The sequence below is a fragment of the Glycine soja genome, chromosome 16 (genome assembly GCF_004193775.1).
Source record: "Glycine soja cultivar W05 chromosome 16, ASM419377v2, whole genome shotgun sequence".
Taxonomy (NCBI): domain Eukaryota; kingdom Viridiplantae; phylum Streptophyta; class Magnoliopsida; order Fabales; family Fabaceae; genus Glycine; species Glycine soja.
The window spans coordinates 30,600,861-30,665,395 of NC_041017.1; the positions used below are offsets into that span (position 1 = coordinate 30,600,861).

At 31.9% G+C, this 64,535-nt stretch overlaps 4 protein-coding genes, 1 long non-coding RNA gene and 1 other non-coding gene across 6 annotated transcripts; all 6 read right to left on the reverse strand.

The window, feature by feature from the left end:
• Window positions 1–17,683: 17,683 nt before the first annotated feature.
• Window positions 17,684–20,456, reverse strand: LOC114389102 (CASP-like protein ARALYDRAFT_485429). The gene is made up of 3 exons (XM_028349699.1): window positions 20,027–20,456; window positions 18,159–18,291; window positions 17,684–18,064 (listed from the first exon to the last, which is right to left on the reverse strand). Exons 1-3 carry the CDS (start codon window positions 20,194–20,196, stop codon window positions 17,870–17,872), a joined length of 498 nt encoding a protein of 165 aa, XP_028205500.1. The 5' UTR covers window positions 20,197–20,456; the 3' UTR covers window positions 17,684–17,869.
• A 12,928-nt stretch (window positions 20,457–33,384) lies between these two features.
• Window positions 33,385–35,781, reverse strand: LOC114389582 (oxygen-evolving enhancer protein 1, chloroplastic). Its single transcript, XM_028350280.1, has 2 exons — window positions 35,434–35,781; window positions 33,385–34,351 (listed from the first exon to the last, which is right to left on the reverse strand). Exons 1-2 carry the CDS (start codon window positions 35,668–35,670, stop codon window positions 33,593–33,595), a joined length of 996 nt encoding a protein of 331 aa, XP_028206081.1. The 5' UTR covers window positions 35,671–35,781; the 3' UTR covers window positions 33,385–33,592.
• A 1,540-nt stretch (window positions 35,782–37,321) lies between these two features.
• Window positions 37,322–37,405, reverse strand: LOC114391318. Its single transcript, XR_003662110.1, has one exon. It is a non-coding gene; the product is annotated as a small nucleolar RNA SNOR75 (small nucleolar RNA).
• Window positions 37,406–39,239: 1,834 nt separating this feature from the next.
• On the reverse strand, window positions 39,240–41,977 carry LOC114389503 (cold-regulated 413 plasma membrane protein 2-like). Its single transcript, XM_028350190.1, has 4 exons — window positions 41,768–41,977; window positions 40,895–41,002; window positions 40,699–40,769; window positions 39,240–39,778 (listed from the first exon to the last, which is right to left on the reverse strand). Exons 1-4 carry the CDS (start codon window positions 41,947–41,949, stop codon window positions 39,531–39,533), a joined length of 609 nt encoding a protein of 202 aa, XP_028205991.1. The 5' UTR covers window positions 41,950–41,977; the 3' UTR covers window positions 39,240–39,530.
• A 12,364-nt stretch (window positions 41,978–54,341) lies between these two features.
• Window positions 54,342–57,371, reverse strand: LOC114390543 (BTB/POZ domain-containing protein At5g66560-like). The gene is made up of 4 exons (XM_028351295.1): window positions 56,717–57,371; window positions 56,567–56,636; window positions 55,174–56,439; window positions 54,342–55,107 (listed from the first exon to the last, which is right to left on the reverse strand). Exons 1-4 carry the CDS (start codon window positions 56,755–56,757, stop codon window positions 54,538–54,540), a joined length of 1,947 nt encoding a protein of 648 aa, XP_028207096.1. The 5' UTR covers window positions 56,758–57,371; the 3' UTR covers window positions 54,342–54,537.
• A 2,066-nt stretch (window positions 57,372–59,437) lies between these two features.
• LOC114389259 lies at window positions 59,438–60,728 on the reverse strand. The gene is made up of 2 exons (XR_003661734.1): window positions 60,415–60,728; window positions 59,438–59,726 (listed from the first exon to the last, which is right to left on the reverse strand). It is a non-coding gene; the product is annotated as an uncharacterized LOC114389259 (long non-coding RNA).
• Window positions 60,729–64,535: the final 3,807 nt, after the last annotated feature.

Sequence of the window (64,535 nt, forward strand, 5' to 3'; positions counted from 1 at the left end):
CATACTAAAGAAATCAATATACAGTCTTAAAGTAAGCTTTCCGCCAATGGTATTTGAGGTTTAATGATGTCATTGTTTCCTTTAGATTTAAGGCAAATACTGTTTATCAGTGTATGTATCTGAAGGTCAGTGGGAGTAAGGTTATTTTCTAATTCTGTATATTGATGATATCTTGCTTGCAGCTAACGATCTTGGTCTTCTTCATGAGACTAAGAAATTTCTCTTTAGAAACTTTGAAGTGAAAGATATGGGTGAGGTAAGCTATGTGATAGGGATAGAAATATTCCATAATAGATCACAAGGATTGTTAGGCTTATCTCAGAAAGTAATATTGATAAAGTGCTAGAGAGATTCAAGATGGAAAGGTGTTTAACATCACTTATTCTAATTTAGAAATGAGACAGAGTTAGTCTCGCACAATGTCCTAGAAATGATATGGAACGAAAACAAATGAAAGTAATTTTGTATGCATCAGATGTTGTTGCATCTGAGAGCTGAATTTGTAGTATGTTTTGAGGCTACAATTCAGGCTAATTGGCTACGGAACTTTATTTCAGGGCTTGGAATTGTCGACAGTATTGCTAGGCCGCTGAAAATGTATTGTGATAACTCCGCAACAATATTTTTTTGTAAGAATGACAAGTACTCTACGGGTGCTAAACATATGAAATTGAGGTACTTTGTCGTGAAGGAAGAAGTTCAGAAACAAAGAGTATCAATAGAACATATTAGCAGAAACCTTATGATAGTTGACCCTTTGAATAAGGGATTATTGCCCAAGACATTATAGAACATGTTGAAAGTATGGGCATTATTGTTATTGATGATCATTAAGTGTAATTTACCTTATATAATTTTGCTGACACTCTGAGCTCAATTATGATATGTTTATGATTACCTGTTCTCTATGTTTGCGTGCATGTTTGTGTTAGAGTAATGTTAATAGGTTTTGTCTTGAATGAAGATATTATGTTGGACCAATTATGTACTCCTAACTAATGGTCATATTAAGGAGAAGACTAATTTGTAGTACATGGAAGGGACTATGTCGATTAAATGATGTACAACCGCCATGACTCGAATTGGTTCCTATTCTTAATCATGAAATTATGATGTACCCAATGTATAGAACAATTTAGTCAATTTTAATGCGCATTATGTTAGTTAATCTATTTATTTATTTAGTCCATAATGTTTATTAATGTCACATGAGCCAAGTGGGAGAATATAAGAATTAATGTCTCATGTGAGAGGCATGCGACTTATGTAGGGACTAATAAGTAAAAAATTAACGATTAATGACTAAATTGTAATTGGGCTTAATAGGAGAAGTTTCTAGAGCTAACTGCTACTTGATGGGAGTAGTGATTATAAAAGGGGGTTAATACCCACTAACGTGAAATAAGGTCCCCTTCCTGACCAGAAAAGTGTTCTCTCTCACCCATAGCCATCACGAACGGAGAGAGGCAGAAAAGAAAGGCCAAAGGAAGTGAAATCTTATTTCTCTCATCTTTCAAGGAAATCAAAGTACACCGGAGAGAAGTTCCTATGGAGAAAGATACAAGTCTTCCTAATGGAGAAAGGTACATATCATTATCTATTATTGTTTATTGATTGTTTGTGAGAACCATAGGTTTCAAGATCCTGTTGTTTCCTATCATTGATAGTCTAGGAAACCCCTTAAGAATTTTTACATTTATTTCATTGAAACATATGACTTGAGATAATACGGTGCTTAAGTGGGTTTTAACTAATTCGTACCAATAAAAAACATCATTCTTTCAATCACAAAATTTAATATGAGTAAATTACACACCTAATCTAACAACTTTAACATGAGTAAATTTTTGTATAAAATTCTTAAATATGTATAGCATTGTAGGTCCCCAAAATTCAAGATAAACAATCCATTTAAATAATTATGCATCATAAACAAAGATCATGCTTATATTAAGAATATAGAATAATTTTTAACTTCCCAATAATATAACATTTACTATTATTTCATTTAGGTTAAATACCAAAAAAAATCTTACTATTTGTCTAATGTTTGAAAATTTTAAAATCTTTAGAGACGTCTTGATCTTGAACTCTTGTTGAAGAAATATGGATTTCGGGGTGTCAAAATACGGTTTGAATCCATGCAATTCAATATTCATATAAGTAATGAGGAAATTTTGGAGTTTTGAAAATCATAGAAAGTGTAATTTTATAAATAACCTAATTCTTAATGCCTTGTTATTTATACAAAAAAATGGACATCAATCGTCTTGACTTTAACACGTACATGCTATATGGTATCTAAGAGTTTTTAAATATTAGAGAAGGGATGATTTCAATACACTTATTTTTTTTAAAGATTATTAAAAGCATAAGTTAGTTATTTTAAACAAATAATTTAAATAATATATAATAACATAAAGTTGAATGTATTTTTGGTCTCTAAAGATATTTGATAAAAATTAGTTTTTGGTTTGTTCCTATTTTTCTAAAATTATCACTTTGAAAAATAAGATTCTGGAAAAAAAAAATATTTCTTGAAAATATTTCTAGTTTGATTTCTCACAAAAACTTCTCCATAGAAAAAGTGAGAATGTAACTTACCCGATTAGGGAAAAAAATTTTAATTACATGAAAAGACTGCATTATCTTTGTTTCAAGTATAAAATATCCTCATCTAAGGTTCATCTTTATCAAAAAATCTATCTCCAATTTTGAACATTACACTTATCCACGTGGTCCTATCTTTTTTTTTTAATTTTGAAATTTGTACAAAATTTCCTTTTAATTTATCTTCTTTAAAAAAATGTAGATCTCTAACTACTTTACTATAATTTTGAACAATTATAATTTAACATTTTACATGATAGTTGTTGATTGTTGGACGATGGTCGATAGAGATAAGATGGACGACAATGGTCGTCTAGTTTAGTATTTTTATCTTTTGAATAGGTAATCCAATCCTTTACAATATCGTGGAACGTCTAGTCACGTAGAAGGGAGCGTCCAGTCTGGTGATTCATTAATATAGGTCATTGTAACTATAATGTTTTTTGTTTTTCCTGTTGTAACCATTTTTGGTTAGACAATTAGTTGTTGTGTCCTTTACAAGGAGCTTTGTATTTTGGGTTCAGAGACCTTGAGATTGTTTTGAACCCCTTCATTGAATGTTATTCGCAGTAAACTTAAAAATTTTGCACGACATCTCTCTTCTCCTTTTATCATTTATGCTCCTCTATTTGAATAGAATTTCTCGAATCCTCCTAACAAATTGATATCTAGAGCTTTGGTTCAAGATTATTTTCACATCTATTTTATGGTAGATCAAGTCATCACTGATCAACCATTTTGTTTGGTATTTATTTGTGTTGCGTCTTCAAGATTTTATTTGTGAAGATGGTTAACACAATCAAGATTGAGAAATTTACAAGGAAGAATAACTTCAACCTTTGGCGCATCAAGATGTGAGTCTTGTTGGAAGAACCAGACATTTAGGCTCCTCTGTACGGTCTATCGTCGAAGATTGATAAGTTAGTGCTTAAGTTACAAGAGGAAAAGGCGCATTTGCTAATTCTCTTATCTTTGTCTGTTGAGGTCCTTTATGAAGTTTTTGAAGAACTGACTGTTATTGGGTTTAGGCTTGAATCGGAGAAACTCTTCATGATGAAATCAATATGCAATAAGTTGCTTTTGAAATGAAATTTTCTTGGATTCCAAATAAGGAAAGCTATGACACTGAAGGAACATCTTGATGAGCTAAACTCTGTTATGATGGAGCTATACGACGTTGATGTCAAGATGGAAGATGAAGATATGACAATGATTATGTTAGCCTTTCTTCCTCCCCCCCTATGAGAATTTTGTGAGTTCTCTTAGTGTTGGTAAGGACTCCATCACACTTGAAGAAGTCAAGTCTAGTCTTTATTCTAGAGAGCTTCAACTAAAGGTGTCTAGGAATGGTGATAAAGCCTATGCGTTCGGATTATTGGTGACTGATTCTACTTAAGGGCAGAAGAAGAAGAAAGAGAAAAGGTGGCAAGAAGAGCAAAGATGATCCTAAGGACATCTTCAATTACTACAAAGAATCGGGTCATTGGAAGTGAGACTATCCAAAGAAAGCAAAGAAATATTTCGTTGTTGCTCTTGTTCAGAATGATACCTCATCGGAAAATGATTTGGTTCTGATTGTTGGTGAACAACTACAACAACATTTTGAACAATAGGTACTAGACTCAGGTTGTTCTTATCATATGTGTCCACACAAACATTGGTTTGTGACATATTAGAAGAAGTCTAGTGGTAATGATGCTCCTTATAAGTCCATCAGTATAGGTTTTGTACAAATCAGAATGCAAGATGTTGTTGTTAGAATCTTAACTGAAGTTCGTCACATTTCAAAGCTTAAGAAAAATCTTGTACCTTTGGGTGCCATGGATTCGAAAAGTTTTTCTTGTTGGTTGAGGGTGGAGTTATGCAGATCAGAGGGAAAGGAAAGTTTGTGGTAATGTAGGAAACCAAGCAAGAAAATTTGTATATCCTTCAAGGATTCAATGTGACAGTTTTTCCTTTGCTGTTTCACAACCTGGAAGTCATACGTCCAATGTCTCGTATGATAATTCTTTGGGCATTTGTGTCTGGGTCACATGGATGAAAAAGGTTTGGATATTCCAAGTAAGCAAGACTTATTTGGAAATCACAAGCTGGAACCGCTTTAGTTTTGTGAGTAATGCCTCTATGGGAAGCGTAGCACCGAATGAAGTTCCCAAAGGTTGTGCACAAAACAAAGGTCATATTGAACTACGTACATTTTGACTACTGGGAGCCTATGAGAGTTCCATCACTAGGAGGGGCAAGGTATTTCCTCTGCATCATCAATGATTACTCCAAGATGACATATGTATTCACGATGAAGCAGAAATTTGAAGCTTTCAAATTTTTCAAGCATTGGACGATTTTTATGAAGAACGAGACAAAAAAGACGAGAAAGTATCTTAGGATTGACAATTGCTTGAAATTTTGTTCTATTGAATTCAATGAATTATGTAGAGATAAAGGCATGGCAAGATAGCCTATTGTATGCTATACTCTGCAACAAAATAGAGTAGCTGAAAGGATGAATAGGACCTTGCTGAAAAAGGCCAAATGCATGCTATTCAATTCAAGCTTGAATAAGAGTTTTTGGGTTGAGGTAGTGAACACAACATGTTATCTCATGAATTGATCATTGTCCATTGCCATAGACTTTAAGACCCCTACTGAGGTATGATCTAACAAACAAACTAAATACCTAATGCTAAAGGTATTTGGATGTCCAACTATCACGTAAATGAAGGTAAGTTGGAGCCCAAAGCCAAGAAAGGATTATTTATGGGCTATGGAGATGGAGTTAAAGGATTTCAAGTCTTGTCTCCATCTGAAAGAAAGGACATTCTGAGTAGAGATGTCATCTTTGACGAACTCTCTATGCTACATTCTAAATGTAATGAAGACTTGGTCAAGACCGAGGATGTCATTAAGCAAGTGGAGTTTTAGAGCTCAACAATCAAAAACATTAGTGATCAGAAGTAGTTTGAAGCACTTCATGAGATTGATTAGGATCTTCAAATGAAACCTCGACATCAAAATTCAGAACCAATTAAGGGGACTGACTAGATGAGTCAAAACCATTCGAAGCATCCCAAAACCACAACACCCAGAAAGTCACAAAGGCAAGTCAAAGCTCTTGAAAAATATGACTTTGATATAGTGTCTTATGCACTATAGATAGTAGAAAAAATCGATTTATTCAAACCAATCACTTATCTGGAAGCAATTACCTATTATGAAGCTGAAAAGTGGACAATAACTATGAATGAAGAGATGAAATTCCTTCAAAAGAACCAGACTTGAGATTTAGTTTAGTCGCATGAAGGTAAACGAGTAGTGAGGTGCAAGTGGATCTTCAAGAAGAAATCTTGATAGTTCATTGAAGAAGTCATCCGTTATAAAGCACATCTCATAGCTAAGGACTACAGTCAAAAGGAAGGACTGGACTACAATGAGATATTCTCTCCAATAGTTTGACACACCTTGACAAGTGTTTTGTTGGCCTTAGTGGCAACTCTAGACATGGAGTTAGAACAACTCGATGTCAAAAATGGCTTTCTCTATGGAAGACTAGAGTAAGACATTTTGATGCAACAACTTGAAGGTTTTGAGGTGGAAGGAAATGAAAATTTTGTCTATAGATTGAAGAGATTTCTTTGTAGGCTAAAGCAATCATCAAGAGTGTGGTACAAGAGATTCAATGAGTTCATCATTTCTCATGGGTACAGCAGAAGTCCCTATGACTTGTGTTTATCATAGCAAGGTGGAGAATAGTTTCCACATCTATCTATTACTCTGTGTGGGCAACATGCTGATAGTATCTCAAAATTTGTTGGCAATTCAGAAGCTGAAGTCACTACTTAGTAATGAATTTGAGATGAAGGACATGGGAGTTGCTGAAAAGATTCTTGGTGTGGAGATCAAGTCTAGAAGAAGCTATTACTATGTCAGAAGGAATACACTCAGAAAGTGCTGAATTGTTTTGAGACCGCATCTGCAAAACTAGTCTCCTATGATAGTGTCCATTTGTCTATCTGAACTCAACACTACACAATTAGAATCAGAAAAAGAGTACATGCCTCTTGTTTCTTATGCAAGTGTTGTAGGCAGTCTCATGTATGCTATGGTACACACTAGACCAGGCCTAACACAAGTAGTCAATGTTGTGAGTAGGTATATGGGTAATCCTGGGAAGAAACATTAGCAAGTTGTGAAACGTATACTCAGGTACCTTAAGGGTACAACTGATATTGGACTCGTATACCATGGAGACATGTCCTGTGCTATCGTTGGTTACTCAAATTTTGACTATCCATTAGATTTGGATGCAAGGAAATCTGTGACTGGGTATGCATTCATAATTGACAATTCTCTTGTTAGTTGGAAGGAAACACTTTAGCCCACAATGACTATCCACTATAGAGGTAGAGTACATGACTCTGGCAAAAGCAACAAAGGAAAAGATCTTGCTGAAAGGTCTAATTAGCAATCTTGGATTTCTGTAAGAAAAGGCTATCATTTTTTTCTGACAAACTGAGTGTAATTTGTTTAGCCAAGGATCAAGTCCATCATGAGAGGATTAAGTACATTGACATTAGTTACCACTTCATCCATTCTGGAAAGAGGGTTGAAGTCTAGAAAGTTGCTATGAAGAAGAATTTAGTATATATGTTCACGAAGCCTGTTTCAAGAAGCAAGTTCATGCATTGTCTAGATCTACTTAACGTAGATTGCTGGAAATGAACTGAGTTACTTGTAATTCAGAAATATTATTGAATCAAGGTGGGGATTGTTGATTGTTGGATGATGGATGATAGAGATAGGGTGGACGACAACGGTTGTCTGGTGCAATACTCTTGTCTTCTGTATAGATCATTCAATCCTTTGTAATCTGGTGGAACGTCTAGTAACGTAGAAGGGAGCGACCAGTAACATAGAAGGGAATGTCTAGTTTGGTGGTTCTTTAACATAGACTATGTCGTAACTGTTTTCTATTTTTTTGCTGTAATCATTTTTGGTTAGACAATTAGCTATTGTCTCCTTTACAAGGAGAGCTTAGTATTCTCTGTTCAGAGAACTTGAGAGTTCTTTGAACTCCTTTACTGTATATTCTATTATTCGCAATAAACTTAACACTTTTACGTGATATCTCTCTTCTATTTTTATCATTTATGTTTTTCTATCTGAATTGAATTTCTCAAATCTTCCCAGCAATAATGAGCTTGAATAATATTTTAACCAAGTAAAATGACATCATAATTAATCTTTGTAAAAAATATTTTGAATTTAGTTTTATTCAATTTTCTGTTGCAAATGTTTTTTTTATATATAAATTTATTTAAATCCTTGTAATTAAAATTTGAGTAAAAAATATTTAATTAAGTTATTTCATTAAATGTTATATTTGTAAATAATTCTTATATAGTTTGGAAAGTCCTACCGTAACTAAAAAAGGGAAACTTTAATTCAAAAAATATATCATGGCTAATCAAACGCACAACATTAAAAAAGTGTTTCGTATTAAATAAAATGATGACAATATACATATCACGTAAGTACGGGCTATTTCTAGGGTACAAACTACGATCTGATAAGAGTAGTTTGTGCAGGGCTGAGGTTTTAAGGGTATGCAAATTCTATTTCTGATACTATATCTGCCTAAGGGGTCTTAATTGTGCAGGGGTCTGAGTAATACTTGTTAATATGTACATGGCTTTGCTGTGAGCCTCTTGAGGCTAATGGTTTTTTATGTTATACTGTTAGAACTCTAGTAAAATTCATATTATGGTATTGAAAGGGAGGGGTCAAGAACTATGACAGCTGATATGTATGGTTTAACTTGCTGCATGCAGGTACCTCGGGTACCCCTTTATTTTTTTCATCATCTATATATTATATGTTGTTTTGGCAGTTAAAAAAATATAAGTATGGGTTATGGCCCAATTTAATTAGTGTAAACTGAAAACTATTAGGACTAATTGTTTAACTTAACTCTCCTTGTAGTTAACCAAATAAATCTTTTGTGCATGGTTGACAAGGAAAAAAAAAATTCTTCCAGTTTTTTGTGGTTTATGCCTTTTCGATCTGTAGCAGCATTTTCTATAATTTTATGAAAAAAAGAAATGTTTAGGACGTGAGCTTCTCCTCTTTCAATAAGAGTATAATAAGACCAATACCTGGTACAGAGATTTAGTAAAAAATTACATTTTTCTAATACTGAGTATGAGTACCCTTAATTTGAACTCAGTTATGACTGGAACCATATTTTCCTTAACTACAAAACTTTTGAAAAGTCATGCCAGAAAAATTAATGCGGAACCTACTGTTCTTGTACAATCGGAATATACTCTAATGTCACCCTTAATTCAGCAGAAAGTGAGAATTCACTAAAGAAAACAACAAATCAAGATTTTCAAACAATTGTTTTCCCCCCACCAAGTCTGTGCACTAAATAAATTAAACGCCGCCGTTATATATATATTTGGTCAAAAACCTAGTGAAAGTAAACTCCTTCAGGTATACTTTTTCGTCTTTTGCACGAGATATAACTTTAGGAGCATGAAATCTTAGAGTTAGAATCTTACCACTACCTTGTACACAAACAAATAAATTTTTCAATCGACGATCTAATTAAGTGATATATATATATATATATATATATATATATATATATATATATATATATATATATATATATATATATATATATATATAGTTAACTAATAAGAAAAGTTTTACTGACGAAGGATATTAACTTACTTAATCAACTTATTAAACCTTTGATAAATTAAGACTTTTCTCTAGTATTGTTTTCCCTTCCCATTTTTTTAATCATACTTTAACTTTTAACTACGCCAATAAACATCTTTAGCTCTACGTGCCCCTGGTGTTTGCATATCATAATTATTTCCCTTTTTAGTCGTAATATAAATAACCATAAAGTACCCGAAGTACTATATTTGAATATTATATTATAGTTATATGATTACATACTTTTTGAGTCTAAATTGGAGGTCATTAGAAATATAATATATTCGATCAAATAATTGGTCTAGTATTATGTGTGTATCTTCTGAATCTGTTGAGGAGAAATGAAGTTTCGCGGTAATGACAATGCCCAACTTTATAAAATTCAGTATCCGATTTGGTCGAAGATATGCCAAACACCATACATTGTGCTTGTGTTTAAAACGTCAAAGAGGCTTCAAAATCTAATTAATAGACTGACATAAAATTTGATAAGGTTTGTTGTTTGTGTTCATGTCTTAAGTACATAATATATTATTATGTTCAATGTGTTATTGCCGGTTGGTGAGGAAGATTATTTGCTTTCACAAACTAATTTGTTTCAAAATCCAATTCATTTAGCCTAGATGCATCAATGCCACAAGATTATGATCTCCATTATTGAGCAAGATTATCATCACGCAGGGTCCCTCCATCACAAGAAAAGCATGAATGTTGAGGGAGTAACATGTCATGATTGGAATAATCATTGATTTATTATGAGTAAATTATACGATGATGACGAAGAAAATGGCTGATGGATAAGAGTCTGAATCTTTGGAAGCTAAATGAGACGTTTAGCTCCTAGATAAAGAGGTTGGAATCGGACATGATGATGGGATTCTAGTTTCTACATTGAACCTAATTCCTACAAAGTACTATTAACATTTTTTTTTCATGATGAGAATAAACATGTTCTTTGATACTCTCTTTCAAAGCTCTTTATTTATTAAATGAAATATCTTGCTAGCCCTACTAATAGATACTAGACTCAAATTATTTGGTGAAACTTGCGTGACAATTTATCCAACAATAAAAATATGGGTTCAAAAAGATTATATACGTTAATTAAAGAAATTGTTGCTTTCATTCCTTTTCCATGAAATTTTTATATAATAATCTACATATACATGCCAAGTTGTGAAAGGGAAACACTTCATATTGGCGATTTGGAAGCTGTCAAGGAACTTTGCTGACATTATCTAATGATGAATTACACAGAAAAACAATAATTAGTGTGGTTCGGATTCGGCTTCACCTTTTGTAACAGATTGACACCTTCCGTTTGGAAAAATAGTTTGATCAAGATTTTTTCTTAATTAAGTTCTTATTATATAAAAACTTATTTTATAAGTGCTTAAAATTCAATAAAACATTTGTGTTTGAATATATACGTTGATAAGTTCTTACATAATTTTGTGTTTAAAATTCAATTATATGTTATACCATTTAAAATAAATCATGATTAAAAATAAATAAAAAATTCAAAAATAACTAAATAGTCAGTATACGATTATATGTATCACAAAAGTATTAAAAATAAAAAGGTTTAATTAGTCATGTGCATGTAATTTCATCATTTCTAACTTTTAATCTTTATAGTTTTAAAGTGATTTTTTTAATCTTTATAGTATATATTTTAATTTTCTTTTAGTCCCTGTAGTTTAAAAATTATTTTTTTAGTTCTTATAATTTACATTTTATTTCCATTTTAATTTCTATAGTTTGAAAGTGGTATTTTTAATCCCTATACTTTATATTTTAATTCTTTTTTAGTCCTTACCATCAAAATATGAGTAATATTATCAATTACAATTAACTACAAAAATATTAACAAGTAATTTGTAACTAATTTATGGCAAGTTAATTTGTAATAAAAAAATAGTTGATAATTTATAACTAATTTGTAGTTAATTATTTTTATATATTTTTTTGTAGTAAGGACTAAAAGTAAATTAAAATAAAAATTATAGAAACTAAAAAGATCACTTTGAAACTATAAGAATAAAAGAGAATTAAAATACAAACTATAAAGACTAAAAAAATCACTTTAAAACTATAGAAACTAAAAGAGAATTAAAATGTAAACTTTAGGGACTAAAAAAATCACTTTCAAATTATAAGGACTAAGAGGTATGAATGGTGAAACTATAAAAATCAAATGAGTAATTTAACCAAAATAAAATCACTAATAACTGTTTATCTATTTTTTAATTTTTTTAAGATATGATAATTTTTTTAAAAAAAATCATGTGACAGTGGCACACGTTATAAAAAAATCATTAAAATTTATGAATAATAAATTTAAAATTAGTGCCATAAAATAATTCACCGTACAACTATAGATAATACTAAAAACTAAAATATTTAATAACCAAGATATACTAAAATATAAACTTAGGTGTTAAAATTATATATGACGCACACATACCATAAAATCAATATATAAGCTTATTCACATGTATAAAGAAATATAAGTATATAATAATAGTAAATTATTATAAAAAAATTCAACCACTACCCATAGAAGGAAACATATAAGAAATTACTAGCAACATAAAATACAAATATGTTTACTTAAATTATATTTTTAGTGAAAAAGATAAAAAAACATGTTCCTGTCACAAATGAAACAGGTACTCATTCTTCTAGCGAAGGGTTTATTGAGTTAAAGGATTATTTGTTTTATGTTTCTTGTCGAGGTCTCGAGTGCATGAGTATTCAACAAAGCAAAGAGGATAATACCTATAAAAGACACTCAAATGCTCAAATGAGGGTTCGACACAGAGCTATCAATGATATATAATGAGTATGTAAGAACAAATCAATCTCTCTAGAGGGGTTCACTCCTTTTTATAATAATCTTATTGGGCTTGGGGTCTATGGGCCTATTACGTCATGATTACCAGTTGAGTAATACTTCTTCTAATCATGCTTAGGTATCCTTAACTAAGTGATTATCCGTAGGGTCCATCCTTATCTGATTGTAGCCGAAATAGGCATATAGAAAACTCAACATCCTGTGCCTGTCTGCTCTATTGACCAATCGGTCAATGTTTGGGAATGGGTATATGTCCTTTGGGCATGCTCGACCTTTCCTCCTCCCAGCAAGTTAGCCTCAGGTTGTCGTGATCTATGTGCCTTTCAGAGGTGTGCGTTCTCACGCCGAAGGGTAACGATTTCCTCAGCGTGGTGTTTTTGCATCTTAGAGACCTAAACCTATAGTTTCTTGACCATAAAAGACAGGTCGATCAGATCTTCTACATGAACATCTTCGTTGTGGTGATTAGCCGGTTGCTCCATTACTGCTGTGTTTGTTTCAGTTCTTGTTATAGTTATAAATTCTTAGGGTCGAGATATATGTTACTCGACCCCACAGTGGGCGCCAAAATGTTTCTGTCACAAATGGAATGGGTACTCGTCCTTCTTCCGAAGGGTGTCTTACTATGCTGAAGGGTTTATTGAGCCGAAGGGTCATCTACTTGATGTTCCTTGCTGAGGCCTCAAGTGCATGAGTATTTGGTAGAGCGAAGGGGCTGGTACCTTCAAAAGGAACTCTAACACTTAAGTGAAAGTTCGACTCAGAGTTATCAATGATATATAATGAGTATATGAGAATGAATCAATCCCATTACTTAGGGGGTTCACCCTTTTTTATACTAACCTTGTTGGACTTGAGGTCTATGGGTTTGTCACATCATGATTATCCATCGAGTAATACTCATCCTAATCATACTTAGATACCCTTAAATGAGTGATTATCCTTAAGTGGATTTAGGGGTGATAATCATGGTCGAATGGTGCTCATTGCTCGTACATGTTGAAGGTTGAGATGTATATGTGGATATGTGATCGAAGAAGGTGTGCTCGGTTTGAGCACGCTAGGTGTCCTTTTGTCGTGACCGGATACTTTATTCGGTATAAAACATATAAAAAATCTAATAATAAATAATTATAGTTTGTTTTGTATAAAAGTTAATATTTATATTAATTTTTCACGCATTTAATAAAATATGATACTCGTTATTTCATAATCAATGCATGGGTGTATTTGAGAGTCATGAAGAAATTGGTGGCAGAAAAAAAAACGCACATAGCATATATTTGACTCAATTTAAAGTTGGGTGTTTCTATAATTTCCGCATAAGCTATTCTTATAAAATATCTTGGAGAACTTATGAAAATAAGCTAAAAATATTTTAAGGATAAGTCATAAGATATTTATATAAGCTCTCTTTAACATTCTTGCAAACACTTACAACATAAGATGAGTCTAAATAAGTTATTCATAAGCTATTTCAAATATATATCATGAAGTGAGAACTTTTTGGCGTTTTTAGCAAGAGTGGGTAATTTTTTTTGAAATTACCAAATAAGGGTATATTTCAAAAAATTATCCGACCAAGGTAAGTGGGGCTTTTTTTTATCAGAAGGGGGTTAATTTTTACGATTGGAAGTATGTTTTAAAAAATTATCCAAAAGAGAGTAAGTCGTAATATATGTTATGATTTCTGAGTTAGAAGTCGTAACAATTGTTACTACTTCTTATTTTTTTAATTGAAATTGTAAAATTATTTATGATTTCAGTTAAAATTTTTTTTACGACTTTGAAGTAGTAAGAAATTTGTTTTTGTTAAGACTTTAAAAATTGATTATATTTAAACAATGGAGTTTGAGGTTTAAGAAATTGCAAATATGTGACTTGGTTGATGAGCAATGACATGCACAGTCAAATTGAATGAATGATTGTGTGGTTGTGGACAATTTCAAGCACTTTGACTATCTTGCTCGCATGCAATTGCAGTGTGTATTTTTTGCAATTTAAATTATGATGAGTTTGTTGACCCTATATACAAGTTGAAAAACATTTTCAAAGTTTATTAATATTACTTTCATTCCCTTGGAAGCGAAAATATATGGCCTCAATATTTAGGTCCACATTTTATGTCTAGTCCTTCAAAACAACGACATGTCACTACTCGAATACATAATGAGATGGACGAATTAATTCCAAATAGGTCTAAAAAATGCTCATTATGTAAAAGTAAATGACATAATTGTACTAACTGTCGATACAATTAAGTACATGACTAATATAACTTGTACTTTTTATGCTTTTCTTTCATTTTTATTGTGCATTTTATATTAATGTATTAATTATGTTGTTTTTAATTTTAATATGTATTTTTATTAATAGATTATCTAAATTTTAAATAAACAAAAACATTTAAATAAAACAATATTAAAAATATATAACGTGTTTTAAATAATAAAACATTAAAATAAATTAATAACATATCAAATAAAATCATAAAAAATATACTAATAATAAGTCAAATTAATATTATTTATTATACAATTAAATAATTTTTAATTTTTTTAAAAAAGAAAAAAGCGTAAAATAATATAAATTTGAAAAATAAATTAACTTAAACATTAAATAAAAAAAAAACTGGTTTAGGATTTCAAAGTCGTAAACCATTAAAAAAAATTGGTTTACGACTTTAAAGTAAAGTTGTAAACCATTAAAAAAAAAAAAATTTACGACTCTAAAGTCATAAAATCAAAAAAACAAAAAAAATCCTTACGACTTTAAAGTTGTAAAAAATGAAATTTAACTGAAATCATAAATAATTGTATGATCTCAGTTAAACAAAAAAGTCGTAACAAATGTTATTACTTCTAACTCAAAAGTCGTAATAGGTGTTAAGACCTATCCCTAATAGGTAATTTTATCATTACTGAGAAATCGTGAAAATTGATTCCACTTTTTCTAATTGTATGAGAATCCGATTTTTTTTTCTTTTCAAAGGTCGTAATCCCACAACTTCTTAATTTTCCTTTTCTTTTAAACTTTTCTCACCGATTTACGTTTTTTGTCTTTAATAGTAAAATAATTATATTAATTAATTTTTTTATAATACTTATTTTACAAAATAATTAATTCATAAATTGTAACAATATTAAACAAAAACTTAAACTTAAACTAAAACCTATAAAATAAAATAATGTTTTTTTATAAAGAAGTCTCAAACATGTTCTACGACATCTATTTTCAGCTTATAAAAACATTATTATAATATTATTGTGCAATATTTATTAACTTTGTTAATAGAGAATTTATGTAACCCCTTTAATAGGATTTTTTCTTTCAATTATATTTTTTTTATTTACAAGACTCGAATCTTGAAATCTTACTTAAAACGATGAGTCCAAATCACTCGTATCAACACATTGTTAATAAGGAAAATTAAGAAATTGCAAGTCCATCTATAACTTCTAAAAAAGCAGATTTCACGATGAAGTGGAAGAAGCTTTTACTACTTTTAAAAAGAAAACAAAAAAAAATTCAAAATTCATAAATTGGTGTTTGACTTTCACTCAAAAGAAGTTGTAATTGGCATCCAAGACTTAGCCTTAATTGGATAATTTTTTAAAATATACCCCATTAGGTAGTTTCAGGAAAAAAAATTGTCAAACCAAACTTTTCTTGCAACTATTTTATGCGAAATGCTTTTTGTTATAACTATTAAACACAATGAAAGTGAAGTTCGAGCAACTTAGCCCTTGAAACTTTGGAAGCTCTGGACATATGTTGAAGTTGGGTTCACTATTGTTTTGCTGATTGTTGATATTTTGTAGTCACTGAAATGTAATGGCCTTCTTAGGTAAAGAGAAAAAAATCTTGATATTCTGTCACCGAAAGGAAAGATATTCAATGGTTGTAATGTAAAGTTAGTCTGTCAGCTAGGAATCGAAAATATATTCTCTCCTGTCCAGAAAATTACAAGCAAAAGCACAAAATAATAAAAATAAAAAGGAAAATAAATGATGAAGGAATGAGGATAAAGTAGAGAACTTACATTGGAGAGGATTTAGGTCCGTTAACAATTGTCTAATCTCCAATGATTACTCCACTCATCTTTTCTTTTTTTTCTTTTTTGAGTGATCTAAGGTATTCTTTGACCCAAAATTAAAGACTAATTTGTTGAAGTACTGAAATCTCCTTTCTACTTATCCGTTGAAACATAATTATGAAATTTATCTTGAAATTTAAACTTCATAGTCTATCCGTACGTTCCTATACAGCATCTTCTTATTAACATCAAGCATATGATACAAATAATAGAAAAATCTTTCCCCTTCTTGCATTCACTTTATACCCTGTTCTTTTTATCAATTTCTCCATCGCCAATGTACAGAGACTAGAACCTTCTGTACGCTCTATATTTATCTTTCTGTAACGAATGAAAACTGAAAAGCATGACCAATGCATTTGATCAATGAAAATCAAGAAAACCTTTTTATATTAAACTTATCCACAAACATTTATAGGAGAATCAAATAAGAAAAAAAATATAATAAGATTATCCATAAGCTAAATGAAATTAGTTTCTCTATAAACGAAAAGTAACCGATACTTCAATTTGCTTCAAATATCTATATTTGATCCCTATTCGATACTAACAATCTTGAATACTTTACCATTACATATTGATAAAGTATCCAAGCCTATAATAAAATTTATGAAAATTCAATACAACTACACAAGACATATATAAGCATGTATAATATAGAAAGATGAAGGCATTGCCTATTAATGAACAAAAAATGAAAATTGACCTCTTTATAGATGATTTCAACAAAGGAATGAGATTGATAGTACTATTCTTAATTTTTATTTACAAATAATAAGAAATAATTTATGATGACAATGATTTATAATTCTTGTGTTTCATAATGTCCAAAACATATGTTCTTAATTTGGATTTACAAAATTTCAATTATATATTTACCATGTTTTTATGATTTTTATACATATCTAGACATGTATCTTACACATATCTTATATAGTTTTAGAATAATCATATTGCCATGTTGGATACCCATCGTATCTAATACACATATTGGATCCGAGCATCATAAATTAAAAGTTAGCTTTTAGAGAAACTAATATAAGAGAACTTCTACAAAATAGTTTATGCATAAACTAAAGAAACTTTTTTTTCCTCCTACAAGTAATTACAGATAAGGTTAGATTATCTAAACATTCCATAAGTATACAAACAAGAAGTTTATAGTTCGTCAAGGTTTACCTCTCTTATATATATATATATATATATATATAAAGGTTTACCACTCTTCTCTTATTCCATTTCAATCAGTGTCCCAAGTCTCTTCTGTGATCAATCTAGCATCAAGCATCCAAACTTGCAGGAATATAAATGTACACTTAATTATGATTATTCAGAAGAGGTATTGAGGTTCATATAGCAGTAGCTACATATGGACAGGGAAAAGGAGGAACCGGTTGAGAACCAATACTTGGAATTTTTGTATTTTTCTTGCATTGGAAAAGTACTTATTGCATTGTTGTCTATAGTCATGATAATTTTATTCACATGGAAACAAAAAATATCTGCACAAGAATAAATTACTTCGTCACTTGCACCCTTATCATTGGTGTACATATCAACAGCAGCTAACAGGATAGATTTTACAAAGAAGGGAAAAGCCAGAAGTTAAACAGAGAGGATGCTGATGAAAGAAACCAAGACAAGAAGGCCATAGCAGCAGACAATTGATATCTACCACATAACTTTGGTGGGCAATAGGATCGATCGGCATCAAGCAGGAGATCTGTGACACTGGCTGTTGAACATGCTGCAGCTAATGAGAGATATGACAAAATCTGGGGTGTAGAAAAACTGTAATATCATTAGTGCATTAATATAGTATGGAAACAACAATGACTTGAATTTCTTTAGGTCACAAATTGTTCATACCATGTCTCCCAGAAAGACGATCAGTACAAGTCTTCGTTGGAGGGGTAAACATTTTATAAAGACAGAGTATGCATCTACAACCAACAGTGTTATGCTCCAGGGAATTACCAAACCCATGACAGTTACCAAGTAGCTGTGGAATAGCATAAACAAAGACAAAGGTGAAAACCTCAAGTGAAGCATATGCGTAGAAGCCAGGCTAGACAGGATAAACCCCAAGACATTGCCAATGCACCTTTTGAAACTAGGAAAACATGCATATACCCAAATCTTTTACCTGATTTAAGTGTTATTAGACCACAAATTTGCTATGTAAACACAAACTCTTTTCATAAAGAAATATGTCCTCTTATAACAATCAAACCATGTTAAATAGAAAATCTAGATCATTTAGTTCAGCATCTTAGTTATCATACCAACAGTTTCAAGTTGCAGTGAAATTGCCTTACATGGATAATGCAATTAGAAAATAAGAAACATTGTCATATATAGTACTACCTCCGCTTATATATAAGTAACAAATGGTATTTTTCTTTGGTCCTAATTATAAGTAATAATGATCAGTTTTCGAACTTATTCAGAGTTAAATATCTTTTATATCCTTAATTTATTACTAACTCTATTTATTAGACACTCACTCAATGAATTATGAGTATTAATATTATATGAGATTATCACTTATAACATTTAAATTTAAGAGTACTTTTGGAATAAAATTTAAATTTATGGTAATATCAAATGTGATCAAAACTTTTCTTGATCTTGATGATTTGTACTATATTGCTTATATATAGGACCAGAGGTAGTAATTCACAATGGGAAATACTTGTGTGTGTATTGATTATCAAAGGCACAAATATATACAAGATTATAGCTACCTAATTTATGCTGATTTGGATAATTACAGCTAATTACATAATTACAATATCTTCTACAATTCTCCGGTTACTTACATACAGTTTCCTGATTTCCTGAAATATCCTAATACACTGAAGTGAAAAATGTAAGGGAAAAAAAAAACAGTGCCTGCAACCTTGTAATGCACTCGATGAATCAAAAAGATTTCAGTTCAACAAAAACAACTTGAAATAATTTATCTTCATTTTTTCTACAAAAATGCCAAAAATGTATAGACTTTCTACATGGCTTAGGCCAGCAACATGGCAATCCACTAACAGGTCAATTCAATATGGTTACTCTTCACAGATAAATATCTAAACTTTCCCAGACCCAAAATCAGAACCTTATAGTACTTAATGTTTCCGATAACCCTCCTTAAAGTGTCATAAAGGCATTTCAATGCCAAAGTTGGAAAAATGAATCAGTTCAGTAGCACCTAACACAGATTCACCATTCCAAAATATATATATTTTTTTTTTTTTCTATAGCAGGTTAATGACTAAGAAACCACTCACTCACTGGTATGAATGTGTGCAAGCCCTGAACAATTAATTGAATAGGCCATCCAATTTATATGGCTTAATTTCTTCCTCAACTCACTTCCCTACACTCATGCTTCTCTCCTCCCCACAGTACACCACTCTCTGACACCCACAACAAACTTACATAAATCCTCCATCACTTTGATTTCTGCCACAAACAGCAATTCATGACAAACACAACATGGTCCCCCAAACTCTATTTTCTACTCATAAAAATCTCAACAACTCACAAAAACATAAGACCCCCCAAATCAATTACTTGCAAATTGCCCTTGTAAAAAAAATAAAAAATTGATGGGGCATGATGAAATTGAGAAAAGTCATGAAATTTGGTGGAGCAGAGACAAAACAAGAAAGAGCCTCAATTGGGCAAGTGAATAATAATAAGATGAACAACATGAGAGAGAGAGAGAGAGAGAGAGAGACCAGAAAGCAGTGTAGCCGTAGAAATCAACATCCAAACACATGAAGAGAAGGGAAGCTGTGGAAAAGACTGTTTGGCCCAACCGGAGAGCCAAACTGGCGCTGCTTCCAAACGCCCCTGGCAGCTCCTCCATTCTACCATGGTAATTCAATCCCAAACATGCCCGTAACATCAACCACCGCCTTCAAGAGTTGTGGTAATTACTAATAAAATTTATTATAATAACGTTGAGAAAAAAGAAAAAAAAAAGGAAAAAGGTAGGACTATGAAACTATGAATGTTGAATCTCTGTGTATGTTTGTTTGGGTAAGAGTTATGAATGAAATGCATAAATGAACAATTATAATAATTAATTAATTCGATGACTAATCCGAAAAAATTGGTGGTGAAATTGGAAAGGGGAATGAGTTCTTTGTTTGTGATAAATAAACACAAAGTAGGTTTGGGCTCTTCTCAGCCCTTCATTCATTCACGTTTAGAATTAGATTCAGTGGTTTTGTCGGCGCGGTACCTGGCTGGATTCGCCTACGTGGCACTTAATCATTCTGTCTAAACTGTACTAGAAAATTATTGCACTTCAAAAATAACATGACAACAAAGAATTGGGTTTGTATTTTTCAATGTTTTTAGAACATGATCGGTCACTAAATTGAAGTTCTAAAAATCATCTGCTTTTTAAGAGTGCTGGGACCGTTCATCTGTCTGATTTCTGATTGAACCGGTCAAACTGGACGTGTCACCACTCACCAGTTACCACACAGTAGATTTTTCATTCTTTGTGTGGTAGATTTCAATTTCAGTTTCATCAACTCAGTTCAACACTCAGTTACTTTTCCTTTTTTTTTTTTTTATTAAAAAGTGGATTTAAATATATTTTTTTTCTGTAAGAAGTATTTTTTTTTTATTTTGATATCTACAAGTTAATTTTTTTAATTTTAGTTTCTGTAAATTAATATTTTTTTAATTTTAATTTTGTAATTTTTTTTCATTTTTTTAATTGTAAATTTATGTTTTTCAATTTTATTTTCTTTGAAATTATAATTTTTTTTTATTTGATCTCTTAATTTATTAAATATGTTCAATTAGATCTCTTAAATTTTTTCGTCCATGCTATTAAATTTCTTAGTTTTCTAATTTTAAATTTCTTAGTTTTCTAATTTTATCCCATTGGAATCATTCCTTCAATCTAGTAGATGGACCAAAATGGCATATGTGGCACTTAGGGGGTTTTTTTTTTTTTTTTTGTTATGATGCATTTATATGTAGTGACAATTTTTAACTGTTATTATATTTATTTATTTTTTAAAAAACAAAAAGAGAAAAGTCCGAATACAAACATAGAAGAGGTTCATAGCAGCCAACAAATCAGAGAAGAGGCTTATCATCAAAATTTTCAATTCCAGTTTGAATTCACTTTGTGTTGTTGTTCTTCAACTTTAAATCCAAAACTCATATCCAGATCTCAACCAAATCAAGATTCAATTCCAGTACGAGGAACAAAAATAATGCCTCAAGAAACAGTACCCCGATTGTTGCAAATGGCACCGCCATGAACCCCTGAAACCAATCTTTGATTGTTCTTCATATACCATTTGATGCCAAACATAACAAATTCAGCATCTTCCACACCAAAAAAAAGAACCACGCACCAAAGAATTCAGATCCAACACTTTACAATGAATTTATATATATCATAGTATATAATGTCATATAAGATTTATAACTGAAATTAATTTACACACACGTGTATATATATGTCAAGTTTAAAATTAATTTATTAAAATTTAATGGATCTAATTTTAAAATAAATGAAACACTAAACTTTGTTTAAGAATGCTTCTACTTAGCAATGATGTGCTTAATCTTATAGGTAACTACTGTGCAACAGTGTGTGAGGATTTGAGTGTGTATTTTTCTATTTATAAATATAATTTTGATATATTAACTTTTTTCCTTTCTTTAATTTTTAAAAATTAAATTTTGTTGGATAAAATATATGATTTATGAAAATAAATAATAGTATAATATTTTATCTAAACAATAGTAAAATGCTTTTAATCTATAATATTATTTATTATAATATTGTATCATATTTCTATTATATATAATACATTATCGTAATAATATTTATGATATTATAATATTATAAAAATAGTCAATGTCATCAATTCATTATATTGTTTTTATATATACAAATTCCTCATGTTTTAGTTTTTTTTATAAATAAATTAATGAAATACGCGAAATCGTAACTTATAAATACAAGTAAGCAATTAAATTAAAACTTATACTAATTATTTTGAGAAACTGCAACTACCCAAGAACTTGGTGCTATGTATACTCGATCGTGCTCGAGAAATTCATCAAACACATTGAACTTGAACCCATAACCTAATGCTAGTTCCTTTGTTTCAATTAGCAATAGCAATGAAGCGATATGGAGTACTTACATAAACAGATGTTAATTTTAAGATTTACTTTTTTATCCTCGAGAATATTAATTTAGGCAGTTACAAAACGCTCTCATGTTTGTCCTTAAGTTTTAAAATATTAGTTCTAAGCAAAAATTGTTATCAGGCATGGTTTTTTAACACCACTCTTGTCATTTCATACCTATAAAGGAGCAGGGAATAATTCATTCAAATGGGAATGATTGAAGATTTACAAATTAACCAGTGAGTCGCGATAATGCGTAGAGAAAAGAAAAGGGAGGTTTTATTTATTTTAAGGGATATTTTTAATTTTATCATGAAATATTAATTTCTGAATTTTTTTAGAGATCTGAAAATATATTTATAAAGTATATAAAAATAGAATACATGGATAATCCAAAAAAGGTTTGTCTAGTGTAAGGTTTTGGTGTATTTACATATAAAAAAAAGAATATTTAATGAGATAATTCATGTTCAATTTTCTTTTGTTCATAGAGTCAATAACAATTATGTAATGCAAACGAGATTAGTCTCAAACCCAATGAGTTGAGACACTTGTGATCTTTCGTGATTTAGGATTATAATAAATTTATCTTTTTTTATGTGTGTAAAATTTTTTCAAGTCAATAACAATTATATAATATGAACGAGATTAATCTCTAATTCAATAAATTAAGATATTTGTGATATTCGATGATGTCTGACCAAAATAAATAAAATTTATAGCTAGGAATGAAAAATCATTCCCCAAAAACAAACGCAGCCCTAGTGAAAGAAAGGAAAGCAACTAACTTGTTGAGTGTAAAGTACGTAATATTGGAGCATTTCCGATTGTAAGTTATTATCAAATATCAATAATGAATTTCATCGTTGAAATATGAGCTACCTATACAATCTAGAATTTAGAGCCAACCAATAAGCCTAATCTTAAATCGTTTAAGATTATTGACATATTGGATCGTTGTTGACTTATCAAAAAGCACAAGCAAACAAGTAATGCTATTGTTTGTAAGGAACAAGAGAGGAGGACGGATCAAGGAAACACAAACAATTGTTGGATCTTGCTCTCTCATGTTATGTACAATGGTGCAGTCTCATGTGAAACTTCTTCGTACTGTGTTTATAAATAGTTTCAAGCTAAAAGATAAGATATATAATTGTATTTTTATCGTTAAAGTTTATGTAACTTAAATATAAAGTGAAAGATTATATTTTATTAGATGAAGATTATTTGAATGGATGCATTGAAAGTTATTTTTTATTTCAACTTTCAAGATAACTGATTTATTATAAATTGTGTCAATCTTCATTATAAATAGAGAAGAGAGATTGTGAAACAAAATCACTTTGTTGAGAGAAAAGTGTTTGTGTTATCATTTCGTATAACCATTGAGTGAGGTACTCGGGTTTGTAGAGTGATATACTATTTGGGGTGAGTTACAATTTTGTAATTATTTTTGTGATAGGAAAATATATTTTGAGATGGTTTCGTGGATGTAAGCAAGAGGTGTCGCACCACGTTAAATTCTGATGTTTGTTATTATTATTTTTACGGTGTAATCTTTATTGTGTTCTCATAATCTTTGTGGGTATGAGTAATTTTATTTTGAAAAAGTTGATTACCCAACACTATAGTACTGCATAGGACTAGGAGTGTATATTATGCTTACAAAACTCAAGTTAATTTTTCTGTTCATTTTTTGCTGTTAATATAAAAAAAATATTAAATATCTTGTTATTGTACTGTCTATGTCATCCTTCATAAAAAAAAATGATACCAAAACAAGTTCTGTTGTGGCCTTGTGGCACTACGAAACCCTTAAATAAACGTAATGGGCCTAAGGTTGATTGGAAGAGACCCGCCCATTGTACAAAGGAAATTGCTATTTCCACTTCCGTTTTACACTAATGCACTACCCTTCCCATTTTTATACCCAGACTACCCCCAGTAAACACACTATTCTCATCTTTCTCATCTCTTTCTTCCAAAAAAAAAGAAAAGGAAAAAGACACTCTCCTCAAACTATCCTATAAAACACATCCCCCCTTTCTGTTTCTCCCCCAATTTAATTCTTTTTTGAGAAAAGTACACCCCTCTCCTTCCATATAACTCTTCCAGAAAAACACTCCATTCAACCTCCGTCATAAAACAAACATAACATTGTATAATTCCGTCTAGCAATTTTGTAGCCTCTAAAACATTCTTGACTGCAGCCTTGCTATAACAACAATGGTATATGAAAAAATTGATATCAGTAAACACAAACCACACTGAAACCTTCAAAATATTCTTATGTTCCCACCTTGTAAAAGTACCCCAACGAACCTTCAATAATTATTTACTATGTGTAATCTTATATATTGCTTAAAGGTTTCGAATATTATAGGTGGAAGGTAATATTATTGAAAGATTATCATTATAGAATATTATTGAAGGATTCTCTTACTCATGCCAAGTTCTACCACATGGATTCATGGTACATTTTAAAGCTAAAATCATTTTCGTACGAGAGCACTGAGTTGTGGTCTAGTTTTTTTGCTTACAAATGATTTCTGTTGCATTATATTTCATGTTTTGATTTTTTGTCTCTTTACAGTTGTATGTTCTAGAAGGGGCATTCCTTATGCTTTCCTTCTTTTTCTCTTAATAATATATGTTATCTCTGTTTGAGAAAATTTCTAAATTATGAGAAATCAAGTTTGTTTTCGATGAGGATATTTCAATGAAGAGGTGTGCATCTAAAGAAAATTGTTTCAAGAACATTAGTTTCAAAGTTGTCTTACACAGTTGAATGTTTTTATTCCCATGAAGATATTTCGATAAAAGTACTATGCACTTGGAAGAATGGCTCAGACAAGAAGTTTGAATTTGAATTTAAAAGAGAAGTTACAATGATTGACAATAAAAGATTATTTGAAGACATTAGGCGTTCTTACATTTAAGTAGTTAGAAATATATTTGTACACATATGGGAATCATATAATTCGACTATTATTATTAGAAGTTTATAAATAAGATCTTTGACAATCATTTTTCATTGTATTAAATCACTACCACTCAAATCTTCAAATATCACTTAGGATGTTCACACAAAAATGACTCTTGGTTTGAAGGTCGTAGTATATGTATTCATCCCACTTTTAATAAAATGTTTTCATTTATTTCTCTAAATTTCTTTGAATCCTTAATGTCTTACAATCCCCATTTCTTTTCGAACCTTTATTTTTTTCAATCTTCATTTCTTTTATGAATTGTGCTTTTATCTAATCTTCATTACTTATTATTATTGAAATTGTTACTAGAACTGATATAACATGTATAACTAAATTTATCATCAACATTATTATTATTATAAAAAAAATCATTCTATCAAAATTATTATCACTATTTTTCTCAATACTTAGACAATTTTCTTAAGCTGAAAACTATAATCGTTTATTCGACTAAAAAGAACTTACAATAAAAAATGGATTATATGTTTCACTCTTAAAGATTTATTTGTTATTAGAATCACTAGTTAAAATTGATTTTTTAGAAATATAAAATACTTTTAAAAATATTTATGATTTTCACAGTTAACAATATCATATTAAAAAAATATAATAAGCTTAGACATCAAACAACTAAACGAAAATAAGCTTGAGATACATCTATGCATTTAGTGAAATATTCTATAAAGAAAAATTCAGGACAAACAAAAATGGTTGAGTTGGAGTTGCTTCAAAATATGAACATCTTTATTTTGTACAACTCTTGGAAGTATTTTGTTTATCTTTATTTTCTTTCAACAAATAAGCAAATTTTACAGAGTAATTTGAGAGAATAGCTAATAATGTCATGCATATTTGTCAATATGTTGCTAGAGGCACATAGGGGGAGTGATGCTAGTACAATACCCGTGCAAACACACGGGTAAGTTGAAAAATTAAATGTATAATATAATTTTATACATTTAGTTGTAACTGAATAGAACTTAGTAAATGAGAACCAAAATTAATGTAAGATTACGAGAAAATGTTTAACTAAAACCTCCAAAATACAAAACTAACTGAACATGTTAATTTGACGAGTAAAACTATTTATTTGATGTCAGTAGTGAATGACACCCAACATCATTGATGTGTATCAATAACAATTAGGAATTTAAACAATTGACATTCTAAAAAATAACTGGCCAAGTTGGCAAAATGCCCACAAACAGGACAAACTCCAAATATCAAGCAGTCATTTAAAAATTTTCTTAGGATTTATAACTATGTATAACTTAGTAAATGACAACCAAATCTAATAAGATTAGAATATATAATATATTTTATATAAGAAAGTTTTCTATTTAGCTCATAAGTTCACATAATCAAAGCAACATCATTTCTTAGGATTTATAACTATGTATAACTTAGTAAATGACAACCAAATCTAATAAGATTAGAATATATAATATATTTTATATAAGAAAGTTTTCTATTTAGCTCATAAGTTCACATAATCAAAGCAGCATCATTTCTTAGGATTTATAACTATGTATAACTTAGTAAATGACAACCAAATCTAATAAGATTAGAATATATAATATATTTTATATAAGAAAGTTTTCTATTTAGCTCATAAGTTCACATAATCAAAGCAGCATCATTTCTAGCATCATTTATGCTAAAATACACTAGAAAAAGTTATAAACAAAGTTTATAGAGATTGGTAGAGTATAATGCACTTAAATTTCAAACTAATCTAGAATAGAACAAAATTAGATTTTGGATCTAGGAACTCAAATATAATTTTCTGGCGAGCTCCCAAATTTTGTAAATTTGCAAAAGACTTTCATCCAAAATCAATCTTTGCACGCTTCCTCCGACAATTGTAAATAATCTTGCATTTTGTAGTCCCTTCCAAATTAACATGGGTGAATTCTGCATCTTTCATAAATGAGTACATAGTACTCGAAAAATCTTGAAATTAAGATTAAGTTCATGTTAGATATGTATATGTTTATAAAAATTTTGATGAGAATCATGAAACTGGCCAAATACAGGCTAAAGGCCCAAGTGGAGAAGGACGAAGGCCCAAGTGGAGAAGGACAAAGCCCCCAAGTGGAGAAGGATGAAGGTCCAGAGGCAGAGACACTATCAAGACAATTAATTGTTGCTGAAGGCCCAAACTAATTTGAAGGCCCAAGTTAAATATATTTTTTAGTTATAATTTTTATTTATTGTAATTTTGGCCCAAACTATTTAGAAGGCCCATGTCTATTTTTATCTTTTAGTTCAGATACACTATAAGTATTGGTTTTTGTTTTGAATAAAAAAAACTTTTGGCATTTTCATAAAATTTGGTGAGAGTTTCTCTCTGGGTTCCTGGTTGAACCAATTATCAGACTTATCAAGGTAATCCTTGTGGCGTCTACCCTGACTTATCTTCCTTCATTGGAAGTGGCGTCTACCCAGACTTATCTTCCTTCACCGGAAGTGGCGTCATCCAAACCTCCGTAGCCTGTATCAAACGATCCACTCCTACTCAGGTTCACATCATCTGGTATCAGAGCTTTGGCTCTGGATACAGGTTCTATCTTATCCTATTATTTTTCTTTGTAATTTGTCTTGGTTCGTGTTTAGTCCTTGTTCTGTTATTTGTTTTTCTTGTTTGCGGCTTGTTGCGTTCTTGTTTGTGTCTTTGTTTCGTTCTTGTTCTTGTCACGTTTGTGTTCTTGTTGTTGTTCTTGTTTCTAGTGTCTTTCAGACTTTGTGTAAAAAAAAAATTGTTTGAGTTCTGTTTCAAGTTAAAAAAAAAAAGTTACAGAAATTTTGAAAAAAAAAAAGAGAAGAAAAGAAGAAAGAGAAAAAAAAGAAAGTGGGTGTTTGATCTTTGAACACGAAATTGAGGCAGTTAGAGGCTTTTTTTTTGGCAGAAAATCGTGTACCAAATCCCCTTATCTAGATTCTCCTCTGAATTCTGAGCGTTTTGATATATAGTGGACCTCAAACGGACAACCGTAGCAAAAGTTATGAGCATTTGAAGTTTACTTGTCATATCTGTTATCTTATCTGTTATCCTATCTGTTATCTTATTTGTTATCTGTTATCCAAATTAAATCTAATTTGTTATCCGAATCTGATCTATTATCCAAATCAGATTTGTTACCCAAATCTAATCTGTTATCCAAATCAAATCCAATCTTCTATCCAAATCAAGTCCAAGTTGTTATCCCAAATCAAATCTGTTACTCTGGTAATTATATTGGCTTTCCTTTTATTTTATATTACCTTGTGTGTCTAATTCAATCCATCCAGGAACTTAAGAGGGAGTGAGTGGTAAAAGGAAAGAGTGAAAACATCACACAAAAGCCTATATTGAAAGCATCAAACACGAGTGAACTACCATCAAAGAGAGAAACACGTGAGTAGAGTGTGGTGAGGTCCTGAATTTTTTTTTTAATTTACTGCAAAATTCTTTGTTCCTTAATCATGGCAAGAGCTGGTGACAATGGTGGTGTATATCATCAACTGGATGAATCTCAACGCTTATTTCTGGACGCGTGGACTACACAAATGCAACGTTTGTTGACCAAATCTTCCTTGTTTACTCTTAAACCTCTATCCCCTAGAGACGTGTGTGATGAACAAATCAGAATGGGAGAAAAGAGAGAACAAGAGAAAGAAAATAGTGAGCCACCACAAAGGAATATGAAAAAGAAGAGTGATACACCCGAGGAAAAGAGTGATACACATGAGAGAAAATTTAATTATTTTGCAGAGGCGAGTGAAGTGAGGAAAGTGTTACCTGCTCATGAACCACTCAATCTACAGTATTGCAAAGACAGTAAAATTTCTACTGATAATTCTAATGAGTTTACTATTTCTATTTCTCCTAGTGTTCAACCATTATTGCAGGAATTTAAAAATGTCTTTCCTAAGGAGATTCCTCATGGACTACCACCATCAAGAGGCATAGAACATCAAGTTGATCTCCTCCCCGGAGCTTCATTGCCTAACAGGCCAACTTACAAAAGCAATCCCCAAGAGACTCAACGTAAGGATGCACATGCCAAAGTTGAGTATGTGAAAAGATTGTATGACCAAGTGAAGGTGCAAATTGCAAAGAAGAATGAAAGCTATGTCAAGCAAGCCCACAAGAAAAGGAAGGAAGTGGTACTTGAACACGGTGATGATCCTGAACATTTGAGGACAAATGTTTTCCAAGAAGGAGGGAATGATGAGAATCATGAAACTGGCCAAATACAGGCTAAAGGCCCAAGTGGAGAAGGACGAAGGCCCAAGTGGAGAAGGACAAAGCCCCCAAGTGGAGAAGGATGAAGGTCCAGAGGCAGAGACACTATCAAGACAATTAATTGTTGCTGAAGGCCCAAACTAATTTGAAGGCCCAAGTTAAATATATTTTTTAGTTATAATTTTTATTTATTGTAATTTTGGCCCAAACTATTTAGAAGGCCCATGTCTATTTTTATCTTTTAGTTCAGATACACTATAAGTATTGGTTTTTGTTTTGAATAAAAAAAACTTTTGGCATTTTCATAAAATTTGGTGAGAGTTTCTCTCTGGGTTCCTGGTTGAACCAATTATCAGACTTATCAAGGTAATCCTTGTGGCGTCTACCCTGACTTATCTTCCTTCATTGGAAGTGGCGTCTACCCAGACTTATCTTCCTTCACTGGAAGTGGCGTCTACCCTGACTTATCTTCCTTCACTGGAAGTGGCGTCATCCAAACCTTCGTAGCCTGTATCAAACGATCCGCCCATAACCCACAGGTCCCTGGATCGAAACCAGGCTCTGATACCAGATGATGTGAACCTGAGTAGGAGCAGATCGTTTGATACAGGCTACGAAGGTTTGGATGACGCCACTTCCGGTGAAGGAAGATAAGTCAGGGTAGACGCCACTTCCAGTGAAGGAAGATAAGTCTGGGTAGACGCCACAAGGATTACCTTGATAAGTCTGATAATTGGTTCAACAAGGAACCCAGAGAGAAACTCTCACCAAATTTTATCAAAATGCCAAAAGTTTTTTTATTCAAAACAAAAACCCATACTTATAGTGTAGCTGAACAAAAAGATAAAAATAGACATGGGCCTTTTAAACAGTTTGGGCCAAAATTACAATAAAAATAAATTATAACTAAAAACTTATTTAACTTGGGCCTTCAAATTAGTTTGGGCCTTCAGCAACAATTAATAGTCTTGATAGTGTCTCTGCCTCTGGGCCTTCATCCTTCTCCACTTGGGCCTTCATCCTTCTCCACTCGGGGGCTTTGTCCTTCTCCACTTGGGCCTTCGTCCTTCTCCACTTGGGCCTTTAGACTGTATTTGGCCTGTTGCATGATTCTCATCAAATTTCACAGGCAAAGGTAGTTATTGTATAGAGTGTTGAATTACTCACCAAACTACTACAAGTTACTTTGTACTAATTCACTAGGATTCTAAAGCTAAGCTACTTGTGTATTGAAATATTAACATAATTGCCCACAAAATGGTCATTAAATATTTTTCTTAAGACAGTTATCATAGACATCAAACAACTCATTAGATAATGTACTTAATAGGGTGTGACTACAAACCTTATTACTTGATTCCATTGTTCAAGCTCTTTGATAGGTGCTGCAGAGTTTGGCTTCTTGATGGTAAGGGTGAAGGCTACCTTATCCATGTCAAGCAGTGTGTCAACATGTTCCTGCTAGTGTAAAAAATGTTGACCAACAAAAACCTCAATCTTAGACTTGTCTAGGACAAAGGTAGTAGTCTGCACTTGAGTGACAATATCGACGTTCATGTCTTCAGCCATAATAAGTCCTTTAGATTGTTGGAAACTACGTTTTAGATCATGAACAATGTCTTCTTGAGACGTGTATTAACACTGTCCTATAAGACTTATCCGCAATATCCCACACAAGTCCCCTAAGATACAACAAGAACCTTTCAGACATGCTAGGGCTACAAAATTGACAAGCAAAAACTTGAACCCAGGAACAGAGAAAGAAAATGAAAAGGAAGAAAGAAGAGATAATTCTCCTTGTGTTTAAAATAGTGTAAGAAAAGCTCTATTTATGGAGTTGGTGAAGGACAAAGAAACGTTAGAAAATAATGGTTGATTAAAGCGTAATAATGGTGATTGATATAGGGATTAAAAACATAATAGAAAACAATCAAAAAACATTAATGACAAAAATCCCGTAATTTTTGTAATTAAAAAATGGAATAATTTCTAAAAAGGATTTTAATTAATTAATTAAACCATAAAAAGGGAGGGACAAATAAGTGGATTTGCACTACAACAAGCCCACGTGGTTCAAGCTTATGCGCGCGAGACTTCCATCTTTTGCTAGCCATTTTGAAAGCCCATATCACAAAATAGTATACAAGCACTTGAGCCGAAGTTGTCATAGACCATGTGAAACTTAACCTTTTGTGATATCCTTCAAACTATAATAGTGTGTTACACCACACATGATGTGTAGTGATTCCAACCTCACTATTGACATTATAGCTTGTCGTATTTATGAATTTTTTTTACTTCCTAATGACTTGGGCCAAACCAAATGACTAAGGAAGAGAGGTGCCTTATTATGAGCACCATATTGGTTCCTTTTTTGTCTATAGGAACTATACTTATTGCTAGGGAAAGTCTTTCACATGTCTATTAAGGTCATTCTCTTGCTTACACTTCATATTCTTCTCACACATTATTATTACAATTTATTATTAATTATTTTAATTGAAAATGATATACATAAAGAATTTTTACATTACTATCCAATCAAATTAATATATGTGATAAGTTTATTAATTTTTATAATTATACTTAGTCATATCTATCATAATTTCTTGTTGGAAAGAGTAAATGAAAACGTTAATAATATTAATTAGCTTAACATAATTGCAAAAGTTAGATAAATATTTATTTATTTTACAAAATTTTGAACTTCAATATTCTCCTTAATTTCTTTTAGTTTTCTCAGTTTTTTCCTTGTATCCTTCTTAATGTTGATATGTTAAATCTTTGGATTAATTTTTGGGTAAAATATGTTTTTAGTTCTTATATTTTAGTTGAATCTTGTTTTTAGTCCCCGAATTTTTATATATTACATTTTAATCCGCGAACTTTATAAAAAATGTATTTAGTCCTCCTTACAACTTGAAGTTAAAAAACATGTAGAAATTGGAGATAAGTCCATTGTCTAAACACACTTTTTTATAAATTCAGGACTAAATTGCATGATATAAGATTTTAGAAACTAAAAACAAGATTCACCAAACAAAAATAGAATAACTAAAAATATATTTTATCCTTAATTTATTTTATGGCCCAACGGGCCAGTAGTAAGAACTAGTGGTTTTATTAGGCCCTTAAATGTAACTAATGGGCCTAATGTTGATTGTGAGTTGTGAGGCCTAGAAGAAACTTCAGGTCCGTAAATGGACCCAAGGTTTTGGCCTTTTAAAGGCATAAACGCACACAAGATTAATTGATACTTTGCACATTTTTTTGTTCTTGTAAACAAGGTAAACCGAACATACATTTGTTAGTCTATAGGACCCCTTACATATATATATATTCTGCACACTATCGTGATCTAAAAAGAGCTGCTAAATGAATCAGTGTAGTATTCCATCGACCACCATGCTAGTTCATGCTATATTTCAGCCATTTGGGTATTGTTTGTCTGTCAAATGCCCCTTTCTATAAGCTATAATCTAATTACATGATTTAGTTGAAAACATGTTATCATGAACACAAAATGTTTAGTATTGTTTGTTGTCAATCTTCCGAATGTAGTACAAGAAGGAAAGAGTAAGTATCATATTCAAGCACATGAGTTCTCTCCAAGGGTCAATTGCAATCATCTTCAAATGCAGTGTTTCCCTAGCTAGTGACTAGCATATTAGGTGTAATGAAACACATAACACGATGCAATTCCAACTAGTAAAAAATTGAGCTCGAAAACTCACACACACCATCAATTTAAACCTTGAATTTTAAACATTGTAATTGGAGGTCGATATAATATACAACCATGACAGTACTCTCAGTAGTGCTAGGAAAGTTGGGTCAAGGGATAATGCAGCAACACCATGCATGAAGTTACTAACAAAATCTGAGCCAACAAACAAAACAGAAAACAAAACACTCTATGACTCAAGCTGAGCATACCAGATGCCCTGGATCTTGACATCCTTTGGAGCCTTTGCTCCCAAATCAGTGTCAGATGGTTGAACACTCTCGAACACACCGATAACCTCACCCGTCTCAGGCTTGGTCTTGGTGACACTCAAGGTGATTTTGCCCTTGGATGATGAGGCACTTTTATTGTTTTCCTTGGCAAGTTCTTCCTCATCTCCTCTTCCACCAGCAGGCAAAGCAACTGCATTGTCATAACCTGTGGAAGCACCTCTTCCCTTGGGGTCCAAGAAAGAGCTTCCACGGTAGGATGGAACTAGAAACTCCCCACTAAAGCTATCTGGCTTCCCTGATGCCACCAACTGCTTGATGGTGAAGAGAAAGGGCACACGTTCGCCTCCCGGTAGCTGAACTGTCACGGCGGCGTAGTCAATGCCATCCTTCTCCTCAAACTTGACAGTGCCATCAGAAGACACCTCAAAGGGTCCCTCAATCTCATCCAGAGTGTAGGTCAAACGTGTCATGAGCTTTGTGTTTTGGAACTCAAGGGGAGCATTCTTGGCCACACCCTCGGCCTTCACTGTGAATGAAGTTGGCTCAAGGCATAACTTCTTGGCATTGTATTTCCCCGGCTTGAAGGCAAATGAGTCCAATCCACCATCAATTGTTGGGCACTGGTTTGCTGTTCCTGTCCCCTTCACTTCCAAGTAGGTCTTGCTCTGGATTTCGTCGAAGGTTAGCCTCTTTGGAACACCTTCAGCACTTGCCCCCTATATGTCCTTGCTCAGTTAGTCATGTACAATGCCAATAGTAATTAAAAGTGAGTACAAAACTTAGATACACTTTAATAGGTTTTTTTGGGTGTTTTCTTTTCAGAATTAGAGTTTTGCCTCAATAATCCGCATAATAAAGAACAACATCACTCATCAGTCATTAACATCTCTTCTAAAATACCCATTTTAGCCCATTATTTATTTTCACGAACTGTTTATTAGGACTCGCAAAAATTGCATCAAGACTCGTTAAATATATGATCTGGTAAGTTCTTAAAAATTTCAGCTAATAACAAAGAGTATTTTAGAAAGTATATTACTCATGTTATTACATATACGAATCCTAACTATGCGTTTAATCATTAAATTAATCCTGAATGAATATCAAAGGAATTGGGCTTAATTGATTGAACATGATGTGTGAATTGTTGTAAACTCAGTGATAACTGTCTTTGATTCCCTCAAATAAATAAATAAATAAACCCTGAATGAATACATTAGGTCAGTAAAACTAGTCCCCAAAATTTGTTGGATGAGGACTGATTTGACCAATGAGTGCATATTCAAAGACTTCAAGCGTAATTTCCGTCATGATGGGTCTAATATGACTATGGTTAGATCTTTTAAGGACTAATTTTACTATTTACTTCCTAAACAAAACTCGTCTCATCAACTATAGCAAATTAATTAGTAATCTAAGATGGTATTTACAAAGGTTGAGCCCTATGCTTGACACTGGCAGTGACTTCCTTGCACAAATTAACATCTCATTCATGTGCTATGCTGAATGTCATAAGACAATTAAATTACTGACATAAGTCTCATTTGATAATTCCAAATGCAACATATGTCAATGACTGGTACTACTTACATACCAGAAGATCGTTTATCAAACAAATCCTACAATAAAAATAAGAATTCAAAATTTGATAACAAAGGTGAAGGGACATGGGTGCTCCTAGGTCAAACCTAACCTTGAACTTCACTATGATACTATATACTATTTTAGTAAACAGAAGATAGTCAATTCTTCAATGAACAAAATGACAGTAAATTGGAGGAAAAGCAAGAGAGCATACAGAGACAACGAGGGCAGAGGTGGCAAGGGCGAATCCTGCAATTTTGGTAGCATCAACACACTTGTGAGCCAAGTCCTTAAGATCAGCCTGAAGGGAGCATGTGACCTTTTTAGCTCCAACAGGTTCCAAACCAAAAGCCTTGGAAATGGACTGAGTAGACTTTTGCTGCAAAGTGTTGCTCCTGCTCAACTTGGTGGGTTGCATGAAAGTAGCTGCTGCTTGTAGTGACGCTGCCATTACCACCAATCTAATGTAATGTGATGATGTTCCCAAAACAAAACTAGTTTGCAAGTGCTTTTGTGTTGGTGGAGAGTGGAGAGAGGAGAGAGTGCAATTATTTGGTGGCTATGGTCAGAGTTGAGTAAGATAACGGATAGGATAAGGTGATCTCTTATTGGATGATTCATGCTAATGCAGATGGTTCTCTTGGTTGCCACGTTGCATGCTTCTCAATTGGGATAAAGATACTTTCGTCTTTCTGTCAGAGTTTTGGTGACTAGGATCCCACCAACCACAAACTCATACCTTTCAAAATCAGGAGCAACATGGTGAAAAATAAGATATGCAATGCTAAACACAGGTTAAGGAAGTCAAAAGGTAAAAAAAATTAAAATATCGGGATGTGTAAGTATGATCTTATCTAGATTTATAAATGTGTTTTTATATGATCTTTCAAGTAGACCACTTCTAATAAGTATTTCAGAATATTACTTTCACTAAGTTTTAAAATATCTTTTAATATTTTTACTTTGGTGAGAATTTAAAAAAAAAAAAAATTGTTCACTCTTGAAATGTTTTGAGTAAATATTTTTTGGGGATATATGTTAGGAGTGTTAAGTAAATTTATATATTTTTGTGGGGGTATCGAGAGTGACTTTATGTAAAAATCCACTAGGTCTAGATCCTCTAAGGACAAGAGGAAATATTTTCGAGGTATGAAAATATAATATTAAAATTCTTCAAAATTTGTCTTCCTCGAAAAGTGACTTGGTGTAAGATTTGCTATGTCAAAGTTCTTTGAGGGCAAGAGGAAGTATTTTCGAGGTGCAAAAACATAATATTGCAATTCATCAAAAATTGTTTTTCTTGAAAAGTGTATTAATTCTCGAAAATTTACCCTTCAAGAATATGATGAAGTTTGAAGTTAGAAAATGACCAAGTACCATGAAGACCTTGATGATCTTTGCAATGTGAAGAGCAAGCATATTTTTGAAGAGAATAAATTTGAGGAATAGTTCAGAAAGTGCTCATGAGTAATTGTTGACAATTATTTCTCAAAAACACCATTGCAAAGTCGTCTCGAGGCAATTTTTGGTAGTTATCAGAATGCATACTCTAAAGACAAGTGTCAAATCATAGATAGACAATTAGAACTCAATGTATAGTGTCAAACCCATATAATTAGAACTCAATGTATAGTGTCAAAACCACAAAAAATAAAAAATGTAACAACAAATTGACGCCCTTTTACTTCTTTTCAGCATCAACTTGCGTTGCAAATTTGCGTCAAAGGAATAAAACCAAAAGAATTTCACCTTCATGAAATACAAGAAATCAAAATCGATTAAAATTTTCTGCCTCAAAAATTAAAAAACAGTATCGGTAAGAGAAAAGAGTGGCTCAAAAGTGCTTGAAACAAATCATAGAAAACTCAATGCATAAAATAATCTCAATATCATCACCGCCACAGAATTCTCTATTCTCTAGGACACAATCAAAAACAAAATTGAAAGAAGAATTAATAAAGATGGCATTCAGAATGAGTAGGAGGATTGTATTCATCATATGAAAACATTCAAACCTATCATCACAATGCCAAGTAATATGGTAAAAAAAAATTGAAAAAGAGAAATAAACAAATTGAGAAAACGTGATGGGAAGAGCGGAATCCTCTGAGACAAATGCCTAGATTTTTCGTCAGAATGGTTAAGAATGGATCGGACTCGTCATCATTATTTGATCATCACCGAGAAAACCACACCATCGTATGTTCAACAAAATCAATTCATTAAAAACACCATCAATCAAGTCAAATACACATATAAGAAACTAGCAAAAGATGAAACAAACTAAAAGGAATATACAGAGATTAAAAAGTGACCACGGTCCCTGCGCCGTGAATTGAAAAACCTAAGTAGTCCCCGTTTCTGTCCGTGAAGATTTAGGGTTCGGAAAAATTACAAGGGTTTAATGGGTCCACTTGTTGGGCTGTGGGAATTGAATGGGCTGATAATCAGAATTTACTGCGCCTAAAAAAGCTAGACCCATTTTTCGGCTTTTACGAGAGAGAGAGTATTGATTTTTGAAATCTATTCTCTTATTCAGTAAGTGATTTGATTCTCTTGCATTGGATATCTAATTTTATTTTTTTATTCCTTTTCAAACACTATTGATTATAATTGATTATGCTCACTTACTATAGTTTAAAAGAATAAATTACACTAATTATCTTAATATTTTCTGAAATTACAGATTTTTTTTTTGTTTTTTTACTTCTACATTAACTTTCTTAATTATTTAAAAAATATACATTGAAATTGGTGTAAGTAGGGATGGAAATGAGCCGAGCCGTTTGTCAAGGGCTTATGGCTCAGCCTATTTAAGGCCCAGCTTGACTTATTTATTATAAAAGTCAAGTTCAAACTTTTTAAAAAGTTTTTTTAGAAAAAAAGTCAAAGTCAAACTATAAAAAAAAGCTTGTTAAGCTTGACAAGCTGGTTTGTTTAAATAATAATAATAATAATAATAATTATTATTATTATTATCTATACCATTTTTATGGAATTATGAATGACATGATAAAGTGACATAAAGTGTTTAGAGAGTTCACTTGCATATGAAAAAATTTTAAAAAGAAAAAGACTCAAGTTAAAAGAATAATGCAACCAGGTTAATACTTCTAAAGAAAAGAATGTTTTGTAAAGACATTTTCAAACAATTTAAATATTTTTATTTGGCTATATTAGTATAAATCATCTCTAATCCATATATTTTTTAATATTATACTCTCTCTTTTTCATTTTCTTTTGATATACTTTGTGTTTAAATAACTTGAATTCAATATGATTTTGTTTATCAATTATTTTTGGATTTGTACATTACTTATACCAAAATTTATAAGTTTCTTTTTTAGTTAGTATTTTACTAGGTTTTAAAATAATTAATTGGTTAAAGACGTCTTTAAGCAGGTTTTTAAATAGCCCCGTAGGCCAAGTCATACTTTTATGTAAATCGAGTTGAAAGCCTATGACAGGTAATGAGTCAAGCTCAAGCTTTGCATATTCAACTCAAGCCGAGCTCAAGCCTAGTAAAGCTTGACTTGGCCCGCCTCATTTTCACCCCTAGTTGTAAGTGAAGTTATTGTAAATGTTAAAAATAAGAAAATTTGTATAATTTCATGAAATCTCATAGATAATTAATTTAATTATGTTTACCTACACCAAATTGATTATGTGCATAAAACCAGCACGAGTAATATTATTTCAGTTTTGTTTCTTGTTTCTAAACCATGGTTAAAATTTTATGTACTTTTTTTTTATTTTCATCCTTCTACACTTTTCTTCTTTTATTGCAATTATTGTATTTACAAAGGTTTATTTATTGTTTTTTAAAATAAATAAAATGAAAATAAAAAAGTCAATAGAATACAAATCAATTTCATTTAATGGATTTAATTGTATTGAATTTGAATTTAGATCGAGTGGGATGACAAAATAAGAAAATTGATGAGGTTAGACTTTATGACTTTTTCCATCAATTAAAATTCAAACATTAATCGAATTGATTATTAACTATTTTTCCTGAATATTCCAAAATAGTAGTGAGAAGAATTTTTCAGGATTGCCATGTGCATTGATGTTCAACACGTACAGTTTATTTTATTTTATTTTATTTTGGATAATTTACTATAAAATCTGCATTGGTGTGGGTAAAAAGCTAAGTAATGGAGTTCTTTTGTCTAGGGTAAGGCTGATATCAAACTCCACCATCTACAAATTTATTTTCCTAACAGATTACACTTCATCACCGACTATATATACTATAATGATTTATACTTTTTTTTCTTTTGATACCAATTATCATGCTTTTATATATACTTAATGGATAATGAATGCACAAATAGGATAGACAATGAGGAGGAGGATGCCAAGAGTATTTGATATTCCATGTTTCTGTGTGAAAGAATTTCTGAATCCACCGGTAGCCCTGATATGTTCTTGTAGTAGGTAACAACCAATGAAAAGATCAATTGCTAATCCAATCCAATTATTCCTTAATCTGTGAGCAAAGATGTCTGGGGCCACTGTCAAAATAAGGATCATTGATCCAGGTATTTCCAACCAATCTGCATGGATCGATTCCAAACCAATTTAGAACAGTAGTTAAGTACTTTAGTTTATAACTAGAAGACAAAAATCAATATATGTATATGTGAGTAAGAGTACAAATAAGTGAAGTGGATCACTTATGTTGTGGGTGATAGGAGAATGAGAGAAATGGAGAAGAAATTATGTGGGTCTTTCATTTAATTCAAAAAATTTCTTTCATTTTCAGCATGAGCATTACTATAAACAAACACATTCCCTCGATCCATACAAACGAATGAAATTAGTATAAGGATGTAATATAATGAAAATAGAGCTGTTTTGGAGTTCCCTATGAAATGAGGCAAAGAATGTCATGTGTCTCAAATGATAATAAAATAATGCTATTGTTAGAAGAGAAATGACAAGTGTCAAATTTTGATCGAATGAATCAAAGGATCACATGAATCAAATGATCTTTTGGTCAAACACATATGGAGGATAAATTACTTTCATTTGTCATCTTTATTTTCATCTTTTAAATCAAGCACAACATCAAAGCTCAAAATTGACTAGATTATTTAAAACAAGTAAAGTGGCTTAATAGGAAAATATTAAACCTAAATTTGACTTGTTCTTTATAATTTGATATTTTCTTAATTTATTAAATATAGTCTTCAAGTATCTTTTAAGTTTTTGTATTTAGTATTCAACGTTTCATATTAGAGAATGACATAAAAGTTTGAAGAGAAACGAAATTAAAAAAAATGGAATATAAAATATATAATGATAATTTTTTAAGATAAAATTACAATTCATTGAATTTATTTTCTATACAAAATTAACATTTCACACACCCCACACACACAATGAACCATGTTATACAAATGAAGTTTAAAATTAAGTTTAAATTTTTTCAATTTATTTAGGTAAAATGCAGAAATGTATTAGGCATATATACCGGGAAAATGTCTAGGGAAAAAGAGCCTCAACACGACTGCGATGAATGCAATCCATTTTCCAACTTCTCCTCTGAACCATAGAAATTAATTAATGAGTTTTCAGTCAATCAATGTATAACTAACAATTGTATATATGAAGAGGGAAAATTAATTTGGTAAAGCGAAAACTACCAAATGTCGTCGTTTCTTTATTACCTTAAGAAGTGGAACAAGGACTCGGGAAAACTGAAGAATATGTAAGGCACTAATAACGCTGTTAGCATATTTGTCCTCCAGTTTGTGCTATCCAGTATCAGTAAATAACTGCAACAGAAAATTTCCTCAATTAATAAAAAAATTTCCTCCTTAAGCTGATCACTGGTTAATTAGCAACTTGTCAATGATTTGTATATGGATCCTCGATTAACAAATTAAGATATGATATAAGATGCATACAATTTTTTTTAAAAAAATATTTTTAGTCCTTATTTTGTATTTTTATATTTCATATCAATGAATTTGAACTTAAAATGGTTGGTAATTTAGTATCATAAAATTCATCGATATAAAAGTATAAGGATCTAAATTAAATCTGACAGCAAAGTATTTTTCTTTTTTAAATAAAAAAGGTTTAACTACAATGATATACGAATCACATTTTTTTCATATGTTATTTGCAACCAATGATATGTGAAAATTCACAAATGGATTAAGTGCATGTTTGGAATGAAATTATAAGAAAGGTTGTGCATCTATTATAATGTAGATCTAACGGATAAAAATAAAATAAGAGTTTTGATCCTTTAATAAAATTACTTTTACTTTAAAAAAATTCACCTAAAATCCAAACGTGCACTAATTGATATTTTACTAAAGCAATGTTGAGAAGTCTTAATAACATATTCTCTAATACAACACTTTTTTTTTTCTTTATTACTTAAAGTTTATTGAAACAATCAAACAATAGAGAAAATGTTTTAGAAGAAATATATTAAAAATGTTGTTAGCATTTCTCGTTATTTTTTTCCTTCCTAGACAAACATATGTATTGGTTGGTATTGGCAAACAGGGTGAAAATTGAACTTATACATGGCAGCAAAGGAAGCTATCCATTTAAAGAAAGAAGTGCCAAAGCCTTTGCCTCCTAGCATGGTGGCATCGTGGAGGAGCTTATTGGCTGCAACCTTGAGTTCTTCTATATCGTAATCGATTAAACTAGCAACAACAGCATCGGTTTTCATAGCCACATACTCTTGTAATATTCTACCCATCGTGCTTCACTCACAACAATTCACTACGCTGTTGAGGTTCTCTTTTAATAGGACTATAATAATAACAAGTGAGAAAGATTTATATATAACGGTAGCTTGGGGTGTACTTTTGAAATAACTAACTGTGGAATTGATCTTATGTTGTTATGAGAGTTCCTAATTCAAAGTTTCAACCAATGGTCAGGGAATGTAAAACGATGCGAACTTTCGGATCCTCTTCACTTTTTTTTTTTTTCCACTTGTTTCTTGGCTTTGACTTTTTTTTCATGGGTTTACCATGTCATATTACGGGTTTGTGATGCACATTGCATTTCGTCCCTTGGGGAGAAAAGAATGTTAGGGGGCAAAAAAAAATTAAAAAAAATCACATAATAAGTAAAATCAACAAGAATTAATTTCTATTATTAATAATTCTTTAGAATTTAGTCTAATTTAGCCCCTGTAGCCAGTGGTTCCGTCCCTGCTTGGAGGGTGTGGTGACTGTGAAGTCATGCATTAAAAAAAAACTAAATTTATATAATTAAAAAATTATAAAAGTAAATGTGAAAAGAAATATCGTAGAAGAATGTAATAGGAATAAGAAATTATGAGAGAAAGTAATTTTCATTCTTATGGAAATATGAGATATCTATTCCTTTTTCATATGAATAAAAACTACGTAAAATGTAATATTGTAACCTTCTTGAGAATAAAACATACTTAAGAATATATTTTCATAACCTTCCCTCGAACATGAGAATATTTGTTCACACCCTCACATTTCTGGAAATGAGAAAAGATTACTTGAAGGAAATGCCCAATTAGTTATTCACCAAGAAAAATGTTCAGATAGTTTGTGTATATGAAAGAAGAGATTAATCCCTTAAATAGATTTTGATATTTGAAAAATTAGTGTTTAGCTCTTGATTGAAATATAGTTTGAGAATAATAATTTTTAAAAAAACTATATTAGAAGATGACATGAAACAAACATACGTTAGTGTTGTGTATATGAAATAACATATTTTCAAATACATTAATCTCCTAATAAATAGATATTCATATTTGAAAAATTAGTCTCTAGATCTTGATTAAAAATTAGTTTGAGAATATAAAAAACAATATTATTAAATTAAACATATCAAATATGTTAAGGTTAGTGTTACCGTAGACCAAGTATTCATGTGGTGCACACAATAGCGAAGCTTCAACCAAAATTTTGGGAGAGTAAGAATAAAATTAGCTAAAATAAAACTTTGGTTACTTATTTATTTTAAAAGTTTTAGATCGATCTTTATGTTAAAAAATTAGGCTAACTTGGTGATATATGACAAATTGTGATAAATGCTATGTAGGTCGTCAATCAAACTAGTGCAAAAGTTGACAGAACAATCAATTTGGTCTAACAAAAACACTATTAAAAACTAAAATAAAATTTTTTAAACTTAAAAGACTATATTGAAACCTAAAATATAAATTAAGGGCAAAAAGTATATTTCAGCCAATAAATTTTAGTACATAAATTTACTATTGGTGAATATTACTAAATGTGAAAGCAATTTTCATAATAACATTCTAAACAATTCTTAAATTTCTCATTTCCTTTGATATATCCTTGTGTACTCAAGATAGTTTTTGGTTTCAAATGGTGTAGAAGTTAATTTTGTTCATTTTTTCACAAGTTTTTCTTATGTGAATCTTACGGGGTGGATCGTTTGATACAGGCTACGAAGGTTTGGATGACGCCACTTCCGGTAAAGGAAGATAAATCAAGATAGACGCCACTTCCGATGAAGGAAGATAAGTCAGGGTAGATGCCACAAGGATTACCTTGATAAGTCTGATAATTGGTTCAACAAGGAACCCAGAGAGAAACTCTCACCCAATTTTATGAAAATGCCAAAAGTTTCTTTATTGAAAACAAAAACAAATACTTATAGTGTATCTGAACAAAAAGATAAAAATAGACATGGGCCTTCTAGACAGTTTGGGCCAAAATTACAATAAAAATAAATTATAACTAAAAACTTATTTAACTTGGGCCTTCAAATTAGTTTGGGCCTTCAGCAACAATTAATAGTCTTGATAGTGTCTCTGCCTCAGGGCCTTCATCCTTCTCCACTTGGGCCTTCATCCTTCTCCACTCGGGGGCTTTGTCCTTCTCCACTTGGGCCTTCGTCCTTCTCCACTTGGGCCTTTAGACTGTATTTGGCCAGTTTCATGATTCTCATCATTCCCTCCTTCTTGGAACATTTGTCCTCAAATGTCCAGGATCATCACCGGGTTCAAGTACCACTTCCTTCCTTTTCTTGTTGGCTTGCTTGGCATAGTTTTCATTCTTCTTTGCAATTTGCACCTTCACTTGGTCATACAATCTTTTCACATACTCAACTTTGGCATGTGCATTCTTACGTTGAGTCTCTTGGGGATTGCTTTTGTAAGTTAGCCTGTTAGGCAATGAAGCTCCGGGGAGGAGATCAACTTGATGTTCTATGCCTCTTGAAGGTGGTAGTCCATGAGGAATCTCCTTAGGAAAGACATTTTTAAATTCCTGCAATAATGGTTGAACACTAGGAGAAATTGAAATAGTAAACTCATTAGAATTATCAGTAGAAATTTTACTGTCTTTGCAATACTGTAGATTGAGTGGTTCATGAGCAGGTAACACTTTCCTCACTTCACTCGCCTCTGCAAAATAATTAAATTTTCTCTCATGTGTATCACTCTCTCTCTTATGTGTATCACTCTTTTCCTCGGGTGTATCACTCTTCTTTTTCATATTCCTTTGTGGTGCCTCACTATTTTCTTTCTCCTGTTCTCTCTTTTCTCTCATTCTGATTTGGTCATCACACACTTCTCTAGGGGATAGAGGTTTAAGAGTAAACGAGGAAGATTTGGCTATTGGCTGTAGGGCTCTTCTTTGTTACGGTTCAACAAACGTTGCATTTGTGTAGTCCACGCGTCCAAAAATAAGCGCTGAGATTCGTCCAGTTGATGATATACACTACCATTGTCACCAGCTCTTGCCATGATTAAGGAACAAAGAATTTTGGAGTAAATTAAAAAAAAAAAATTTAGGACCTCACCACACTCTACTCACGTGTTTCTCTCTTTGATGGTAGTTCACTCATGTTTGATGCTCTCAATATATGCTTTTGTGTGATGTTTTCACTCTTGCCTTTTACCACTCACTCCCTCTTAAGTTCCTGGATGAATCAAATTAGACACACAAGGTATATAACAGGAAAGACAGTTTAATTATCACAGACTGTGTAGTAGATTTAATTTGGATAACAAATCAAATTTGATTTTGGTTAACAGATTAGACTTGATTTGGATTTAGATTTGATTTGGATAACAGATTAGACTTGATTTGGATAATAAATTGGATTTGATTTGGATAACAGATTAGACTTGATTTGATTTGGATAACAGATCAGATTTAGATAACAAATTAGATTTAATTTGGATAACAGATATGATAACAAATAAGATAATAGATAGGATAGCAGATAAGATAACAGATATGACAAGTAAACTTCAAATGCTCGTAACTTTTGCTACGGTTGTCCGTTTGAGGCCTACTATATATCAAAATGCTCAGAATTCAGAGGAGAATCTAGATAAGGGGATTTGTTCCACGATTTTATTTCCAAAAAAACACCTCTAAATGCCTCAATTTCGTGTTCAAAGATCAAACGCCCACTTTTTTTTTCAAAATTTCTGCAACCTTTTTTTTTTACACAAAGTGTGAAAGACACAAGAAACAAGAACAAGAACGTGACAAGAACAAGAACACAAATAACAGAACACAAGACGCAAACAAGAACGAAACAAGATGTAAACAAAAACGCAAATAACAAAACAAGGACAAAACACGAACCTAGACAAATTACAAAGAAAAATAATAGGATAGGATAGAACCTGTATCAAGAGCCGAAGCTCTGATAACAGATGATGTGAACCTGACTAGGAACGGATCACTTGATACAGGCTACGAAGATTTGGATGACGCTACTTCTGGTGAAGGAAGATAAGTCTGGGTAGACGCCACTTCCAGTGAAGGAAGATAAGTCTGGGTAGACGCCACAAGGATTACCTTGATAAGTCTGATAATTGGTTCAACAAGGAACCCAGAGAGAAACTCTCACCCAATTTTATGAAAATGCCAAAAGTTTCTTTATTGAAAACAAAAACAAATACTTATAGTGTATCTGAACAAAAAGATAAAAATAGACATGGGTCTTCTAGACAGTTTGGGCCAAAATTACAATAAAAATAAATTATAACTAAAAACTTATTTAACTTGGACCTTCAAATTAGTTTGGGCATTCAGCAACAATTAATAGTCTTGATAGTGTCTCTGCCTCTGGACCTTCATCCTTCTCTACTTGGGCCTTCATCCTTCTCCACTCGGGGGCTTTGTCCTTCTCCACTTGGGCCTTTAGACTGTATTTGACCAGTTTCATGATTCTCATCATTTTCTCTTGAAAAAAGAATAATTTTATTTATTCTTAAAATCATTATTTTTTATATAAATTTATCAAAGGCGCATAGAAAAAGAGAAGAAGTATTTACATAATTATCATAAATTAAAATATATAAAATCTTTTTAAAAAAACTTATTATTTTAAAAACAAATAATTGAATTGACGTTTATGATCTTCGTTAAAAAATAGTAATCCTAAACAAGTTGAAATAAGCATATAAAAGTTATTGAAAGAGGACAAGTTGTATAGTGGGAAAAGTGAAACACTTTACAATATGAAAGTTTTATAAACCATTCGATATTATTAAACTTAAAATCTTACATTGTTGATGTTCTTTTTCTTTTTTTTTTCTCTCGTTTCCCAATTTGTCTTTGTGAAAATTCCTTTGATGATCTCTCATCTCTCTTAGAAGACCTAGTCTACTTCTCTCCACCTCCCTCGCCGAACAACACCATAATGGGGTTGACAAAAAAAAAATTGTATGAATTCCTCTATTCCGATGGTTAGGTCGCATATCTGTAGGTGTTGATGATTCCGAGGGTTGACTAAATCATTGTTTGTAATTAGTTATAATAAGAAAATTTAACATTTTAAGGAGTCATGAAAAACAGATGAAAACCATAAGAATCAGGATAAAGAAAACAAATCAAAGGGAGTTACAAACTTAATATATAATTTGGTTGTTACGATAGATCACATCATGTGCTTAGTATATCTCATTGTTTTTATGAATATATAATTCGTTCAAAATTGATATAATCATCACCCACGAGTACATCACTGTGTAACTAGCTTTTTATATAATAAGAATGAAAGAAAAAAGAAAATAGCCTTTTAAAAGATAGTTACTTGCTATAAGGAATGTTCATAAGATTGTAGAGCAAATCAAGCCGGCATGCTGAGCTTGCAAGGTAAGGCTAAAATAATAACTTGGATGGCATCAAGGGTTCCAGCTTGTGCTGTAAAGGGACACTTCACAGAGAAGGAACAATGATACTGAAAAGGCACATGATTGTATAACTTTTGCATACGAATTTTCTATTTTTTAAGATTGGCCTTTATATACTTCTACATGCTGGGAGGTGAAGTAAGCTAAAAGGATTGGCAATATATTATACATTATACCAGATATATTACCCACGAATTGATTTGAAAATGAAAAAATAAAAATCATTATATAAAAGATATAATATTAACAATAGTAATGTGTGTACTTGTGTGTATTACTAAGATTAATAATATTGATTTTCAAACTTTTTAAATAGGTTTATGATTGGAAAAATAAAATAATCAGATATTTCAATTCATTGAATTAGTCAATTTACTAAATTATTTATTATAGAATCTCAATTTTTTGTGATGTCATTATTAATTGCACATGACATAATAACAATGTTAATAATGAAAATTATAAATATATTTTTGATAAGTTTTAATCTAATCATGTTAGTTTTTATTAGTGAAAAGAAGTTAAATCTATGATTTTATCTTTTCTTATTTCTCTCTTAACTATCAAGTCAATCTTATAATTCATCATAATTTTGATAGTAATAATAATTTTGATAATAACATCCATAATAATGAATAGTTTATAGTATTTTATTTTAGATTGTTATAAGAAATTGAGATTAAAAAAGTAAGATTTTGAAAAAAAATGGAGATCAGAAAAGGTTAAAGGATTGAGATTTGAGAGAAAATACACTAAATCAAATCAAAATAAAATTGAATACACTTGGTACCTTTGAACCCTTAACCATTATATATTTATGTGTGTTGTGTAGTAATTCAATGAAAAAAAATTACTATCCAATGTTTTATCGATAGATTTCTAATATTAACAATGAAATTATGTGATTTCAAAATGTGAACAACAACAGTTTACTAACTTCCTAAATCTAACAAAGCCGCTTGTTTCGTCTAGTTCTTTGCAAAAAAATTGCTACAACTGCACCTTTGAATATGAATTTCCTTCTGACGGCCTTTCGTTACATGTGCCTAATTAGCAATCAAAACCAACTGCTATCGAAAAAACCTTCTTCGATACATACAATCAAAAAAGGTATTTCGATTAAATTAATAGGACCAATAGTCAACTTATTATTTCTAACAAAAACTTAATTAGAATTCAACTACTATTATCAAATTCTTTTTTATCGAAACACAAACTCCTTCTATACTTAGAAAATTTCTCTTCACAAAGATAATAGATGTCTCCAAAAATATTGTGTTCGAGAGAATCTAATTTTGAGAGCATAGTATTTTTGTTCTCTGCTGTCTAACTGGGACACACACCCCTTATGATTCCAAGATTTGGAGATGAATGCAAACACATTTCAAAAACATAGGTATTACTCCATGCTAATCTTCATAACAAAACCATTGACGGGTCCTTACCGCCCACACTTCAACTTAGAGGATTTCAAATTGTGATGATGAATACCCCCTTGTTCACAAGGAACACATTAGGGTCGATTTTTGAAGGATAAAACACATATTTTTTTAGCTTCTCCAACAAATAGACAAACTTATTTCACCTAGTTGGAGATTATAATCCAAAAAACCGGATTTCTAGAAGAAAATAGGCATATATGATTTAATCCAACTCAGTAAATACGAAGTAGTGAGTTTGGATATGTCTATGTTAATGGCCTCTTTTCTATTCTATTCATGATTTGGAATTTCCTTGGGGCCCAGTCTTTCCTACTTTAATGGATATTGCAAAAATAAATGGTGTCAAACCCTTGGGAAAAACATATGCCTTGGGTCTCTTCGAAGATAAAATCTGCATATAAACATTGATTGGAGCCCAAATCTTATAGCGATTTTATCAAAAATAGTGCAAAGGACACTAAAGAAATCTCTAACGAAGAGCACATTTCTTCACATCTTTTGTGCACTAGATCTCTCCAAATTCCCATGTATTGCTACAATCTTGCTCAAGCTCTATATTTTTTTTAGTAGATATTTGTCCAAATTCTCATCTTGGATACAAAAGCTAAAAATTAAAACAAATAAAAGGATAAAATTTAAAGCCATACATCAATTTCTTTCATTAAACATAAAGTTTGCAGGAACACTAATATTGAAGATGGCACTACAAAACAAAATATCCATATGAAAAATTTGTCAATAAAACTTATCAAGGTAAATTTTACACATTTTCTATACCACTTTTTCCCTATGTTTTTATAACTTTATGCTTTTACAAGTGATTTAATTACATTACAAGAGATACTAAATTTATTTAAGTGTTTATAATTAATTAATTAATATGAGGTGACGGTTTGTAGTGTTGATATCTATGTTTATTATTACGTATGCATAAATCTTATTTTAGATATGAATAATGAGTTTTAGAGTGTTTGTGTCAAGATGAGTGATAAGGTGGGTGAGTTTAGAAAGAGTAAGAGTGTAATTAGAAGGAATAGGAAGAGTCATAAACTCAACATAAGGAGATTCAAAAGTGAACCACATTCAAAACATTCTTATTTCACTCCCTTCTTCTTCTTCTTCTTCTTCTTCAAGAAAAACCTTTTATTGGAGAGTTTGAGACTTATATCTCCCTTGCTCAAGGAACTTTGTAGTTGTGCTTCTTTCAAGTTGTGGGTTGGTTTCAATGGTTAGAGACCCTTCTCTTTCCCCTCTCATTTTCTATTTTCATTTTCCTTCCATGAGCACTTTCGGAAGTTCATAAAAGTGCTCATTTTCAAGGTTTTGATGTGGTTTCTGTTGATTTTTGGGGTTTGGGTGGTGCAAATGATTTAGAGTTGTTGTGTGAATGGGAGAAAGCTTTTATCTTGAACCTAAAGTCTCCTTCTTTCATCTCAAAGCAAGTTCATTGAGTTTGGATAAGTAAGGGAAGCTTAAACCATCTTTAATCTATGTTTTGTAGTTGAATCACTATTTTGAGTTCATTAGATGCATTCTAAATGGATATTCATGTTAGGCATTGAATGTTTTCAATTGGAATTAATTGGAGGTCCATTAGAGGAAATCTAACAGCAAAAAATGCAACCTTGTAAACATGTCGTGCTTAAGCGTACCCAAGGTGACGCTTAAGCGTGGTAGGGGGATGGCTTAAAGCGTGAGGCTTAAGCATGGGTATCTATCAAATTTTCTTTTATGCATTTCAATCAAACTTCAATCTTAAATGTTCTTGATGTGTCTATGAACACTAAATAGAATGGAATTGAGTTGAATTCTCGTTATTCTCATGTAACTCACATTCATATGATGATGTTGGTGTTGGAGTATGAGAACTTGAATTGTGAAAAGTCTGATGAGGTTTGATGGACTATGTAAGAGTTCATGATTGGTGAATTGATGATGAATTGAATTAATATAATGATATTTGATGAATGAATTGACCATGGTGTATGGCATTTATTTTGAGTTGTCATAACATGCATGCATTGATGAATGTCATTGCATGTGAGTAGGCATTACCCACACTCATCCATTTTCAATAAAGTTGCACTTCTTCCGGAAGGTTAATTCAAGTATCTTTGAATAATCAAGAAAGTGACTATGTTAAGGGATGTACTTGGGTTAATATTGCTCAGGAGGCCAAATCTCCTTGGAGTAAAGTGTCAACATGACATATCTTAATACATAGACATGCGCACTTACATTTATAACTAAAGCACGAGGTGTTGTTTGACGAGTTGTGGATATGCCTTGATACTAAAAGTGTGAATGATTTCTATATTGCTTTTGAAATGAACTTATGGTATTTCTTCTACATGATATTTCTTTTTAAAATGAACTTATTCTTATATTTTTTGTTGAATTGTGATTATCATGTTATTTGACATAGGAGCATATATTTTGATATAGCTTTCGAGGAAAATGTAACTCATGATTGATGTGGACTTAGTGGTGTGGTTAGGGACAAAATTTGACCTTTAACCATTTATTTATCTATGTTTTGTCTTAGTGAAGACCAACTTAGGAATTAGAAATGATTATGGATTTATGTTGTATATATTTCCTCAAGGAGACCCTTGAGATTTGTCTTGGATATTCCTTTTGGTATTTGATATTGTAGTGCTCTTAGGTGCAAGTACTTTTGTGCTATATGACTTAAGAACCTTTATCTATGGTTAATTGATGACATACTTGGTATCATAAAAAATTCATACGCATTTTAATTTATTAAATTATTCAAGAGTTTTTTTTGTTAATGATCAAAGGTGAACCTTTCCCCATAAATAGTCTAGTATTTTTATGTAATAACATCTAAAGTCGTTACACTTTTCTTTGAAATTGACATTTTCGTATTAATCTTCATGAAACTTGTTTAAGTCTATTGTTGAAAATTCTTTCTAAACAACCACACCTTATGACAAAGTGAGTCATAATTATATATATATATATATATATATATATACATACACACAACTTCATCTTCATCAGCACCTTCAATTTTTTATATTTGGCCAATTATTTATTAAAATAAGAGAAATAAATTTAATTAGGAATATTTTGGTATAAAATTAATTAATATAAAAAACAATGAGTTAAGTCTTATAAAAAAACTAAACATCATTTTTAATTTGAGTTTTATAAATAGGATTGAAGAAAATATTTAATTATTTAGATCAGTATAGAGAGTTATTTCAGAAAATATTTTCTTCGTCTATTTTTAGTACAACCAATTTAAAAGTCTTGTTAGTACATCTATTTAGAAAATGTTTTTTAAATTAATTCTTTGTAGAACCGATTTTTTAAAAATTACAAAATTTTTCATATTGATTGAAATATTTAGTGCAATTAATCACAGACCAACATATCTCCCACAAACTACAAAGATATGTAACTCTCATATATTGAACTTATAAAACACAAAACTTTTAATACTAATGATGTGATAAAATCATTAGTTATCAATAGGGGTGGAAATGAGTCAAGTCAAGCCAAACTTTAGTAGGCTTGAGCTCGGCTTGAGTTGAATACTCAAAGCTTAAGCTTGGCTCATTATCAGTCATAAGCTTTTTTTTTTAAGGCTCGACTCGGCTTACATACTTGGCCTACAAGCCTATGTAAAAGTCTGTTTAAAGACGTCTTTAACCAATTAATTGTTTTAAAATCTAGTGAAATACTAACTAAAAAAAGAAACTTATAAAATTTCGTATTAGTAGTGTATAAATCCAAAAATAATTGATAAACAAAATCATATTGAATTCAAGTTATTAAAACACAAAGCATATCAAAAGAAAATGAAACAAAAGAGCATAATATTAAAAAATATATGGATTAGAGATGACTTATACTAATATAGCCAAATAAAAATATTTAAATTATCTTAAAATCTCTTTACAAAACATTCTTTTCTTTAGAAATATTAATCTGGTTATATTATCCTTTTAACTTAAGTTTTTTTCTTTTTGAAAATTTTTCACATGCAAGTAAACTCTCTAAGCATTTTATGTCATCTCATCCTATCATTCATAATGCCATAAAAATGGTATAGATAATGATTATTATTATTATTATTATTATTATTACTTAAACAAGTCGGCTTGTCAAGTTTAACAAACTTTTTTATAGTTTGGCTTTGACCTTTTTATCTAAAAAAAAACTTTTTAAAAAGTTTGAGTTTGACCTTTATAGTGAACAAGTCAAGCTGAGCCGAGCCTTAAATAGGCCGAGCCATAGGCCCTTGACAAGCGGCTCAGCTCATTTTCATCCGTAGTTATCAATCATTAAACATATCTTTTTAAATAGTTTTACTAAAAAAATTAGTAATTATTTTTATCCAAAAAATATATTTTTTTCAATTAATCAGTATTCTTATTTTCCTTGAATAAATAATAATCTATAGAGAGAAAGGTGCCTTTGATGGATGTCAACTTGCCCATTGTTTTTAGTTTCCAATTCCATGTTCTCAAGTCAACAACAATAATAAAAGAAGACACCAAGAAGTGAAAGCTCAAAGTTTCCGACTATGAACATCCCCACATAATGATGATGGTTATAGAATTAAGGAACACATGAAATAATAAGTTTGACTATTCTATTTCTACCCCTTCTATCCAAACCCAATCAAAGAAAGGCTACTTTACTGTTGCTGAACGAGAAATGGAAGCAAACGCATTAAGGCAATAATGAGTCCAGCGGCATACCCAGAAAGTGAAGAAGCCTTTGCAGCTGTTTCTGCGGATAATGATCACGAGTACTTTCAGCTTCGGAAAAGCACTTTAGCATAACCCCATCTTTTATTAGAAGCAATTATGAGTGTGATTGAGTACTGTAACCAACAATAATAATCACACAAACTTCGAAGATTTTTCCAATACCTATTTGCTGTCTCCACCATGCCACCCACTACCATTCATACTGTCATACCTTAGAATTTCATGTCTTATGCTTCTCCGCACATCGCCATCACCTCAAATAAATTTAATCCCAATAATTGGTGCACTGGAGCGCGATAACAATAAGAAAGAAACATATTTTAAATGAAATTCATCCATAAAGTAAGATTATCTTAACATTAGCCAGGTTAAAATATATTTTGAATTTAATGTTTATGTTTTGAATTTTATATTATTATTTAGGTAAAATTATAAATTTCATCTTTTATTTGTCTCATAATTTAATTTAATTTTAATCCTCTTATAATTAAATTTATAAAATTAATGTTCAATAAAAAAATAACACGTAATGCGATCAAGATAAATAATTTTTCAAAAATATTTTAGAGATTAAAATAATAAAATTGTATAAGATTGGAGATTAAATTTTTGTAAATTAAATTATAGAAAGATTAAATTTATAATTTTAAGATAAATAGGAGACTAAATTTATAATTTTATCTATTATTTAATTATAATTATTGTTTGAATTATTTTAAAAAAATTAAATTTATCATTTTTAATAGATTGTGATTGATTTAATTAATTAAAACTAGAGTATCAATAATTTAATTTCTAAAACAACTTCATCTCTTATTTTCATATACGGAATATTTGAGAAAGTAAAGTTATTATAGTATTAATCAATTAAAACTAAATTTATGGAAAATTAAAGAAAAAAATGAAGAATTACAAGTGGGGCCCATATGAAATATACTCCAACAATGATTCTCACGTGAGGGGGAGGAAGTTGAGCATGGTAACTAATCATGATGGGGATGATGCTGCTGGTGATGGCGTCCTTTGCGGGTATCAACGGCCGTTGACTCGTGCGAATCACAAACCTGAGTCTTAAACTTGCAACCGAATTTCCGGCCCAGCGACGCCCTCCAACCGCCGCCGGAGGCGGCAAACTTGTCAAACTTGGAAATGACTCTCTTCATAGAGGAACACTCGCGTTCCAGTTGATGCACGCGCGTCCTCATGCTATCCATGTCCAAGCGCAGCACCTGATTCTCCCTCACCGCCACGCGCCACGTGCCGTTCCGTTCCTGCACGTGCTCTAACCCTAATCCTTCTCCTCTGCCGTCCTCCGCTTCCCGCTCCAGCGCCGCTGATTGCCTTCCCGGTTCCGCGGCGGCCTCCGCCGCCATCAAAGTTCCGGCGATGGCTTGTCGCAGCTGAAGCTGCTCGAAGAACAGCACCTGAACCACCGCGCGCAGCGGAAGCCTCTCGTTTTGCGCCGCGTGCGTGCACGCCTCCAGCGTCAGCTTCTGACAGTCCAACAATCCGCAAATCTTCTCTCTCTCCTCTTCCAAAACCCACGGATGTGCCTGCAAAAGTGCAAATCAACACAAAATTCGCAACGTGAAATCGCAACGGAATCGGTAGTTCGGTACCTTGAGATACACATCGACGGCGCGGTAGAGACCGTCATCGAAGAGTCTGGCCTCGTCGGGAAGTGAGATGGCGAAATTGTAGAACTTCTCCGGCTTCAGATTCGCGTCGGAAGCTATCTCGGAGAGGTATCCGTCGATGAGCTTTCCGACGAGCATCAGCGCCGGCGACCTCGTCGCCGCCGCATCCTCCGTCTTCGTGGCGTTTCTTGCTTCCATACCTTCCAAAAAGTGACTCAAAATCCTCTCCACGCAATCGACGTCGTAAAGCGTTTCGTTCAGGTACGAGTAACTCGGCACGAGAAGGTCGTCGAGCGTGGCTTCTTCGAGTTGCAGCCCTATCTTCTTCTCCAGCGCGTCTCTGCAGGCTACGGAAGCGTTCAGTATGTTCGCCGCTCGCAACAATCCGAAGAGAAACCTCGTCGCCGTCGCGGCCTTCGAGGTCTTCTCCAGCGGAAGATTCGAAACCACCGTCTCCAGAAGCTCCTTCTGCTCCGCCTCCGTCGCAACGGAGGAGGAAGAAGACGACGACGACGGTAACGGTTTCCTATTCGATCTCGAAACTCCAGGAATGTACTTCTTAGCATAATACATCAAGCAAGTCTCAATAATCTCAGGACTCAGCTCCGCACTTCTCATCGCAAGAATCAATCGTTTAAACAGAGGCAAACGCAGAAGCGCCAGATCTTCAAACCAAGACTCACCGGCACCGGCGCCAACCTTTCTTCTTCCGTCACCGTCGAGTCCATTCCAGAGAACCTGTTTGGACACAGAAGTAGCGTCGCTGACCGGCCAGCCGAACAATGCAGGATCCGCTGAGGAAGCTCTGGAAACAACAGAATCAACGCACCTCTGCGTGATTCCGAGATTTTCCGCCATAGGCATCAAGGAGTCACACGATTTCAACGTCTTGACAGAGTCCTTGAGGTTCTTGAGCACGTGCTGCGATAGAAAGCCCTCTGTCTTGGAAACGAGGTTGTCCTCGGAGTAATCCTCGGTCATTTCGAGAAACTCCCCAGCGCACCGGAGCGCCGCCACATTGGACGGCGTCAGGTCGATCTTGACGCCGTAACAGAATTTTGCGGCCATCTCGAACGCCTCGGAGCCACCGGGGAAGCCCGTGAAGGTCACGTGACACTGCTCTTCAACGATTTCGTCTTCATCTTCTGTTTCTTGCTGCTGCTGCTGCTGTGGGACAGTGGAGTTAGACGCTGCCTCTTGCTGCGTAATTAGAAGGTGGAGCTTTCGGCTTTTTGACATCAGAGGAAACTGAAATAGGTATCAGAGACAAATTTTTCAGAGAATGAAGTACGGAATGTTGTCGTTACTGGAAGTGGAAATGGACCCATGTGTGTGAGAATTGAGAAATTTTGATTCTCTGTGTTTTGAGGCTTACCTTGTGGAGATGGAATGTCATGTCATCAACTTCCACCACAATGTCACTGGGCAATCCTGTTGTGCAGAACCTGCAGAGTAGAATTGCAACGAAAACATTTAAGAAACAATTCTTGAAGAAAATGGATTTATGAAAAGCTTAAAATCTAACCATGCTTGTCCTTTGGAGCTGGGTTTTTCTGCTGATGACATTTTTTTCTCTGTAAATGAAATGTATGATATGGTTTTGTTTTTCTTCAGGGTTTTTTCTGTGTGGGTTACTGGACAGACAGATCCATGAGTGTGAGAAGGGTGGGAATGATTTAAGGGAGAGTGGGAAACACTGAAAATTTTGCGACTGAAAGATTGGACGGATGCAGAATGTGGGGGGGATAATACCCAGAGTTGTTGTGGTAGTGTTGAAGGGTGGTGAAATGGACTTGACTTGCACTACCAATTGGAAAAAAAGAAAGGGAAGATGAGAATGAAAGAAATTGTTTGTTTGTGCTTTTTGTTGAGGATCTTTTTTTTGTTGAAAGAAAACAACAACAGATGAAACTCTAACAAAAGAAAATAAATATACAAAATAATAAAATAGGTGAAACAGAATGGAATCCACAAACTCAAAGCGGACAAATGGACCTTGATCAAATTCCTAAAAAGGGGATCATATTGGGTCGTTTTTCCCTCCTTTACCAAACCCTCTTTCTTTTTCTTTTCTATGAATCAGATCAGAATTTCATTCTCACATAATGTTTCTCTCTCTCTCTCTCTCTCTCTCTCTCTCATGACTTAAAAGGAAGTGTCTTCCATGAGCTTTTCTACTTAAAACCCTTGAAAAGACAATAATCACCTATTGGTCCTTATAGTATCTCTCTCATTGCTTGCCAACCAGTTTCTTGCACTTTGCGCAAATGATGTAATATTTTGTGGTAGTATTTTATAAATGCAATTCTCATTGTGACCTATTGACTGGGTTAGCTTAGTTTAATAAATCAATGATAATTAGCATTATGTTGCACTGAACGGATGATATACTACTGTATGTTCCATTGCAGTTATTAATGATCATAGGCTTCACAAGAGCAAGAAATTTATCAAATCTCTTTCTATTATAGTACTACCAGAAAATGAAATCAAATTTTAATCACTGTGATTAGTAATGTACGTTACTTTTGATCTGTCAATGTCATTGGCAAAGAATAAATCACAGTAACATCGTTCAAATTAGGGGCTAGTGAGTGTGCAACTAAGCAGTGGTCAATTTTAGTTGTTAGTCATTGAATTCAATTTGAAATTTTTGTGACCACCACCAGGCTCCAGCTCATAAACTCACTCGATCGGCTTTAATTGGTTCTAGATTTTCCTACTTTATCAAGTGGGCATACATATAAATAGTCATAAGTAGCAAATGGTATATAAAAAAGAAAGTTTGCTTCATATGAATCGCTAAATCATTATTGTTAAGATTTTTTAGTTTTGAAACTTTTAAAGTTTTCAGCTCTGGTCCCCTTGCTCTATCTTCTGGAAATGCCCCTCCCCCTACTCTTAGAACAAAAGAGATTATTTTTTATGTACCAAAAAAAAAAGAAGAGATTTTTGTTTTTTATTTTTTTAACGGAAAGAAGCTACCCCTTCATTTATGTTGGCATATCTGCCCTTTCATCCTTCCTTACTTAAAATTTATGGCTGCATTTAATAAGTAGACAGTCACTGTAAGATAAAGTATTGTAATTCTAATCACAAATTCAAAGTGAACGGAAGGTAGTATTTTTCAAATATTCAAACTGAGAGAGTCGAAAATGTGGACAAAATATCAAATCGTGTTGGAAGCTAGGACCGTCCAAGAAGAACGTCTAAGGGCGCAATATACTCAACAAAGGATGTGGAAAAGGTCAAATAAGCCCCACTTATACCCTACATGGGTTTCAAATGCATGTCTTTGAATGAACAAAGTTACTGGGAGGATAGACCAATTATTTGAGAATGTGGTTTACACTAATAGGTAATAGGGCATATATGTCTTTGATGCTGCTTTTAATTTCACGTGTTTGGTGGCTCACCATGAGAGGATTTGCACAAAAGAAGTCGTGTCATAGTGTCAATAATAATAATGCACCCTATTAGTCTGGCCATGCATTTGGGCGTTCTTAAAGGACAGTATAAAGACAAACCACCACAACCAAAATAACAAATTAAAGGGGATAATTACAAGACTCAGTTCAAAGTATATATAGCTCTTTTGATTAGGCAATGTGAGTTTTCCTTTCTTCCAAGTCTTAAACTATATGCTAATTGCTAGCTAGTTGTTTAGTTTATTAACTCCTTATGTAATTTTTTTCTAATTATTATTATATATATATATATATATATATATATTGTAAGATTTACTAGTAATTACTATTTTTTTACTGATGATTTTTATATTGATAATGAGTTCAAATCAAACTATTTTTTTTCTTATATTTAAAATTCCAAATGTCTCCCCTCTCCCTCGTTCACCAATTCCCGCCCTCCTCTTTCTCTCGCTCGAGGACATACACACATTTACGAAGAGTAGGTTAAAAAAGGGAGCACAGAACCATGATAAAAGATAAAATAATAATAATAATAATAATTAAATCCAAAAGTTATGTGCCAAGTTGAAGAACAAGCAGCACAAGAACAGAGGAAACTATTCTTTATTAATTGAACCATAAACATAAAAAAGCATGCAGTTATGTGGGTTAGTTTAACTTGACCACCCCTACGTTACATCATTATACACTACGAAATAATATATACTAGTATCAATAAAATTTATTATTATTATAAAATACTCGTAATATAGATGTACCATGTCTATTAATAGCTTAATTTTTAATAAATAAAACATACATTAACAAAAACAAGCTTAAGGGAACTTTTGGATAACCCAAAGATTTTTATTAAGAGACCAAGTGTTAGCACAAAAAATCCATACTTAGCATAAAAAAAACAAAACAAGCTAAAGGATCAACATCCTTTTCATTAACATAAGATTGTTTTCGTAGTTATTATGTCAGCAAAACCTAGGAGCAACATAAGAGGACATCCAAATCTTTTTCTCTCTTTCTCTCCTCAGCATATCCCACCATCAAGCTAAAATATTTATTGCAGACCATCCACTGCGATTGCTTCAAGAATTCGAGGATTCCCATTATCTGCATGAAACACTAAACAACACTTAGAAAAAAGTAAATTTCATCTTTATAAGACACTTTAGCACATTTAGCGAGTTACTTAGTCAAGGTTTTCCTTGCTCTAAACTATTTAGTTATATATATATATATATATATATATATATATATATATATATATATATATATATATATATATATATATATATATATATATATATATATATATATATCAATTAATCTTGTCACTTAAATCAACTATTTGTAGGGTTCAGGTGTCCTATTCATAATTCTTCAATGATATACATTCTCATTTATGTCTCAAGATAGTACAGTACAATATACTTTGCTAGCCAAGTCTAAGCTTATTAAACTCTTCTTAGTTTATCGTTCCTTTCGTACAAATCACTTTGCTTTATTCAATAACCAAAAGAAAAGAAGGCTAATGTTCTCTATTACACCATATGCATCAATTTAAAGATAAGTTGATATAATCACAACTTTTTTTAATTTAGCGCGTATTTGGATTGACTTCGATTACACATATTTAACTATAAAATCCACGTCAAATCTTCAAAAATGATGCAAAACTAGCTACTTCAAGATGCTTGCTTCAAAGCAACACGCTCTCCTCTTCCTCCAAACGCGTAACCAAACATGCTGTTAAAAAATTTTCCTGCATATCTCCAACAATCAAACAACATAGTTATACCTTGGGGTGGAGTAGTACTTGATTTTGTTGGTTCCTGAGTAGGTCTTGGTATGACAAGGCCAGGCCATGAGCGACACATACAATGATTTCCCTCCTCTATGCTATTATAAACATTGCTCAAGTGATTGCCACATCCACCCCAGGTATATTTCCCACACCTCCGACACAACACCTTAAAACACATGATTATGCTTCTGGAACCCTGAAAATCGAGTTATTTTTATATTTTCTAATGAGCTATGCCTCACATACAAATTATTTAAATGTGATACAATACTTCCTGAACTTAGAATAGAAGAGAGATATATATATATTAGTGTTGGCACTTAGAAAACATCGATACCATTTTCTTGTGTTGCTTAAGGTAGTAACGCCCTAGCATAGTGAGTACAACTCTATTTTTGAGTTTGGAGCTTTTACCACTCCACTCTTGGATGGGTTTTGAACACTTCAAGGAACAAAGATTGGAGTCATATATTGCGTCGCGAAATCACAATACTGGGACAAAATTGGTCGAAACAACTAGCTTTCACGCGTTTGGTTTTTGTAATTTGGCGATATGTTTTTGAAATTGATGGACAATACGAAATTTTTCTACGAAACATGATGTAATGGTCTTAGCTTTGTTTCATTCCTTAACCTTTTTCTTATATTGCTGATTAATTTATTAATCAACCAATAGGAATTACCGTCATGAATTTTGTGTACATTTGTACTTAAATTTTGCATGTTAAATAGACCTGCTCATCTTTTTTCCCGTCTGGCCTAGAAGGCTAGAACTGTCCACTATAGAACTGAAGAATTAATTCACAAATAAGTCTCCGCTCCTAGGATAATTAACAACCTGCTAATTAAAGTGCACCTACTCTCTCAATATTTTGTTTATATATAACCACTGTTATTAGAAATTCACATGATTTTCTCGTTGATTTTTTAGCAAAAAAATTCTGTAAATTTTGTTACAAATTTGTTTATTATATAGTTTTTTTCCTACAGATTTAAATTTGTAAGAGATTAATCTATCTACAGGAAACTTTTATTTTTTATACAAATTTTCTTGTCAATTTAAATATGCAGGAAAAATTTAATTAGTTTTTTAAAAAACTCAGGAAAATTTGAAAGTAATTTTCTTACAGATTTTTCTAGGAATTCATTTATTAGTTTTTATATATTTTAAATTTGAAAATTTTCGCAGGAAAGTCCTTAGTATTATGCAATCTTTCTTGTGAATTTATTTACAATTTTTTAAGAATTTTTTTAAAAATAGATAATTCTTTCAAACTAATTTATTAAATTTAAAATGTATATCTTTTTTCTTAAAATCACATCAAAATCTGTAGGGTTTTCTGTCAAATCCATTATCTATCCATATATCGATCACAAAGCTATGCAGAAACTGAAACTTATCGTTCCTGGTATTATCATCGTTCCTCCTCCCTTGCCTGCCATTAATTGTAAGTATTTTAGGCGAATAAAAAAGAGTTAGATGCTGATTGGTGTTATACATGGGTTTAGTTAGAAAATGTAGTAAATGACTTTTGAAGAGAAATAGTGTAATGAACGTGTAGCAAATTGTTAGTGGAATATAGATACTGGGGAGTAGCAAATGAGTCTTTGAACAATTGTAGTAAAATTGTATTGCTTTTACTAGCTTAATACAATATGGTGTTCTTTGCATATTTATAGAGTTCCTGCACCGACTATAGTAAGACAGTTTACAAATATTTAATATTTAGTTCAATCTAAAATTATTACTTCCAGAAATATTAGATTATTTTAGTATATGTAATCTAGAGTTATCATGTTAACATTATAGAAAATTCTAAAAATTTGTACCTAGCGATAATAAGCATTCGTGCATCACCCGAATGAATATAAATAAAATAATTTCATAAAAAGAACTTACATAGTGACGTATACATTAGTTCAATATCAAAACATTTGGCTGTAAAATCCAAGAAAACTTTCATGTTTTAGATGACGATAACCATGTTGCCAAAGAAAAATATATTATATTTACGCAAGACTACATAAGTTGATAATCCTTCCATTCCAAAGTCCAACTACACTTTCATTCGGTTTCTCCGGTTGGGAAAAGTTGCACACAGTTTTAGCATGGATCATGCCATATATATCAATTTAATATAAGGCATCTCCAAACAATAGTTGGGAAGTAAACATTAAAGAATCGCCATGTTTGACTAACTAACATCTAATTAGAATTATCAAAGGCTAACTATCATGTATGCGATCATTTTCCCAAGTTACACATGATGTAATCATTATTTTCTAACATTGGTGGAAGATTGCACAAGGTTCGCTTGGCCGCACCTAATGTGGCACAATTCCGAAGAACCTAGACAAATTAAATTGTTTTTTAATTAGTCTGTTCAAACACCATTTGGAAAAACAATTAAAACAATGAGAAGTGATGACAATGCTAAGGAGGTTTCACTGAATGATTTTTCTTAGTCTAAATTAAGGTATTAATCATCAACTATTATGCCCTTACAGACCTAAACAACATTTCGTTGTAGAACGAAAACAGAACATAGAGGTATTGATAAATAAACAATTTTAAAATGCTTCACTTCCTTCTCCAATTCTTAATCAGATATGGTTTTAACACCACCTTCACATGTCATACTCTAACAGAACATAGAGGTATTGATAATAAATAAACAAATAAGTGAACTTTTCTACTCGAGTTGTTACTTGTTACTTGTTAATTCAGGAAATTCAAGTTAATAAGCTCTTCACTAATTATTTAACAGCATATAAATTCTGATATTTTCTCATGGAAGCTAATATAGGATTTGTAAGTTACACATGATGTAATCATTATTTTCTAACATTGGTGGATGATTGCACAAGGCTCACTTGGCTGCACCTAATGTGGCACAAGTCAGAAGAACCAAGACTAATTAATTTTTTTTGTTCAGTTTGTTCAAACACAATTTGGAATATAATTTAAAACTACGAGAAGTGACAATGCTAAGGAGCTTTCACTAAATGATTTTTTGTAGTCTAAAATCATCAACTATCATACCCTTATAGACCTAAACAAAATTCCATTGTAGAATGAAAACATCAACACCTTTTAAATGTTGCAATATCATTGATATAGTGGAATTACAAGCAAGCAATGTTACTATCGTTGGGTTTCAACTTTCAACCAGATGTTCTAAGATTTTTAGCTTTCTAGTAATCTCTGTGATAACCGGTAAGTTTCAAAATCCTCTGCATAGATTCTGCAGAGCATGCCAAGAAAAAAGTCCAGATTTTAGCAATGATCAGCTTGGTGGAATTCCCCCCACCCCTCACCCATTTTATTTATGAAAGTTATTTTGGTGTGATAGGTTAGGTATGTTATGTATTATTCAATCATATAATATTAGGTAACTTATTTTGTCATATATGATCGAACAATACATAACACATTTAAAGTCACATCAATGACCTTTATTTTTCCATAGCTCCTACAATATAAACAAGTACTCCCGTTTTATAGATTCTTATAGTCTTGCTTCTTGGGTTTTTTTTTTTGGTCCCCCAAAGTGTATTACAATCGGTTTTGTTTTCATCAATAAATTTTGCAGGTATATTTTGGCACAAGATTAGTCTGAAGGAGGAGTATGAACATAGTAGTTGGAAAATCTTCTTCTCCTGTTGTGATGCTTTTATGAGCGTGTGTTCATAAAAAAAAATACCAGCATACAATTTTAAAATCCTTCCCTTCCTTTCCAATTCTTAATTAAATATGGTTTTAACACCACCTTAATATATCATATATACTCTAACAGAATATAGAGGTATTCATAAATAAACAAATGAACTTTTCTGCTCGAGTTTTTGCCTGTTAATTCAGGAAATTCAAGTTAATAAACTCTTCACTTAATTATTATTTAACAGCATTTAAATTAATCTCTGATATTCTCTCATGTAAGCTTCATTATTTTTCCTCAAATTTTATTTATTAGTCTAATTAATTAGCAGTTTCAATCAAATCCAATTCACCGTACAAGTTACTACCATCAGTTCCGTGCTAGTTGTTGCTACTACGTACTCGGTTCTTGCTACAAAAACGTAACCTCCAGAGGATCTATTATTCTTTCATGGTT

What these genes read in the sequence shown, in the direction of transcription:
- LOC114389503 (XM_028350190.1), bottom strand. Translation starts at nt 41,949, where the DNA reads ATGGGTAGAATATTACAAGAGTATGTGGCTATGAAAACCGATGCTGTT. An exon ending in ATAGCTTCCTTTGCTGCCAT is followed by an intron (nt 41,003 to 41,767) that starts GTATAAGTTCAA and finishes TTTCTGTTGCAG; the next exon opens with TTATTTACTGATACTGGATA. An exon ending in TTTCCCTAGACATTTTCCCG is followed by an intron (nt 39,779 to 40,698) that starts GTATATATGCCT and finishes CGATCCATGCAG; the next exon opens with ATTGGTTGGAAATACCTGGA.
- LOC114390543 (XM_028351295.1), bottom strand. Translation starts at nt 56,757, where the DNA reads ATGTCATCAGCAGAAAAACCCAGCTCCAAAGGACAAGCATG. An exon ending in TGACATTCCATCTCCACAAG is followed by an intron (nt 56,440 to 56,566) that starts GTAAGCCTCAAA and finishes TACCTATTTCAG; the next exon opens with TTTCCTCTGATGTCAAAAAG. An exon ending in CCGTCGATGTGTATCTCAAG is followed by an intron (nt 55,108 to 55,173) that starts GTACCGAACTAC and finishes GCACTTTTGCAG; the next exon opens with GCACATCCGTGGGTTTTGGA.
- LOC114389582 (XM_028350280.1), bottom strand. Translation starts at nt 35,670, where the DNA reads ATGGCAGCGTCACTACAAGCAGCAGCTACTTTCATGCAACCCACCAAG. An exon ending in CCTCTGCCCTCGTTGTCTCT is followed by an intron (nt 34,352 to 35,433) that starts GTATGCTCTCTT and finishes AAGGACATATAG; the next exon opens with GGGGCAAGTGCTGAAGGTGT.
- LOC114389102 (XM_028349699.1), bottom strand. Translation starts at nt 20,196, where the DNA reads ATGTTACGGGCATGTTTGGGATTGAATTACCATGGTAGAATGGAGGAG. An exon ending in TACGGCTACACTGCTTTCTG is followed by an intron (nt 18,292 to 20,026) that starts GTCTCTCTCTCT and finishes GCTATTCCACAG; the next exon opens with CTACTTGGTAACTGTCATGG. An exon ending in TCGTCTTTCTGGGAGACATG is followed by an intron (nt 18,065 to 18,158) that starts GTATGAACAATT and finishes TCTACACCCCAG; the next exon opens with ATTTTGTCATATCTCTCATT.